At 40.7% G+C, this 72,089-nt stretch overlaps 2 protein-coding genes across 3 annotated transcripts in view; one reads left to right on the forward strand and one right to left on the reverse strand.

Annotated features, from left to right (window-relative positions):
* Window positions 1-3,471: 3,471 nt before the first annotated feature.
* Window positions 3,472-54,306, forward strand: LOC140679233 (E3 ubiquitin-protein ligase CHFR-like). Its single transcript, XM_072914229.1, has 17 exons — window positions 3,472-3,580; window positions 4,094-4,193; window positions 13,233-13,342; window positions 13,481-13,540; window positions 13,605-13,769; window positions 18,839-18,916; window positions 19,118-19,235; window positions 19,316-19,470; window positions 20,877-21,039; window positions 25,981-26,189; window positions 26,290-26,394; window positions 39,298-39,381; window positions 39,472-39,542; window positions 45,623-45,710; window positions 45,780-45,887; window positions 48,626-48,698; window positions 53,623-54,306. Exons 1-17 carry the CDS (start codon window positions 3,472-3,474, stop codon window positions 53,663-53,665), a joined length of 1,839 nt encoding a protein of 612 aa, XP_072770330.1. The 3' UTR covers window positions 53,666-54,306.
* Window positions 54,307-63,461: 9,155 nt separating this feature from the next.
* Window positions 63,462-72,089, reverse strand: part of LOC140679209 (uncharacterized) — an 85,620-nt gene continuing 76,992 nt past the window's right edge. Inside the window, exons 6-7 of one of the 2 annotated variants that reach the window (XM_072914189.1) lie at window positions 66,128-66,352; window positions 63,462-64,752 (exon numbers count right to left, since the gene is read on the reverse strand). In XM_072914189.1, coding sequence (XP_072770290.1) covers window positions 64,078-64,752; window positions 66,128-66,352 — 900 coding nt within the window. In that variant the 3' untranslated portion in view covers window positions 63,462-64,077. Of the gene's footprint in view, window positions 64,753-66,127; window positions 66,356-72,089 lie in introns of both variants that reach the window. The other variant, XM_072914188.1, reaches the window with a different exon arrangement.

Raw genomic sequence — 72,089 nt, forward strand, 5'->3', positions numbered from 1 at the left:
TATATATATACCAGTATATATCATTTTCTAAATAATCTTACTCATCTCACCATATGAAATGTAATTTACTTTAATTATTTAGAAAATGATATATACTGGTATATATATATATATATATATATATATATATATATATATATATATATATATATATATATATATATATATATATATATATATATACCAGTATATATCATTTTCTAAATAATCTTACTCATCTCACCATATGAAATGTAACTTACTTCACCGAGTATTATTTATTTATTTTTATTGTGATTACTTATGGAGTATGTTGTATATATTATATAAAAATATATCAGTATATATCATATATTTATATATATATATTAGGGCTACAACTAATTTGATAATCGATTAATCGTACTTCAATTAATCGATTAATAATCGGATAAAAGAGACAAACTACATTTCTATCCTTTTCAGTATTTTATTGGGGGAAAAAACAGCATACTGGCACCATACTTATTTTGATTATTGTTTCTCAGCTGTTTGTAAATGTTGCAGTTTATAAATAAAGGTTTATAAAAAATAAAAAAAAGTAGCCTCTGCGCATGCGCATAGCATAGATCCAACGAATCGATGACTAAATTAATCGCCAACTATTTTTATAATCGATTTAATCGATTAGTTGTTGCAGCCCTAATATATATATATATATATATATATATATATATATATATATTGATGTATATATATATATATATATATATATATATATATATTGATGTATTATATTTTTATGTAATATATACAATATACTCCATAAGTAATCACAATAAAAATAAATAAATAAATAATACTCGGTGAAGTAAGTTACATTTCATATGGTGAGATGAGTAGGATTATTTAGTAAAAAATGAACGAATGGATGGATTAAATAAATTCAGAATGTTTATCATGGTTCTTCTTCTTTGTACTTCTTTGTGTTCTATTTCTATTTATCGTGTTAATTGGTTTTAACCTCTGAAATAGTTTTTAATCATATTTATTTTTATATTGTTTTATATTGGGTTTTATATGTATTTATTTTTTTGTTTTTATTCAGTCATTGGTGGAGCTAAGGATAATATTTGAATATTGTTTTTAATATTGTTGTGCAGCACTTTGGAAACATTTTTGTTGTTTAAATGTGCTATATAAGTAAAGTGGATTGGATTGGATACTTTGTAAACACTTTAAGTTTGAAGAGTTTCTTTAAGTGGATCATATTAGTTCATTATTTGATTGCTTTGCTTAATCCATTCCATCATTTAATTCCACATACTGAGAGACTTAAGTGTTGTACGTGCATACAAATGTTTTAAATTCCATTTTTGTGTAAAATCATATTTCTGTTGTATATTCTTAGGTAGCAGATTATAGTTTGCTTTGTGTATAATTTTAGTTGTTTGCAAATTCACTATGTCGTGGAATTTCAGTATTTTTGACTCAATAAATAAAGCGTTTGTATGTTCTCTATATCCAACATTATGTATTATTCTAACTGATCTTTTTTGTAACACCGTTAATGAATGAAATGTACTTTTGTAGTTATTTCCCCATATTCCTACACAATAACTCAGATATGTAACACTAACGAGGAGTAGAGAATATGAAGTGATTTTTGGTCTATATCATGTTTTGATTTATTCATTATTGACGTGTTTCGTGCTACTTTATGTTGTATATTTTTTTACATGAGATTTCCAGTTCAATTTATCATCAATCATTATACCTAGAAATTTGGTTTCATTTACTCTTTCAATTTCTGTTCCGTCTATTTGTGTTTGACTTTCTCTTCTACTGTTACCAAATAGCATTATTTTAGTTTTACTAATGGGAAGGATAATCCAGGTTTAAAGTACCGTATTTTCCGCACCATAAGGCGCCCTGGGTTATAAGCCGCGCCTTCAATGAACGGCATATTTCAAAACTTTGTCCACCTATAAGCCGCCCCGTGTTGTAAGCCGCATCTAACTGCGCTAAAGGAATGTCAAAAAAACAGTCAGATAGGTCAGTCAAACTTTAATAATATATTAAAAACCAGCGTTCTAACAACTCTGTTCACTCCCAAAATGTACGCAAATGTGCAATCACAAACATACGTATATCAACATGGACAGAGCTGCGTGAAAAAAGCCACCCGGCCTCTTCGCGTAAACTTAAACTTACCTTAACCACTCGCTCATCTTTTCTTCATCCATCCCTTCGAGTTAGCTTTTATGATGACGCCGGCTGGAAAGGTCTCTTTTGGCAAGGTCTTCCTTTTGAATATCACCATGGGTGGAAGTTTCTGGCCATTAGCATGGCAAGCTAGAACCACAGTGAAGGATGACTTCTCATTCCCTGTGGTGCGAATATTCACCGTACGTGCTCCCGTTGTATCCACAGTGCGGTTCACAGGAATATCAGTTGCTGTGAAATAGTAATCCGTGTGCGGATGGAGAGATTGCGTCTTTTCATGAACCGGATACCTGTCGCTTAGTAGGAGCCATTTTGTGGTCTTTACAGATGTAAACACACAAAGGAAATGAAACGTACGGTGATATCCGCGCGCTTTTTCTTCTTCTACGCGGGCGGGTGGTTGCTTACAGTAGAAGAAGAAGCGCTTCCTGTTCTATGGGGGTGGGTGCTTACCTTGGCGGTTGCTTGCGTAGAAGAAGAAGCGCTTCCTGTTCTACCGGGAAAAAAGATGGCGGCTGTTTACCGAAGTTGCGAGACCGAAACTTTATGAAAATGAATCTTAATATTTATCCATATATAAAGCGCACCGAGTTATAAGGCGCACTGTCAGCTTTTGAGAAAATTTGTGGTTTTTAGGTGCGCCTTATAGTGCGGAAAATACGGTAGACTAAAAATTTACCGTAGTAGCAATATAAAATATATGTAATATTTACATATTATATATACAGTATATAATATATACTCATATATTATTATATTTGTATATAGTATATACAATATATAACAATACCAAGTACTATATTACAGTATATGTAGCAGCTGCAGCATAAAATAGACATTATATTTCTGTTATTCACTAAGTTTTATTGTTAATGATTTGAGTATTCTGAGCAAAGACAAAATATTTGACGAACCGAGCACTCTTTGCAACTACAAAGTCGTGAAATATTATTTAAAAAGATAAAAAAACACTGTGTAAAATTAATGAAACTATGAACCGTATTTTTCGGAGTATAAGGCGCACCGGAGTATAAGTCGCACCTGCCGAAAATGCATAATAAAAAAGGAAAAAAAACAAACTATGAAACAAACTGCGACTATTAGTCCGAAAAATACGGTATTTAGACTTGGACAAACTTTAATGATCCAAAAGGGGAAATGGTTCCTTTTATTCATTGTACATTCACAATCATTGCTGGTTACTGTATAGTGTTCTGATCCTGTCAACTGTGTTCATGAATACTAACAACGACCCAAATACTTCTATGTTTAGTTCCAAACACAGAGATGGACGGTCACACGAGGGCTCGACCGTGGGGGAAGTTGGTCAGAGTGGATTGCAGTGAAGCCGAAGTGCTGCTTTTCAACAAGGAATGCACCGTTGGCCGGAAAAAAGGTAGAGATGCTCTCTTTTATGTGAAGGAATGGATGGAGTAGATTTGTTTTCAAATATGACTGCATTTAAACATTTCTCGCGTGTTGCTTTTGAAATAGTTAGTTGCAAACGTCTGTAATGCAGACATTGCTGTCAGTGTCTGGGGCCCTTGAAAACCTCCCCCAAGACAAAACACAAAGCCTTTAGTGCCGCAAACTTAGACAGCCTCTTGTGATGATAACAAAAGCCGTCTATTGAGAACATGTGTGCCGAATTTTAAGTAGGTATTTTTTTTGTATCAGCCTATATTTCCTTGCTTTGTTGTCTAAGAGCCTGTGGGGGTCCGTACTTTTTTGCAATGCAAAATGTCTAGCCTTATTTGTTGAACCTATTTCTGTGAACTGAAAGGTTTTCACCGCAAATCACTCAATTCGGCCTGTGTGGCTTTGAAATAGCGACAGTGAAAGAATGGAAGGGTTAACGTCATCTGCGGTATATTCCATTTACTTTTGGTTTTTGTTTCTATCATGGCAGGGTGTGATCTGGCGTTCCCTGCCAACAAACTGGTCTCAGGCGAGCACTGCAAGATTGTGCAAGATGAAAACTCTGGTCAAGTGTTGCTTGAAGATATGAGGTATGATATGGACCAAAATTCATATCCTGATATATTTTTGGCTGAATATCAATATACGATGCACATTGCGATATTTTTTCCAGAAAGTGAATTAAGACAAAATCAAACCCAATTAAAGCTGCAAGCAGCATTGGTCGGGCCCACGTATTTGGCAGGTGCTAGTCCTAAGTGTCCCAATACTTTTGTCAAGTTTTAGTCCCAAGTGTCCCAATACTTTTGTCTACTTTTAGTCTGAAGTGTCCCAATACTTTTGTCTAGTGTACCTACCTTGTCTGCATTGTGTGGGCACGTTAGTGCTTCCTGCTTTTAAGCAGCCATCTTAAAAAAACAGCAGCGCAGCAGCATCAGCGCAGCGGTTCTTTGAAGGCTCATAAAATCAAAACCGGAGCAGTTAGAAAAATTATTTCGTTAACTTTTATTTGGAAGGGTTCAATCTCTCTCCTGTGTTATTTTGAAGCTGATACGACAAACGCGCTCAGAGGAGATAATGTTTGAAGAGAAGTGACCGGTTTATAAAAAAAAAATTGTTTTGAAGGGGAAATTGCAAACTTCCTGTTGATTTTTGCTGGGGGTTGTCAATATATGAAATGTAGGTCTAAGTGAGACCTACATAGAGGGTTTCATGTCTCTCCGACCTTCCCAGTGGGAGTTACAGGCAGTATTGTCATTTTTTTCTTCCGAGGAGCAGTTTTTTCTGCGTTTTATTCAATCTAGCGCAATTTTGAGATTTGGGGTTAGATTTTTTTATTAGATCACAATTTTTGCCAGTCCTGATGTGTGTGTTCAGTTTGGTGAGTTTTGAAGCATGTTAAGAGGGTGAAAATACAGCTCAAAGAGGCAAAAGTTACTGTTTTTATTACTTTTTTGTCTTGAAGGGGGAATTGCCAACTTCCTGTTGATTTTTGCCCGAGAATATACTATTATGAAATCTAGGTCTAAGTCACACCTACATAAAGGTTTTTGTTTCATGTCTCTCCGACCTTCCTAGTGGGAGTTACAGGCAGTCTAGGTTTTTTTTTTCGTAGGGGGCGCTAGAGCGCAATTTTGAGTTTTGAGGCTTGGTTTTTTTGATAAAAAGTTTTGCCGTATATTACTGATGTGTGTGTAAAATTTGGTGAGTTTTGAAGTATGTTAAGGGGGTCAAATTACAGCGCAAAGTTGCGGAAGAATAATAATAATAATAATAAGAAGAAAGAATAAAACCTTACAAATTCAATAGGTCCTTATGCCCCATTGTATAAGGACTCCCTTTGGGAGTCCTTATACAATGGGCCATGCGGGCCCTAAATATACATATCAAGTTTTTAACATGAGCAATTTTCTGGAAATGTTAAAGTTTCATGCATAGATAGATGGAAACTAGGGCTGGGCGATATGGCCTTTTTTTAATATCTTGATATTTTTAGGCCATGTCACGATACACGATATATATCTCCATATTTTGCCTTAGCCTTGAATTAACACTTGATGCATATGTGTACAGCTCTGGTAATGGGTACATTAGCACCCACCTGCACAAATGTACTTCATAATGTAACAATCAAAATAAATATTACTTTTTTTTTGTTTACTAGGGCATGCATATATACAATGCATTAGTTCAACCATTTAAAATCAACGACAATTAAAGCTGCAAGCAGCGTTGGTCGGGCCCGCGTATTTGGCAGGTGCTAGTCCTAAGTGTCCCAATACTTTTGTCCAGTTTTAGTCCCAAGTGTCCCAATACTTTAGGCAAGTTGTAATCCTAAGTGTCCCAATACGTTTGTCAAGTTGTAGTCCCAAGTGTCCCAATACTTTTGTCCAGTTTTCGGCCTAAGTGTCCCAATACTTTTGTCCACTGGTATTTATAAGTGTCCCAATACTTATGTCTACTTTTAGTCTGAAGTGTCCCAATACTTTTGTCTAGTGTACCTACCTTGTCTGCATTGTGTGGGCACGTTGGTGCTTCCTGCTTTTAAGCAGCCATCTTAAAAAAACAGCAGCGCAGCAGCATCAGCGCAGCGGTTCTTTGAAGGCTCATAAAATCAAAACCGGAGCAGTTAGAAAAATTATTTCGATAACTTTTATTTGGAAGGGTTCAATCTCTCTCCTGTGTTATTTTGAAGCTGATACGACAAACGCGCTCAGAGGAGATAATGTTTGAAGAGAAGTGACCGGTTTATAAAAAAAATTGTTTTGAAGGGGAAATTGCAAACTTCCTGTTGATTTTTGCTGGGGGTTGTCAATATATGAAATGTAGGTCTAAGTGAGACCTACATAGAGGGTTTCATGTCTCTCCGACCTTCCCAGTGGGAGTTACAGGCAGTTTTGTCATTTTTTTCTTCCGGGGAGCAGTTTTTTCTGCGTTTTATTCAAAAATTGCGAGCGCAATTTTTGAGATTTGGGGTTAGTTTTTTTTTATTAGATCGCAATTTTTGCCAGTCCTGATGTGTGTGTTCAGTTTGGTGAGTTTTGAAGCATGTTAAGAGGGTAAAAATACAGCTCAAAAGTTACTGTTTTTAGTACTTTTTTGTCTTGAAGGGGGAATTGCCAACTTCCTGTTGATTTTTGCCCGAGAATATACTATTATGAAATCTAGGTCTAAGTCACACCTACATAAAGGTTTTTGTTTCATGTCTCTCCGACCTTCCTAGTGGGAGTTACAGGCAGTCTAGTTTTTTTTTTCGTAGGGGGCGCTAGAGCGCAATTTTGAGTTTAGAGGCTTGGTTTTTTGATAAAAAGTTTTGCCGTATATTACTGATGTGTGTGTAAAATTTGGTGAGTTTTGAAGTATGTTAAGGGGGTCAAATTACAGCGCAAAGTTGCGGAAGAATAATAATAATAATAATAAGAAGAAAGAATAAAACCTTACAAATTCAATAGGTCCTTATGCCCCATTGTATAAGGACTCCCTTTGGGAGTCCTTATACAATGGGCCATGCGGGCCCTAAATATACATATCAAGTTTTTAACATGAGCAATTTTCTGGAAGTGTTAAAGTTTCATGCATAGATAGATGGAAGCTAGGGCTGGGCGATATGGCCTTTTTTTAATATCTTGATATTTTTAGGCCGTGTCACGATACACGATATATATCTCCATATTTTGCCTTAGCCTTGAATTAACACTTGATGCATATGTGTACAGCTCTGGTAATGGGTACATTAGCACCCACCTGCACAAATGTACTTCATAATGTAACAATCAAAATAAATATTACTTTTTTTTTTGTTTACTATCCAATCCAATCCAATCCACTTTATTTATATAGCACATTTAAACAACAAAATGTTTCCAAAGTGCTGCACAACAATATTAAACACAATTAAAAACAATATACAATAAATATGATTAAAAACAATTTCAAAGGGTAAAACCAATTAAAACAGTAAATAGAAAGAAAAATTTTAAAAACACAGAGGACAACAGAGGACCACACAACTCACGTAGTGTTAAAAGCCAGAGAATAAAAGTGGGTCTTAAGACGAGACCTAAAACACTCCACTGTGGGAGCAGTTCGAACATGGAGGGGCAGAGTGTTCCAGAGCTTAGGGCCGACCACAGAGAAGGCCCTGTCTCCCCTGGTTTTAAGTCTCGTCTTGGACACCACGAGCTGGAGCTGGCTCTCGGACCTCAGAGCGCGCGCAGGATTGTAAGTTTGGATGAGGTCCGAGATATACTGAGGTGCCAGTCCATGTAAAGCTTTAAAAACAAACAGCAAGGTTTTAAAATCAATTCTAAAATGAACAGGGAGCCAGTGCAAACTCTCAAGGATTGGGGTTATATGCTGGCGTCTCCTGGCCCCTGTTAAAAGTCGTGCTGCCGCATTCTGGATTAACTGCAACCGGGAGAGAGCTTTTTGGCTAATGCCAGCATAAAGTGCATTGCCGTAGTTCAGGCCACTTGAAATACAATCATGCACGACTTGTTCAAAAAGGTTAAAAGATAAAAACGGTTTTACCTTTGCTAAAAGACGAAGATGATAAAAACACGATTTTAAAACGCCATTGACTTGTTTGTCAAGTTTAAAATCACTGTCTATAGTGACGCCAAGGCTGGTGACTTTGGGACGCACATCATTTTGCAATGGTCCCAAGTCAGTGAGGGCCGGACCAAACACTAAAAATTCCGTTTTTCCCTCATTCATTATTAAAAAATTCTGGGCTAACCAAGCCTTGACGTCGCATAGACAGTTGAGAAGGGGTGTCAGGGGGCCGTGGCCTTTTGAAATAGGCATATAAATTTGGCAGTCGTCAGCATAAAAGTGATAAGACACTCCATGCCTCTTAAAAATCTCTCCAAGAGGGAGGAGATATAGAGCGAACAGGATGGGGCCTAGAATAGATCCCTGGGGGACACCACAGTAGGGCATGCATATATACAATGCATTAGTTCAACCATTTAAAATCAACGACAATAAAAAGGAGATGCTTGGAAATAGCATAAAAATGCCCGAAAAACTTGCAAAAACGCGATTCATAGCGTTACTTTTTGGTGCAACCATCATGAGCCTTCTATTCAGGTATATTTCTTTTATATTTTGATAAATCATCATATTTATGTATTACTAAATTTAAATAGGTATTGATCAATCTTTAAGCTCTGCGTATTTGATTTCAGTTTGCTTTTGACATCTTATTTAGAATTGTAGTTGAAACTTTTACAACCTTGTGTTGTGCTCATGATGGCGTAACCAAACTAGATTTCATTTAATGATCTTATTTTGAATATTTATTCCCTTTTTTACATTTAGTATATTTAAATATTCATTTATAAACGTTGAATACATTTCAAATATCAATAAAATGCAATTGCCTTCATCTTATAGGGTAATAATTTCACCACACCTAGTGTGTGTGACAATCATTGGTACTTTAACTTTAACTTTAATGTTTAGTTACACCAAGTCATGAGCGTAACACTAAGCTTCATCACTTTGGCTTGTAATATCTCTTAATTCTGGTGGTGTTTTATGCTTTTTTTCTTTTTGGAACATGTACTATACATATAATACAATAAAGTCCCATATAAAATTATGTTTCTAGCAATACTTTAATTTTGCCTTTGAAAGTAACACTCCAATGTCCATTAGTGCAGCTGTACACACATATAATCACAGCAGTATGATGATTCTATGTGTCTACATTGATTGATTGATTGATTGATTGATTGAAACTTTTATTAGTAGATTGCACAGTACAGTACATATTCCCTACAATTGACCACTAAATGGTAACACCCCAATAAGTTTTTCAACTTGTTTAAGTCGGGGTCCACGTAATCAATTCATGGTAAAACATTAAAACATTCTTCTTCATACTGCATTAATATATGCTCATTTTAAACTTTCATGCAGAGAGGGAAATCACAACTAAAAGTGTATTTATTAAAGAGTTATCAAGCAGAGACACAAACATTCATGTCAATTCCAAAACAGAAAGTGCAAGATTGTCAGAGACATTTTAAAACAAGCTATTAGTGCACTTTTGTGCATGATGTCACTAAGATGACATATCAAAACAACACTAAATTAAAGTGCACTTTTTGTACAGAACGCCACTACAATAGTTGAAAACAAATAAAGTGCACTTTTGTGCATGATGTCACACAAGATATTTCAATAACTGTCAAATAAAAATGAGCTGCATAATAGGAAATCAAATAGTGTATGTCCTTCTGTTGTTGACTCTTTTTTTCATACGGTGTTGATCTGCAAATGGTTGCTTCGGCATTTTGTTGGTTTGGCACTGAACGGAGATGTTGACATGCGGAGTAAGCACCCTTCATTCTCTAGTGGGTGACTTTTCAAATTATGCTACAAATTAGCAGTAATGCTACTTTTTGTAGCAACGCTTTTGCCCCACACTTGACAAATTACGGTTGTCTGTTCGACATCTTCCCGCTTGAAGCCAAACCACCGCCAGACGATGGACCCCCTGCTGTTTTTCTTGGGAATTAATTCTTCCTTCATTTGTTACCCGATTCGCACCTTCTCTCTCTCGTATTACCACTCGCACCACAGCTAACGTTACCCATGCCGCTACCTCTCTGCTCGGCGAGGGCGTATACGTATGTGACGTATGTAAGAAGGTGCGCTTGTTTTACGTCTCTGTGAGAAGCAGAGACAAGAAAGCCTGTAGTGTAATGCCCGCAACTAAAAGCAACCGCGTGAGAACGTATACTCGAATATCACGATATAGTCATTTTCTATATCGCACAAAGACAAACCCGCGATATATCGAGTTTCCATATATCGCCCAGCCCTAATGGAAGCACATAAAAATATTAAAAAGCTTTAAAATCAATATAAGAATAGTAAAGTACAATCTTCAGTCTTCTTTAAAAACAACCCTTTGGCTATGCTCACAATCATCAGCTTAACATAACATAACCACAACAGAACAAAATATAAAATAAATCCCTGGTTTAAGAGGACATTTTAAATATCAGCAGCAACTTGAAAATAATTTATTTAATAAGAGTGTTTTTTAGCTCAATATTTGCGCAGAGCAATGTCTTTTTTTTTTCTTCCATTTTGTGTATGAAACACAAAAAAATTACCTTAGAATTCCTAGTAGAGCATTGTTTTGTTTTTGTTAGTTTTTCACTGTGAACATCTCTCAAGATGCATAATTAACAATTCATTTGACTTAGAATACAATTTTAAAGGGGACCAATTATACAAAAATTAACTTTTCTTTCCTATTGGTACTTGTTTTTGTGTATTTGAGATTTGCATAGGTCCCAAATTTAAAATCAAACCATGGAGGCATTGCAGAGATATTTGTAAAACAATCTTGCCTTCCTTTATACTTGAGGTGTTTGAAAATTGCTATGTCCTGTGACATTTTCTGCCCTGTGACGTCAGCGGATATCTCCATATATGGTAGAGATTTACTTGAAAATCGTTGTGCGAGTCCGACGCTGTTGTCAACAAGCTCCTTATTTTTCTCTAACCTCTTGTTGTGTGGCAGACTGGCTCGTACATGCACATGCATCCTCCGCTGTTGCCATTTCTAATCCAAATTAGCGTATTGTTCTAATTTATATCTGTCAGTAGACATAATATGGAAGCTCTAAAAACTACAATAAAAAGGGAGATGACACAGTTGAAGTGGAGGCACATTAATGAGACGGACCATTCTGAAGAGACGGTCGGAAAGCGGCTTATAGATGGTCAGTAAAACATCATCTATGCAACATTTTGACCAAAGAACCACCATTACATTTTATGTAGACCACAAGGAACTGTTTTACATGTCGCAAAAACATCATAATAAATGCTTTAAGTAAAATTTTAAAACTCCATCCATTTTCAGAAGGCGAGGCACACCCCGGACAAGTCGCCACCTCATCGCAGGTCCAACACAGATAGACAGACTCAATAATGATTATTATTTACCGACAAAGCCAGGCAAGGCCTCAAGCAGTTGCTATTTGCTAACTATGTACACAACAAATAATGCGTCACATTTGGAAAATGTTATTTAATTTTTTAAAGAAATGTAAATATAACAACACCATGACACATCCAGACAGGCCCATGTGGGCAGAGGTGGGTAGTAACGCGCTACATTTACTCCGTTACATCTACTTGAGTAACTTTTGGGATAAATTGTACTTCTAAGAGTAGTTTTAATGCAACATACTTTTACTTTTACTTGAGTATATTTATAGAGAAGAAACGCTACTTTTACTCCGCTACTTTTATCTACATTCAGCTCGCTACTCGCTACTAATTTTTATCGATCTGTTAATGCACGCTTTGTTTGATTTAGTCTGTCATAGTGCCTGCGTTTCAACAAATACAGTCACTGGTGACGTTCACTCCGTTCCACCAATCAGATGCAGTCACTGGTGACGTTGGACCAATCAAACAGAGCCAGGTGGTCACATGACCTGACTTAAACAAGTTGAAAAACTTATTCGGGTGTTACCATTTAGTGGTCAATTGTACGGAATATATACTGTACTGTGCAATCTACTAATAAAAGTTTCAATCAATCAATCAAAAGTGTGAAGGAAAAAAGACCCTTTTTTATTTCAATCGTACATCCTGTCAAAAGCCTAAAGACTGACTGCACAGTTCCTGTCTTCACAATAAAAGTGCTGCTCCATCGCGCCTGCGCTTTCAAAACAAGAGTCTCCGAAAGCCAGCGCAAACAAGCTAGCAAGCTACGGAGTTTGCCGCCAATGTATTTCTTGTAAAGTGTATAAAAACGAATATGGAAGCTGGACAAATAAGGTGCCAAAAACCAACCACTTTCATGTGGTATTAGACAGAAAGGAGGAACTTTTTTTCTCCATTTGAAAACGTGGACGCTATCAGCACTACGGTCTGATTACAATCAATGCAAGTCATCAGAATCAGGTAATACACCAACTTATATTCTTGTCTTCATGAAAGAAAGGAATCTATATGTGTTAAACATGCATGTATATTAATTAAAACACCTTTAACATATAAACAAAAACGGCAAAATAAATAAATATAAATTATATACTGTATATATATATGTGTGTGTATATATATGTATATATATATGTATATATATATGTATATATATATATATATATATATATATATATATATATATATATATATATATATATATATATATATATATATATATATATATGATATGTGTGTGTATGTTACTCATCAGTTACTCAGTACTTGAGTAGTTTTTTCACAACATACTTTTTACTTTTACTCAAGTAAATATTTGGGTGACTACTCCTTACTTTTACTTGAGTAATAAATCTCTAAAGTAACAGTACTCTTACTTGAGTACAATTTCTGGCTACTCTACCCACCTCTGCATGTGGGCAATGATGTGCGTTTTACATCACATAGCCACTTGATGGCAGTGTTGGCTTACCCTCTCCACTCCCAACAGTTACCAAACTATAATGCTTTGATTCAGATTGAGAAAACTTTTGTACGTTGGTAGCAGGAAGAGGAAAAAGGAGGACATCCGTTTTCTATCGTTTATCCTATCTTTTTGCTAATTTATCTTCTTCAATAATAAGTCCAAATGTTTGTTGTCTTGCATTTAGCACCAATGGCACAGTGATCAACATGGCTAAACTGGTCAAGAAACAAACTCACTTGCTTCAAAATGGCGACGTGATCTACTTTGTGTATAGGAAAAATGAGCCTGAACAAAGTAAGTGTTATGTATTTATTCACACATTTTTTTTTAGTACTTGATTCTACTTCTTGAGTATTGATACTCTTTATTGTGAATTCAAAAGAAGCAAAAATAGACATGATCTTATGTTCATTTTTTTGCCTATTCTTTCAGACATTGCCTATGTTTACCACTCAATCCAAACAGAGCAGGAGATTTCACAGGATAGCTTGGGTATGCATTTAAAGTCCTGGTGTAAGATGATGCAGTCTGGAAGTAACCATCTACTTTGATTCAGACATGTCAGCCCACAGTCCTGTTCCTGTCACGTCCTCCGAGATGATGCTTTCTGTGGAACCTGTCATGCTCTCAAAGGCTCCTCTGGATCTCACTCAGGAAGAACCTCAGCCGTCCACCTCAACTTCACATATCTGTATTCAACAACCTTTCACACCAAACTCAGGTGGGTTCTGTTGTAGTATTACTTAAGGAGTAGGGATCATTAAAAAGTAAATTCATGTTCTGTGAGGTTATCTGAGTTAATGCAGAAAAGTGTCCATTTGCAAGATATACTTTAAGTACAGTATAGTAGGGGTGTAACGGTACGTGTATTTGTATTGAACCGTTTCGGTACGGGGGTGTCGGTTCGGTTCCAAGGTGTACCGAATGAGTTTCCACACAGACATATTAAGTAGCGTAACGCACGTTGTGTAAACAATGCACACCGAGGCACAACACACGACATGCTAGTAGCTAACGGGCTAGGATAGACTGACCATACGTCCTCTTTTCACCGGACATGTCCTCTTTTGCGGGGCTGTCAGGGCGGAGTTTCTTAAATGCCTTGAATGTCCGGCATTTTGAGTTAGGGTTGCATGTATTTTCAATGTACGTTCAGGGTTAAGAAGGGGTTAAAAACAAAACAAACAGCAGCATTGGTGAGGGAGGGGCAGAGACAGAGAGAGAGAGAGAGAGTTATGATAAACGCGCATGCGTCGCCAGGCTCTGCTTTTTATCCATAGATTTATCACATTTAATTTTTTATTATCTATAGCAGGGGTGTCAAAAGTGTGCCCCGGAGGCCATTTGCGGCCCACAGCTAATGTTTTAAAGGCCCACGGCACATTCTAAAAATACTATTAAAATAAACAAAAACATAACAAAAGTGAAATAAAAAAGCTTAAAGGTTAAATGTAATTTAGAAAAAGTTGCAATGTTGACTAATAAAACAAAGCTGTTTTTTTTTTCCTTCAAACTGTCATTGCTCAAAACATAATATTGAATCAAAATCAATGTTATTATGAATTATTGACCTATCCAAGGTTCCCATTACTTCACATCAAATATTCCACTAAGAAAAATATTTTTGGTGGAAGATTTTGCAAATTTGATAAATAAATAACCCAAAAATGTATATTTTGTTGTTTTCTTACTGTACCGAAAATGAACCGAACCGTGACCTCTAAACCGAGGTACGTACCGAACCGAAATTTTTGTGTACCGTTACACCCCTACAGTATAGTAATATATTATTAGTATAGTAATATTAATTTCACATTTTTATTCAATAAATGTTGCCTTATTTCATTAAATTCTAAAGGCTTAGTGGCCACATGCGTGGACAGGACCTTTTAGCTCTTATTTCCAAAATTGTGTACACTACTGAATTGGGGTCTTATGGCCGCTTATGTGGACAGTTATACTGCCATCTGGTGGTGTCAGAAGAGTATAAACATACAATCGAATTTGGAAAAAAAAGTGTAAAAATAAGAATTAGCATGTCATTAAACATGAAGTACACGTTTGTGTACTTATGGACTAAGTACATCATATCAAAAGATGATTCTTAGTTTTTATTCTAATTAGGGTCCAATAAGCCCAAATAGAAAAGAGAAATTAAAAAAGCATGTAAAAAAAACAGCTTAGGCCTTAAGAGGTTAAGTCTCATAAAGTGGTTCTCAAACTACGCTTGGGCATACCTGAAGACACTCCTAAGTAGGGAGTTATACTGAGTACGTTTAGGTACCGGTGCCTAATTACATCAGTCCAAGCGGACCGTTAAAATTCTGCACTCATGCTACTGCTATCTTTACTTATTTTTATCCAGCTGACCGTCGTATTTATAACACATGTGCGCTGTCATATTCATTCAAGTGCTGCTGCAAAGCATAAAAAAAGACATGGCGGAACAGCCAATCGGAATCAAACTTTTTAACGCCCCAGTTAGGCGGTGCGTATAATAATCATAGATTTATGTTAGATCCACTATGGACTGGACTCTCACAATATTACGTTGTGGCTTGTGCAGCCCTTTGAGACACTTGTGATTTTGGGCTATATAAGTAAACATTGATTGATTGATTGATTGAGATTTATGCGTCATAGGAATCCCGGATAGAATCGATCTTCGCTTAAAACAGAAACTAAATGCGGAAAGTCGCGGAAATGGTCGTAATGTGACTGAGATGCTGTCAATGAGAGGAAAAGGGGAAATCATGTTTACCGTGCACTTGACCAACACTCACCTCCATGAGTACCCTTCTGGGGCCATTTTTGTGCTTGCACACAGCCACCTCAATCTACCAAAGTAACTCCAAAATACAGAGCCAAACATTTCCCAAATGACATGTACGTATCAGGTGATATGTTTCTTTTGCAAATATGATGACTACTGTGTAAAAAAACCAACCTGCTACTATACTGCAGCCAGTTGTGAACGCGACCACCAATTAAACATCTGCACCTCCTAAAAATCCCAGGTTCGCGTCACCGGCGACGCAGAACGCAGAGCTGTGATTAGTCAGTTTTTGCACAGGAGGGTCCCTTCACGCAGGAAATCAGACTTTTTGCTTGAATTGCACAAATTATTGTATCCGTTTGCATGAAAACGGATAATGTGTACTTAATAACTCGATAAGCTCTAAAAAATAATTACTGAATATGTTGTTTTTCAGCTTATTGTGTTGTTTTTGCGTCCAGAAGAAGTCACAAAAGTACGACACTCTCTTCACCTTTCATTGCCAATCTTGTGCTTACAACAGGTTCAATTCCGGCACATATCCTTTCTCGTGCAGACGCGTCTTTTTCTCTCACACAAAACATTTCTCTTTCTCTGTCAATAATCTTTTAGGCAGGGCATACTTACACACATTTATGAACTGTGAACATGACCATGCAGATTAACACCAGCATGTCATTAACTTGCAATAGTTATTTAACAGTTGTATTTACAATTACAGTGGAACCTCGATCCACAAACTTAATTGGTTCTTAAACATGGTTCACCGACCGAAACTTTCATATAGTGAAACCGATTTCTCCATAAGAAAAAATGTAAACGTGAACCCAAAAAATTAAAGAAGCGACCATCGCACACAGAGACATATTTGGCTTGATGTAAACGTACGTAGACCGGAAATAACACAAATAGAGGCGTTTGTGAATCGAGGTTCCACTGTACAGGGACGGCGTGGCGCAGTGGGAGAGTGGCCGTGCGCGACCCGAGGGTCCCTGGTTCAATCCCCACCTAGTACCAACCTCGTCATGTCCGTTGTGTCCTGAGCAAGACACTTCACCCTTGCTCCTGATGGGTGCTGGTTAGCGCCTTGCATGGCAGCTCCCTCCATCAGTGTGTGAATGTGTGTGTGAATGGGTAAATGTGGAAGTAGTGTCAAAGCGCTTTGAGTACCTTGAAGGTAGAAAAGCGCTATACAAGTACAACCCATTTATCATTATTTACATGATAGCTGTCTCTTATAAATATATAATGTATCATTAGACCTGACGCACCTGCAAATATTTGAACTTTTCCTGTACCTTAAACACCGTATAAATGTGAGGAAACTCTGATGATGATAATAATAATAATGAATATTGCATTTTTTTATTTTTTTATTTATTTATTTATTTATTTTTTTCCCCCATTCACACTCACACACACCCACTCACACAAAAGGGGTTGTTTCTTTCTGCCATCAATACTCTGGTTCCCACAACATGGACAACACTTCTGCAAGGGACACAGTCCCTGAAGCACACTTGATTGTTTGTGCTGCTGGTCCACTAACATTTTCATTTAATTACTTTTTTTTTTTTCTTTCTTCTCCCCGAAGTAATTATTTTTATATTGTTTACTTTCCCTTTTATCCAAGAAAATATTTCTTTATCTTATCTATAAAAAAATTAAAAATAAATTAAAAAAAAGGAAAGAAGGACCTTATCTTCACCAGACCCGGTTGTAAATGAAATTAGCTTCGTTTAAAGGTTGTTGTTTTTTTTAAAACCAGGTCCAGTCCAGACAATGTCCAAGTCGGGTCCAGCAACACACACCTTCATTCATGTACACTGAGAAAAGAAAAGAAAAGAAAACAAAACAAAACAAAAAAACAGAAAATTTTGGAACACAACAGATTGCATATAATCTATAAACAAAATTACATTTTCAAAACAAAAACAAAACAAACAAAAAAAAAATGTATGTACAGTCCAGCTTATGTTCAGGTCACTAAAAATTAGGGAATACAACAACATATAGCATATAATCTATAAACATAATTACACTTTCAACATAAGCCTTTGAGGACTTCCCATCTTTTTTTATGTTTTTTGGCATTATTATTGTTTTCAACCATGTAACTTTCTAAAGTTAAAAAATACTGAATAAATGTTTTAAAGAAAGTAATACTAAGTGAATATCTGTTTTTGGCCTTAAAAATAAACCTTTTACCGAGTACTATAATTAAATTGATTAAATCATGATTGTCAATATTGCATATTTAATAGTGTGCTTAGGCCCTAATAAACTCCGTAAATGACTTTGTATTTGTAAATAAGAAAGCATCTTTATTATATACCCCAAAACAGGGCTCTTTAAACTGATAAACAAATTAAGTGAACGTTTTTGCAAAATTTAATTGTGTACACTTGAAGTTGTTTTGTGTTTTTCTTTCCATATGTTTCAAACACAACCTGTACAAATGAGTGCTGTTTTAACCTCTTAAGGCCCAACCTGTTTGTTTACATGCCTTTTTTATTGGACCTTAATTAGAATAAAAACTAAGAATTATCTTTTAATATGATGTACTTAGTCCATAAGTACACAAATGTGTACTTCATGTTTAGTGACAAGTTAATCCTTATTTTTACACTTTTTTTTCCCAAATTCCATTGTATGTTATACTCTTCTGACACCACCAGATGGCAGTATAAGTGTCCACATAAGCGGCCATAAGACCCCAATTCAGTAGTGTACACAATTTTGGAAATAAGAGCTAAAAGGTGCTGTCCACGCATGTGGCCACTAAGCCTTGAGAGGTAAACAGTAATACATTTAAAAAAAAGAAATCCCAAACAATGACTTTGGCTGGTGAGGGTTTACTTGGCTAAAAAGGGAAGACGTCTATAGGAGGTTCTTTACTACACTGTGTTTGTTTACTAAAATCATTTTAATTGCATTGTTAATTTCATATTAGATGCTGTTTTTTAAGTGGCTACAGCACACGTTTTAAATTGCCAATTTTGCTGCCCCAACAGGCCAAATCAGAGACGAGGCCCTAACACGAGAGAAAGCGCTCGACAATGTGGAGCCGGAATGCAAGAGAAGGAAAACTGGTGTGTTAATTCATTGATCACATTTGTGTTACATCCATCTACCTTGCACTTCCATATGTTTCCCCAAACACACTTCAGACCTGACCCCACACACCTATATATGTTAAAAGATAATAAGTACTGGAAGCAAGTGACCATTCTTACATTTTACAAAACTGCATGGCCCACTTAAGGTTCTAGTATCGTTGCTTGTATTCCCAGACAAAGACGCTGTATCACATGCCTCAAGCACAAAGGTTGTTGAGAATGCAAAGAGAGACAAGATGGAGGAATCTCTCACTTGTATTATTTGCCAGGACCTCCTGCATGATTGTGTCAGGTGGGACCCTAAACAAACCAAGGTTGATTTTGCACGCTAAAAAACAGTATTTATGATTCATACTTTCCTCCGTCTGTTAGCTTGCAACCCTGCATGCACACATTCTGTGCTGCCTGCTACTCGGGGTGGATGGAGCGCTCTTCTCTTTGTCCTACGTGCCGCTGCCCCGTGGATAGGATCCGCAAGAACCACATCCTTAACAACCTGGTGGAGGCCTACCTCATCCAGCACCCTGGTTAGTGGAAATACACTTTTTAGTTGTGGCCAGAGGTGGGTAGAGTAGCCAGAAATTGTACTCAAGTAAGAGTACTGTTACTTTAGAGATTTATTACTCAAGTAAAAGTAATGAGTAGTCACCCAAATATTTACTTGAGTAAAAGTAAAAAGTATGTTGTGAAAAAACTACTCAAGTACTGAGTAACTGATGAGTAACATACACACACATATCATATATATATATATATATATATATATATATATATATATATATATATATATATATATATATATATACACATACATTGATATATACAGTATATCATTTATATGTATTTATTTTGCCGTTTTTGTTTGCATGTTAAAGGTGTTTTAATGAATATACATGCATGTTTAACACATTTCTTTCATGTTGACAAGAATATAAGTTGGTGTATTACCTGATTCTGATGACTTGCATTGATTGTAATCAGACAGCAGTGCTTAACGTCCACGCTTTCAAATGCAGGAGAAAAAAAGTTCCTCCTTTCTGTCTAATACCACATGAAAGTGGTTGGTTTTTGGTATCTTATTTGTCCAGCTTCCATATTCGTTTTCACACACTTTACAAGAAATACATTGGCGGCAAATTCCGTAGCTTGCTAGCTTGTTTGCGCTGGCTTTCGGAGACTCTTATTTTGAAAGCGCAGGCGCGATGGAGCGGCACTTTTATTGTGAAGACAGGAACTGTGCAGTCAGTCTTTAGGCTTGTGACGAGATGTACGTTTGAAAGAAAAAAGTGTCTTTTTTCCTTCACACTTTTGATTGATTGATTGAAACTTGTATTAGTAGATTGCACAGTACAGTACATATTCCGTACAATTGACCACTAAATGGTAACACCCCAATAAGTTTTTCAACTTGTTTAAGTCAGGTCATGTGACCGCCTGGCTCTGTTTGATTGGTCCAACGTCACCAGTGACTGCATCTGATTGGTGGAACGGAGTCAAACGTCACTAGTGACTGCATTTTATTGGTGGAACGGAGTGAAACGTCACCAGTAACGCAGGCACTATGAAGGTCTGTCTGACAGACCAAAACAAACAAAGCGTGCATTAACAGATCGATAAAAATTAGTAGCGAGTAGCGAGCTGAATGTAGATAAAAGTAGCGGAGTAAAAGTAGCGTTTCTTCTCTATAAATATATTCCAAGTAAAAGTAAAAGTAAGTTGCATTAAAACTACTCTTAGAAGTACAATTTATCCCAAAAGTTACTCAAGTAGATGTAACGGAGTAAATGTAGCGCGTTACTACCCACCTCTGGTTGTGGCCTATTAAAAAATGTGTTCTCCTCCTCTTCTAAAGAGGTGTCTACATTAATGTGAGTAGGTATTTTATAATTGTGTCATGAAATATGAATAAAGAGTGTGTGTGTCTTTTTAATAGAGAAGTGTCGCAGTGACGAGGACCTGAAGAGCATGGACAGCCGCAACAAGATCACTCAGGATATGTTGCAACCAAAAGTTGAGCGCTGTTTTTCTGATGAAGAGGGCAGTTCAGATTACCTTTTTGATCTCTCTGACAATGACAGCGACAACTCGGACATTAGGTAAAAGGTTTAATAAGTATTTTAGAAAAACCTGCTGAATATCATGAATTATTCTCCATGAAAATTAGGTAATCAGTAGGGTTGTACGTAGGGATGTCCGATAATGTCGTACTGCCGATATTATCGGCCAATAAATGCTTTAAAATGTAATATCGGAAATCATCAGTATCGGTTTCAAAATTATCGGTATCGGTTTCGAAAAGTAAAATTTATGACATTTTAAAACGCCGCTGTGTACACGAACGTAGGGGAAATTACAGAGCACCAATTAACCTTCTTTCTTTCTTTTCTTTCTTTAGTTTATTTCGAACATGAACACACTTACATCATAATACATCACACAATTTCATATCATTTCATTTTACATCATGCCCGAAAAGGAGTAGGAAGAAGCAAAGCTTATTTAATCCTACCCCTTTCCCACTTCAAGCGTTTACAAATATATAGAATCATTTACTGACCTTTTTATATAATAAAATAACATCTATGAATTAGTATACAACAGTTTTGTAATATGTAATTAATTAATTAATTCAGTCATTATTAACATACTGAGATGAAGAATATCTTATTTTCAATAAGGTTGAAAGTATTTCTCATAATTCTTCTTTTTTGTACTCTGTAAGCACTATTATTTTGAACAACCTCTTAAACTGGATCATATCAGTACAATTTTTAACTTCTTTACTTAATCCATTCCATAATTTAATTCCACATACTGATATGCTAAAAGTTCTAAGTGTTTTACGTGCATATACTTGCTTAAAGGCACTTCCTTTGCGTGCGGGCCCAGTCACATAGTATCACACACACAAGTGAATGCCATCCATACTTGGTCAACAACCATACAAGACACACTGAGGATGGCTGTATAAACTTTAACACTGTTACAAATATGCGCCACACTGTGAACCCACACCAAACAAGAATGACGAACACATTTCGGGAGAACATCCGCACCGTAACACAACATAAACACAACAGAACAAATACCAAGAATCTCTTGCAGCACTAACTCTTTCGGGACGCTACAATATACACCCCCGCCCCCAACCCCATACACTTTGTGACTTCAATAATAGATATGGCAGTGCCATGTTGGCATTTTTTTCCCATAACTTGAGTAAGATTTATTTTGGAAAACCTTGTTACATTGTTTAATGCAACCAGCGGGGCATCACAACACAATTAGGCATAATAATGTGTTAATTCCACGACTGTATAGTGGTTAGAGTGTCCGCCCTGAGATCGGTAGGTTGTGGGTTCAAACCCCGGCCGAGTCATACCAAAGACTATAAAAATGGGACCCATTACCTCCCTGCTTGGCACTCAGCATCAAGGGTTGGAATTGGGGGTTAAATCACCAAAAATGATTCCCGGGCGCGGCCACCGCTGCTGCCCACTGCTCCCCTCACCTCCCAGGAGGTGATCAAGGGTGGTGGGTCAAATGCAGAGAATAATTTCGCCACACCTAGTGTGTGTGTGACAATCATTGGTACTTTAACTTTAACTTTATATTGGAATCGGTAATTAAGAGTTGGACAATATTGGAATATCGGATATCGGCAAAAAAGCCATTATCGGACATCTTTAATTGTTTTTAGTATTTACTAATAATTGTATTTGTCTTAAAGCACAGACAAAGAGTGTTTGATCCCCCAGGTTCGATCCCCGCTTTCGTCATCCTAGTCACTGCCGTCGTGTTCTTGGGCAAGATACTTTACCCACCTGCTCCCAGTGCCACCCACACTGGTTTAAATGTAACTTTGATAATAGCGTTTTACTATGTAAAAGTGCTTTGAGTAACTATAGAAAAGCACTGTATGAATATAATTCACTTTACTTCACTAATACAATGTCAATAAAGGTTTATGTCCTATTCTAACCTAATCCTGGACTATATGTAATATATACAATTGTAAATTGTCCTATGAGTGCAATAAGAAAAGCCCAATGCATTTTAAAGCCTTTTTATTTTTATTTTAATCTTCTAAAAGTGTTCTTTGAGTGCAATAAGAACCATATGTTTATTGTATCATAAGATTTGTTTGTTAAGATTAGACCTAAAATGACATTTTTTGTGGTCCCTTTTATTCTTAAAAGTATCAACATATGGTATTGGAACAACCCCATACCTGCCAACTACTCCGGTTTTCCCGTAATTAGTACGGTTTTCATCAACCTATTCCGGGTTACGGTTGCAGTGATAAAAAGTACGGTTTTTCATTAATTAAAAATATATATTTTTTAAAAAGTTTTATTCACGAAAACGCGTAACAACAATGACAATCGACACTGCCTCCCGTAACTTCCTATCGAGCAATTCCGAATGCCATGCGCGAGGCTATTTATAGCACCGCTGCCAATCACGAGGCACCAGTTGTATGGCGTCACATTAGTGCCAAAAATCCGAGCGCATAAAAACTGTTATCGTGCGCTGATTCTCCACTTTTTGCGCGCGGGCGACACCATTTTGCGCGCGCGTGGTGCCTTTTAGCGCGCGCGCGGTGCCTTTCTGCGCGCTCTCTGTGTACTCCTGGCATCTCTCCTCGCGCTGTCATGTTTCTTTTTGGCACTTTGGGGGCGGGTATGCTTAGACGGCCCCTTCTTTCTGATTGGTCAGGCGAAAAACGCTGAAAAATGCTCAGAGCCAATCAGAAGTATAGCAGGGCGGGTCATCGTCAATATGTATCAAGATTTACGGAGGAAGAAGTGGATAAAAAAATGTCGCGCGCTGATGAAGGTTATTTCATACCACATAAACACAATACAGGGTAATACAAAATGTGACCCAAATAAATAATAAGACAACAAACACCATAATCACATCTTTCAGCCAGAACTGGTCCACCAGCAATAACATCCAACTATAACATTATTTTATATTTTCACTTCTTCTTGAACATTTGTTTTCTAATTTATGGAATTTCTTTTGATTCAGCCATAAAATTAATGAAATAATCTTTGAATTTTGTTTTTAAAATGTTAAAAATAGATTTTAATAATGTATTCTGAAACAGTTTAAAATAATCAGAGAACTGACTAACACTGACCCTACAAAACTATGTGGCACAATTAAGTCTTTTTTTTTTTTTAAAGCGAAAGAGGTAATTTCAACAGGTACAGCATCCTATGTCATATCTACATGTAATAAGATTTGTAACAAGGCAAACCGTTTGTAAATTGGTCGAAAATCGAGCAAGTTATGGTAATTTAAGTAGTACATGTACCATTGACATCAATGTAATGATTGAGGCTAGATGTCTGAAGTAAGATGGCTACAACGTTGCTACGCTGGAGAATGATTGGTCATATGAAAAATGCTTACAGCCAATCAGAAAGAAGGGGCCGTCTAAGCATACCCGCCCCCAAAGTGCCAAAAAGAAACATGACAGCGCGAGGAGAGATGCCAGGAGTACACAGAGAGCGCGCAGAAAGGCGTTGTGCGCGCGCAGAAAGGCGTCGCGCGCGCGCAGAAAGGCACCACGCGCGCGCAAAATGGTGTCGCGCGCGCGCACGAAGTGGAGAATCAGCGCGCGATAACAGTTTTTATGTGCTCGGATTTTTGGCACTAATGTGACGCCATACAGTTGCCATTGTTTCCAAACGAGCGAACGATCATGGAATCAGCCGGAGAAAAATCGCAAACGAGTCTTAAACCGAAAAGAAAACTGCAGTCATTCCGTGAAGAATATTCAAAAGCCTATCCGGGAATAATTATCCGTTCCAAAAAGGGTGAAAACTACGCGAATTGCACCTTGTGCAGACAAGATTTTTCGATCGGACACGGAGGAATTAGCGATGTAAAAGACCACGTTGGGACAAAAAAACACAAGTCTAATGCTGTTGCTAGCGATACAAGTGGAAAACTTTCAACGTTTTTCGTCGCCCAAACAGTGATGGTTTTAGCAACATTTTAACCTGTCTGAATGCTAATAATCATTTTGCGTTGGGGGGCTTCGCCCATCTGAACCCCCAACCAAGACTTTGTCCTGGACCTACCGGGGCCTGCGGCCCCTGGACCCTGGCTACTAGGTTTTTCTGATTTCAAAAGTTGGCAGGTATGCAACCCTAGTAACCACCAGCATGGGAGACACAAATACAGTGTGTCATTCTAGTGTTAACTGGACTTTCTTCTCAGTATTGTTGTTCATATTTGCTTATGGACCTAGTTTCCAGACACTAAATTTTGCCTATTCATAATATATTCTACCTGATAAGATCACAATAAAAACAACTCAAGTTTACATTTGAAGTCATTAAGACTTTGGGCAAATAAATAAAGCAACATAAGTCATAGCTTGACAGATGTATTTAGTACTAAATGTAATGGTTGTAAATATTACATTTCATCAGTGGCGGTTTTAGCTATGGACCACGTAGGCAAATGCTAAGGATAGTATCGTCTAGGGCAGTGGTTCTCAAATGGGGGTACGCATACCCCTGGGGGTACTTGAAGGTATGCCAAGGGGTACGTGAGATTTTTTTTTTTTTATATTCTAAAAATAGCAACAAATCTAAAATCCTTTATAAATATAAATAAAAACCTATCTTTTTTTCCAAATAGTTCAAGAAAGACCACTACAAATGAGCAATATTTTGTACTGTTATACAATTTAATAAATCAGAAACTGATGACATAGTGCTGTATTTTACTTCTTTATCTCTTTTTTTCAACCAAAAATGCTTTGCTCTGATTAGGGGGTACTTGAATTTTAAAAGAAATTCACAGGGGGTACATCATTGAAAAATGATTGAGAACCACTGGTCTAGGGTGCACCACAGGGATGGGGGACAGGGTGAATCATATTTATGGGTTCAAAATGGATAAAACCAAACAAAATGGTGTCTCGCACTCCAACCTAGAATAGCCACTGCTTCTCATACATTGTGGAAAACGATTATTAAAATGTTTTTATGTTTTTGCTGGTTTTTCCCTAGTCAGCCTCTGGTGATGTGCAGACAGTGTCCTGGCTACAGGAAGGAGCTCAGTCAGATGCTGTTTGCGACAGGCTCAAACTACTGGGTTCCGGCTCTGCCAGCACCATCATCTATGCCTCCTCTTCCACCTCCATTCAAACTAAACACCAATGAAGGTTCTGCAAAGCCAAAAGGGGAGGAGCCCTCAACATCTTCGGACACCCTACCAGGTAACTAACTATTAACTAAGATGGGAAAAAAGTGGTGTTTAATTCAAATATGGAGATATCTGCTTTCTCCTAAATTGTCAAGTTATTTTACTGCTTGCAGATTCTCAGGAGTACCGCTGCCCTCCTCAAGGCTGCCATCTTATCTGCACCTGCTGTTTGCAGCCGATGCCGGACAGACGGGCCGAGCTGGTCAGTCAGCAGCAATGTGAGTGTGTCAACTTCATTTACATACCTGCCAACTACTCCGGTTTTCCCGTAATTAGTACGGTTTTCATCAACCTATTCCGGGTTACGGTTGCAGTGATAAAAAATACGGTTTTTCATTAATTAAAAAAAAAAAAGGGTGAAAACTACGCGAATTGCACCTTGTGCAGACAAGATTTTTCGATCGGACACGGAGGAATTAGCGATGTAAAAGACCACGTTGGGACAAAAAAACACAAGTCTAATGCCGTTGCTAGCGATACAAGTGGAAAACTTTCAACGTTTTTCGTCGCCCAAACAGATTCTTTGGATGTGATAAATGCCGAAGTTTTATTTACGGAGGCAATAATTGAGCATGGACTTCCAATCGCACTGGTTGATCACATGGGACAGTTAAATGTTTGTAATGCAACCTTTAAAAATCATTACGCGGTGATCGCGGTCCCAAAAATAAACTTTTCTTGCATGATAATGTCCAGAAAAACTCACTTTATATTACTATATAGTCCTTTTAACGAATGAGTTTGATGGTTTATCACAAACCTTAAATGAAAGAAGTCCTTTGTTCTCCTGCACCATGCATGCGCTTTGGCCTTGCTTCGTGTTTGGTGCGCAATCCTGTCGGCTGTATTTCACAGCACGTCTTTGACAACTTGAAGTGGCATAAAACATTTAAAACAAAGGGGTTATAGGAACAATCACTTTCAGTGTTTTATGCCACTTCAAGTTGTCAAAGACGGTATGCTGGTGCCCGACTGCCACAAGTGGAACAAACATTTGAAACAAAGGGGTTATAGGAACAATCACTTTCAGTGTTTTATGCCACTTCAAGTAAACTTATCATAAAGTTACCATATCATTTTTGCAGTATTATCAATCTGATAGAATAAATTTAGATTTTAGCCACAAAAAGGTAATGACACCAATGTTATCTATTGGAATTGTTTAGTACTGTTATACTGTTAAAAGTGTTTATACTATTTATGCTTTCAAGTCCAAGTTGAAGAAATCTTGTTAAATGTTGACAGCATAACTACCAAAATACAGAAGTATGTCCTTAATATTTTTGCAGTGCTATTTCTGTTGAAAAGTTCAAATGATTACATTAGAGATGTGATGTGCCACTTTTCAAGTGTCTGATGGCTTAAATTAATTTTCATTAATTTTTCATATTTTGAATTATTTTGAAAGGCTTACAAAAAAACTACATTTGAATTGTAATTCCATGCTATTGACAGGACTATTAATTTTAATGAAGTTAGCTTACCATGTTTACAGTATGATAATTGTGATAGAAATGTGAATTTTAGGCACAGAATATTTTTTACAATTGAACAAGGCAGTAGATTATACAAGCTTGGACAGAAAGTTAATAATGACACCAATTTTTTTTTTTTATGGAATTGTTTAGTACTGTTTTACCATTTGTTTACTGTAAAAAGTGTTTATACTGTTTATACTTTCAATTAACAAATTGAAGTCTTGTGAAAGGTTGACAGGATAACTGGCATTAACTGTCAAAATAATTTCAAACTATTGAAGTTAGCTTACAGAATAAACATGTCAATCAACCCATATGATTTTTGCTGTAATATTTTTGTTTTGAAAAGTCACTGTGACTGATAGAAAAGTGATGGTTTTAGCAACATTTTAACCTGTCTGAATGCTAATAATCATTTTGCGTCAGGGGGCGAAGCCCTGAACCCCCCACCAGGACTTTGTCCTGGACCTACCGGGGCCTGCGGCCCTTGGACCCTGGCTACTAGGTTTTTCTGATTTCAAAAGTTGGCAGGTATGCATTTAACAAGGCAAGGGTGTCCCCTCCATGTAATTGATGGTTACGGCCTGTCACAGCAAAATAAAAGCCGCCACACCTTTACATGAAAACTAAATTAAGTAATTTTATGTACCGATGGATATAAATAGTGCCTATTATTTGCCCACTATTGACAAGTGATGCGCCGAAAAAAGACTGATTATCGAAACAGTACTGCCAAAACAGGATGTTGCTATGACGTAACCAAGACGTACACGATTGTCTGGAGCGGGGGCAGCATGTCTGCGATGTGGATGCACTTAAATATATCCGCGGTATACCCAGTGGAGCTTTTTGTGACGTCAGGCTCGCTGTAGGTCTCGCTGTTCATCGCAGACATCAAGCGACAGAAGGAAAGAGTCTCTAAACATGAGTACAGTCTCAAATAATTGCTCTAAGTCTGCAAAGGAAGCTCAGCTTCCCTTAAAATATAAAAAAAAGTGGTCACACTGCAAAAAGTCAGTGTTCAAAAACAAGAAAAAAAAAGACAAAAATTAGGGGTATTTTATTTGAATTAAGCGAAAACCGGCCGGGATGCCCAAAATGTCCAAAACGCGCCCAGCAAAGTCCCACGGGAAGGCGAAAGTGAGAAAAGTCGTTAAAATGTTCAAAAATCACACCCGGGTTCGAGCACTCGGGCACTCCATGTGGGACTCGAACTTGGGTAGGTATTTAGAAAATTTTTGGGACTTTTGCCGACTTTTCCAACTTTTATCCCCCCTCCCCGTGGGACTCGGCTGGGTGTGTTATGGACATTTTGGGCATCCCGGGACTTGTGCGGCCAGCGGCGGGACTTGTGGGACTCGAACCTGGGTAGTAGAGATGCGCGGTTTGCGGGCACAACCGCGGAGTCCGCGGATTATCCGCGGATCGGGCGGATGAAATTTAAAAAAATTAGATTTTATCCTCGGGTCGGGCGGTTGAAATAAAAAAAAATTAGATTTTAAATAGATTCAGGCGGGTGGCAGTTAAACCAATTCGGAAATATATATACATAGTTAAATGTTGTTACCCACATACGAAAAACGAGCAGGTACCTGCTGCATATGCCACAACAGAAGAAAAAAAAAAAAAGAGATGGACACTTTTACGGAGCGGAGAAGGGACGCCTCGACCGAGGCCCCTTCCCCCGAGAGGGCCCCACCGGGAGCCGTAGCTGAGGCGATCCGCGAGAAGGGCCCGACGCACGTCCAGGGTCACCACCGCGCCCACCGCACCGACACCCCGCCTCGTCCGCCTTCGCCGCGGCCGGCGTCACGCGCAGCAGGTAAGCAGCTTACCTGCCCGCCACCCCCGTGGCCGGGGGCTCGTAACAGGGGTCACTCCGCGCGCTCCGCCCGCGCAGCTTACCTGCCCGCCACCCCTGTTGCCGGGGGCACGTAACAGGGGTCACTCCGCGCGCAGTGCGCTCACGAAAGGGGTGGGGCTCACCCTGGTTGATAGCAGGACGGTGGCCATGGAAGTCGGAACCCGCTAAGGAGTGTGTAACAACCCACCTGCCGAATCAACTAGCCCTGAAAATGGATGGAGCTGGAGCGTCGGGCACATACCCGGCCGTCGCCGGCAGTGAGATGCGCTTGGAGGTGCGCTCGGCGCAGCTCCCATATGATTGCGCACTGGTGTGCGTCTGGGTCGTGACAGCGTGGCAAGCGAATGTCTGTGCTGCATTGGATCAGTCTCCTTTCTTTAACAGGCAAAAGCTTTATAACCTCACTAATGCCTTGCATCGTCTATATTAGATATATAACAACGGGCGGGTGCGGGCGGATGCGGTTCTGTTTAAATATTACATCGGGTGGATGACGGATGGTTGACGACTTTCTGATGCGGTTGCGGATGAAATAATTGCCTATCCGCGCATCTCTACTGGGTAGGTATTTTGAACATTTTTGGGGACTTATCTCGCTTGTCTCCACCACTACACGTGGGACATTGCTGGGTGCGTTTTGGACATTTTTTGTATCCCGGGACTTGTGCGGCCGGCAGCGGGACTCGTGAGAGGTATTTTGGACAAAATTGGGACTTTTGACCATTTTGGCCGCCTTTTCCCCTCTTCTTCCCCGCCTTCCTGTGCACCATTGCTGGGTGTGTTTTGGACATTTGGACAGTTTCAAGCATGTTTTACTCAATATACCGTATTTTTCGGACTATAAGTCGCAGTTTTTTTCATAGTTTGGCTGGGCTCCAGTGCAACTTATATATGTTTTTTTCCTTCTTTATTATGCATTTTCACCAGGTGCGACTTATACTCCGGTGCGACTTATACTCCGAAAAATACGGTAGGTCATCAAATCTCAGCAACAAGCTGTAATATCTTACTGAGATCATTTAGGACCAAAACCCTTAAAACAAGTAAAACACTCTAACATAAAATCTGCTTAGTGAGAAGAATTATCTTATCAGACAGAAAATAAGCAAATATCACCCTTATTTGAGATATTTCATCTTACTTAGATTTCAGTTTTTGCAGTGCAAATATGTACTTTTGTGTTTACATTTCATTGACTAAATATGTGATAGAATGTGGTCTACATTTCTTCAGATCAGCTACTTTCGCTACAGCTGACGCAGCTTTCTACACATTCATTGTGACAGCGTCACAGTGCATTAAACAGTGTTGGAATTGACCGTCCATTGACTTTAACGGGGGAGCATAGAGTGGGTTGTTCCACTGCAGTCAAAATAGACAGTCGTTGGATAGGTGCTCGGCCATGGATGCCATGCCTCTCTGGAAGCAAATGACAAGTGGGCTTGGTCTGGAGATGGGGCTTCCACAAGATATTTAGATGATCTGTCTGAGGCTCAATCTCTTTTTGCTGGACAGCAAAATCAGAGATCTTGAAATATAAACCACTGCCAAAGCATTTATCAACATTGATTCCGTTATTCCATGGTGATAAGGAGAATTTTACAATCTTTTAAGTGACGTTGTCTTTGTCAAATCTAGCGTCTTTATTTCTTGTATTTCGAGAATAGCTGAAAATGAGCTTCCCCTACTTGAAAGACCAGCAGCCGCCACTGGCCTCCAATAACACCAGAAAAAGATGCTAGATTTGTTGCTTTTCATTATAAATAAAGAAAAATTCACTAAACGGATTGGAGAAGTCTGTAGAAAAACCTCAACAAAGTACAGTAAGCAGCGACCATTGAAAAATTTAGCAAAACGATATAAACAACATATATATGTTCATACTGAATAATAATAACATGTATTTATTTTATTTTTTTAGCCATTTTAAAGAAAATCTGTGCATCATTGACAATTATGCAAATCGCATGATGAAGTCATATTTACCAGGCCCCTTAGCCACGCCCCCATAGCCACAAGTATATTGAAGACTATTGAGTATTTACACTTTTTATTGTATATATTGTGACAATCTTTAGATAATAGGGCTGTCTTCAACTAAGGATTTTTATAGTCAAATCTGATTTGTTTAGATTTTGTCCATCGTCAACGATGTCTGTGTCGTTTATTACATTTTTTTAAAACATATTTTAATGAATACTGACTGGTCACGAGTTGTCAGTAACGTCACATGGATGTCAGAGTCGTGTATAAAGAGAGTATGGTCAACGAAACAACAAGCGCCATCTTTGCTACCAACGATGCGTGCAGCCTGGACGCGTGCAATTGCTGTCGTTTTGACACGCACCTGAGTGAACAATAAACGTTAAAAAAATACACAGAACGGATCAAAAAATATATACATTACCCACATTTGGCCAAAATCTTTATTTGCTTTGGACCAACACTTACGGAGAATTTGTGACTTTTGTGTGAAGTATGTCTGCCTTTTGATGTATTTGTAATCACTGTATGTATCACTCATTGTATTAGTCTAACTCAGTGGTAGGGAACCTTTGGCTCTAGAGCCAGATGTGGCTCTTTTGATGACTGCATCTGGCTCTCAGATATATCTTAGCGGACATTGCTTAACACGATAAGTAATGAATAATTCAGCTGGTTATCACAGTGTTAAAAATAACCTTCAAAATATAAAACATTCTCATGCATTTTAATCCATCCATCCGTTTTCTACCGCACCTGTTCAAGAAGTTGCATTAATGGTAAGAAGTATTTTATTTATTATTGGTTAGCTTCAGAATAACAATGTTATTAAAAAGAATAAGAGACTTATTATACTCTAAAAATGTTGGTCTTACTTAAAAATGCACGCATCTATTCAGTGTTAAAAAATATTATATGGCTCTCACGGAAATACATTTTAAAATATTTGGCTTTCATGACTGAGATAGGCTCAAGCGCCCCGAAGGGAATAAGCAGTAGAAAATGGATGGATGGGATGGACTCTCTCAGCCAAAAAGGTTCCCGACCCCTGGTCTAACTGATCTTTCTTTTTTTGTAACATGGTAAGTGAATACGTGTTCTTTGTAGTTATTTCCCCATATTTCTGCACAATAACTCAGATATGGTGAGCAGTAGAGAATATGGAGTGATTTTTGGTGCAGAACATATTTAGTTTTTTTTTTTTTTTTTTGTTTTTTTCAAGTTTATTCACAATAGCATATAACAATTACAATAGTAGTGAAATATCATCATTTAAAGATGTTGGTACGTGAAAGGGTCCCCCAAATAAGCGAGAAGAAGCTTTTGACAGGGGGTCCAGAGGATAGTATATACCAGAGGTGTGGACTCGAGTCACATGACTTGGACTCGAGTCAGACTCGAGTCATGAATTTGATGACTTTAGACTCGACTTGACAAAATGTAAAAAGACTTGCAACTCGACTTAGACTTTAACATCAATGACTTGTGACTTCACTTGGACTTGAGCCTTTTGAATTGACATGACTTGACATGACTTGCTACTTTCCCCAAAACCCAAAGATGAAAAAGTTATTCGGGAGCGCTCCGTATTTTTCATTGTGTACTTGTCTATCAGCGTTGCGTGTGTCAGCTGGTGTGCTGTCAGTACAACAGCCAATCAAATTAGATCTACTTTGTTTTCATCACACAGCATTCATCCAATCAAATTGCAGGACAACCAACGAAGAAGACATGTCCAAACCACACGCCAGTGAACAAAAAATTATACCTAAAATAATTTCGTTTGGGTATAAAAATTACGAGGTGGTCAACACAAAACGGTTTGCAGTATGCAACACATGCGGTTCGAAAATTACTGATGGAGAGGAAACAACTTCCAACTTCGTCCGGCATTTGAAGTTGCACAAAGAACGGTAAGTTTTGAATGTAAGATAACGTTTATTGGCTAAGTAACGTGACTTTTATTTGCTGTGTAGTTAAATCAGTGAGGCTGTAAACTCACTGCTAACGTTATAACGTTATTGCAAACACGGGAATCTGTTGCAGTTCACTACCTTATTCATACTTTTTGTTCAGTGATTTTTTAAGCAGGGTTACGTTAGTCAATATATCACACGTAACGTTAGACGGCGGTCAGCAGCACCGCGTATTTTAGCCCCCAAAAAAAGACAAAAATAGTAAAATAAAGGTCAGTTAAAATGTATACTATATTATGAATATGTGTACCGTTTTAGCTAGCTTTCTGACATACTGTTGGTTGTTTACCTCAGTGGTCCCCAACCACCGGGCCGCGGCCCGGTACTGGTCCGTGGATCGATTGGTATCGGGCCGCACAAGAAATATATATATATATTTTTTCTTTTTTTAATTAAATCAACATAAAAAACACAAGATACACTTACAAGTAGTGCACCAACCCAAAACAACTCTCTCCCCCTTTTGTTCTGGGCATTGAACATGAAGACTCTTCCTTCACTGTTCCGAGTGGCCATGAGAGTCTTGGCAGTGCCTGCCTCCAGTGCTCCAGTGGAGCGAGTTTTCAGCCATGGTGGCATCATACTACGCCCCCATCGTGCACAAATGACTGACAGACTCTTGGCTAATTTGGTCTTTTGTAAATGCAATGCAGCATAGGGCCCTGACATATAAAAAGTAAAACTTTTTTGTTATGTTCACGTATATGTCATGTTTTTTCAATGTTAACACTTTTGTACAAATAAGTACATTTGCACTTTATTTTTCAATGTGTTTGTTCTGTAAAGGAATGAGTTAATGTTTAAAATGACTGGTTAATAGTGCTATTATAAAGTGCAATGTCAGCACAATTTTCTTTCCTGCAATTTAAAATGCACTTGTTTTAATAAATAAATACAGCGTTTGAAAAGCATACACAATCTGTGTTAATATATTAGTCTGTGGTTAAAAGGACTTGAAAGGACTCGAAACTCAAAATGCAGGACTTAGGACTTGACTTGAGACTTTCCAGTCTTGACTTTGGACTTGACTCGGGGCTTGCCTGTCTTGACTCGGGACTTGACTCGGACTTGAGGGCAAAGACTTGAGACTTACTTGTGACTTGCAAAACAATGACTTGGTCCCACCTCTGGTATATACATGGAATGATGAAACATGGTAGCAAGCACAACAAAAAAAAACAACAACAAAAAAAAACAACGCTATATGATTAACACAAGATAATAGTACTAAAGCAAGCATACACATACATACATACATACATTCATTCAACCATGCAAAACCCAACAGTAGTCTACCCCACATGAGGCATTAAATATAGGTGGTTAATAGGTAAGTTTTCAGTTTATTTTTGAAGTTGGAGAATGGATACAGCATCTTGAGGCTCTCATTAAGCCGGTTCCAAATCTTTGGTCCCCTGCATACAACACTTCGAGCGGTACAATCCAGTAAACGATGTTTCCCTGATATCAGATCTAAGTTACGAGTGTTGTGGGCATGCTGGGGATGGTAGATAGGAACCAAGCTACAGGGCCTAAGATTCAGCCTGTAAATGACTTGATAGGTTAAACAAGCATTTTGATAAATATTGAACTCTGTCAGTCTTAAGAGATGATAATTATGGAATAGATGTCGAGTGGGGGCATTAAACTTGGACCATGACAGGGCCCGTATGATTTTCTTTTGCATGGATTCTAATTTGTGGAGGTAGGTAGGGAAGGTGTTACACCAGATGACATTACAGTAGTTTAGATGTGGTTCAAAGAGAGTTTTATATAGTGTGAGTAGAGCATAAAGAGGAAGATAATGACGAAGGTGAAAGAACAGGCCAACATATTTGGATAATTTGTTTAACAGATGGCTAATGTGACATTTGAAATTGAGGTATTCGTCAATGATGACCCCCAGGAATTTTGTGGAGTACACTCTCTGTATTTCCTGCCCATTGATGTTGATAAGGCAGTGCTCAGTATTTGTCCGGTTTTTATTAGAACGAAATAGAATAAAATTTGTTTTATTTACATTAAGTGAGAGCTTATTGCATTTGAACCAGGAATCCACTTTCACAAGCTCTAAATTGACAGTTACTTGTAGATGGTGTAGACTCCTGTGTGAGGTAAACAAATTTGTATCGTCAGCAAAAATTATTTCATGAAAAGTTTCGGAGGAGTTTACAAAATCATTTATGTATAGGATAAAAAGGAGAGGCCCCAAGATGGATCCCTGGGGAACCCCATAATTTATGGTCATACAGGGTGAATTGTGATCATTGACGCATACACATTGCTGCCTTCCGTATAGGTAAGAGCGGAACCAATCGAGAGGTACCCCTCTGACACCATAGTGATATAGCTTATACATGTTCATTATTGACTTATATCAATCAATGTTTATTTATATAGCCCTAAATCACAAGTGTCTCAAAGGGCTGCACAAGCCACAACGACATCCTCGGTACAAAGCCCACATAAGGGCAAGGAAAAACTCACCCCAGTGGGACGTCGATGAGAATGACTATGAGAAACCTTGGAGAGGACCGCATACGTGGGTAACCCCCCCCCCCCCCCCCCCCCCCCCTCTAGGGGAGACCGAATGCAATGGATGTCGAGTGGGTCTGACATAATATTGTGAGAGTCCAGTCCATATCTTGCCACTTTGTTGTATGTTTTTTATTTGAGATTTCCAGTTTAGTTTCTCATTTATCATTACACCCAAAATGTGGTTTCTTTTACTCTTTCAATATCTATTTGTATTTGTACTTGACTTTCTCTTCTACTGTTACCAAACTGCAATTTTTTTAGTTTTACTGAGGTTGAAAGAGAGTCTGTTTTTGTCAAACCATCTATTTAATGTGTTCATTTCTTCTGTTATTATTTTTATTAGCTTCTTTGTGTTCTGTCCTTAACAAAACACAGACGTTGTTTTGTGTGTTTACCTGGTAGAAGACACTGTAGTTGGTGGCTCTCCAGTGTTGATGGTGAACCTTCTTCCCTTCTTTCCGGCGTTGTGGGGAAAGCAATGTAAAAGCTTTTCCCACTCCAGACTAGGCCCCCTTAGGAGCCCAGTGTAGATTGTATTTTTTTACTCCTCCTTCCCCAGCGTTTGACCTTTTTCCCCATCTTTTACGGGGCGCTTTGTGGCGACCCATCAGCGTTCCTGTTCTGTGAACCTGTACACTGTTTGTTTGTCTAATCTTGAACGGGTTTGTGCTGAAAACAAAGTTTCGTTGTACTTGTGCAATGACAATAAAGACCTATCCTATCCTATCCTAGCTTTCCACAATTCTCACAGGTGGAGCAGCCCAATGGTGCACAACAGGGCATTTTTACACGTCGAAAAATGAATGACAAAGCGCCACAAACACATAGCATCAGGTCAAAGTTAGAGGAAACGACAATGGAAGGCTCGTCTGAGTGAGTGCCTTTTGTCCAATCATTGCGATCACTTAAAAACGGGTTGGCCATACTCTGTCCATACACGACTCTGATGGATGTTCTCCAGCACCTGGATGTGAATATTAAAAGTTAGTCTGTCTGTCTGTGTTGGGCGTGTGATGAGGTGGCAACTTGTCAAGGGTGTACCCCGCCTTCCACCCGGGTGCAGCGAGGACAGGCTGCCGCACTTTATTCATCAGAAGAGTTGTAAAGACTATTTCGCATGAATTTGAACCTGATTTTACTGGGCGTTTGACTGTTTATAGCCACTGTGTATGTGTAGTAGAGATGCGCGGATAGAGATGCGCGGATAGGCAATTATTTCATCCGCAACCGCATCAGAAAGTCGTCAACCATCCGCAATCCACCCGATCTAACATTTGATCAGAACCGCATCCGCCCGCCATCCGCCCGCACCCGCCCGTTGTTATATATCTAATATAGACGATGCAAGGCATTAGTGAGGTTATAAAGCTTTTGCCTGTTAAAGAAAGGAGACTGATCCAATGCAGCACAGACATTCGCGTGCCACGCTGTCACGACCCAGACCCACACCAGTGCGCAATCATATGGGAGCCGCGCTGAGCGCACCTCCAAGCGCGTCTCGCTGCCGGCGACGGCCGGGTATATGGGCCCGACGCTCCAGCGCCATCCATTTTCAGGGCTAGTTGATTCGGCAGGTGGGTTGTTACACACTCCTTAGCGGGTTCCGACTTCCATGGCCACCGTCCTAGCTACTGTCTATATCAACCAGGGTGAGCCCCACCCCTTTCGTGAGCGCACTGCGCGCGGAGTGACCCCTGTTACGCGCCCCCGGCAACAGGGGTGGCGGGCAGGTAAGCTGCGCGGGCGGAGCGCGCGGAGTGACCCCTGTTATGAGCCCCCGGCCACGGGGGTGGCGGGCAGGTAAGCTGCTTACCTGCTGCGCGTGACGCCGGCCGCGGCGAAGGCGGACGAGGCGGGGTGTCGGCGCGGTGGTGACCCTGGACGTGCGTCGGGCCCTTCTCGCGGATCGCCTCAGCTACGGCTCCCGGTGGGGCCCTCTCGGGGGAAGGGGCCTCGGTCCCGGACCCCGGCGAGGCGTCGGGGGCCTTCTCCGCTCCGTAAAAGTGTCCATCTCTTCTTTTTTTTTTCTTCTGTTGTGGCATATGCTGCAGGTGCCTGCTCGTTTTTCGTATGTGGGTAACAACATTTAACTATGTATATATATTTCCGAATTGGTTTAACTGCCACCCGCCTGAATCTATTTAAAATCTAATTTTTTTTAAATTATTTGAACCACCCGACCCGACCCGACCCGCGATAAAATCTAATTTTTTTAAATTTCATCCGCCCCATCCGCGGACTCCGCGGTTGTGCCCGCAAACCGCGCATCTCTAGCGGATAGGCAATTATTTCATCCGCAACCGCATCACAAAAGTCGTCAACCATCCGCCATTCACCCGAACTAACATTTAATCAAAACCGCACCCGCCCGCCATCCGCCACGCGCCCGTTGTTATATATCTAATATAGACGATGCAAGGCATTAGTGAGGTTATAAAGCTTTTGCCTGTTAAAGAAAGGAGACTGATCCAATGCAGCAGAGACATTCAATGCGTGCCACGCTGTCACGGCCCAGACGCACACCAGTGCGCAATCATCTGGGAGCCGCGCTGAGCGCACCTCCAAGCGCGCTCGCGCCACTCAAACTGCTGCAGGCAGCTGCGTTCTATCTTGTTTTAACATCCTGTGGCACTCTTCTGGGATCACGGCGGACGAAACTGCTCATGCTCAGGGTGTTTGTGGAGGTTCGGGGTTTTGCACAAATGTGATGCACCATGTTAGATGTCCCGGTTTTGTGACTGTCGTAGACATAAACAGCGTCGCAGCTCTTGCAAATCACGTAGCCAGCATTACTATCATCCTGATTTACAACCTCATAAAAACGAGTCCACGCTGAACTTTTCTGGCCTTTTTTTCCCCTGGTCTTTAGTATTCCCTTTTTTTAGTTTGTCGCGTACCACGTTTGCTGCCGGCGTTGCCATCTCTTTTTTTTTTCTTCTTCTGTTGTGGCATATGCTGCAGGTGCCTGCTCGTTTTTCGTATGTGGGTAACAACATTTAACTATGTATATATATTTCCGAATTGGTTTAACTGCCACCCGCCTGAATCTATTTAAAATCTCTTTTTTTTTTTTTTCAACCGCCCGACCCGACCCGCGGATAAAATCTAATTTTTTTTTATTTCAACCGCCCGACCCGCGGATAATCCGCGGACTCCGCGGTTGTGTCCGCAAACCGCGCATCTCTAATGTGTAGTAATATCATTTGAGTATAGTAGTAACTGGCAGAGTTGTGAATTTGCTGTGCTGCATAGCCACCGCCGCATCATGTTGTGTTTTGACAGGTATGCAGTGCCATCGTTCTTTCTGTCACATTTATTGGGGATGTCCGAGGATTGGCTGTCAAGGCTGCCTGGCTCGATTCAGTGGTATGTATGATGTTGACAATATATCAATGTAACAATCGACAACATACTGTTTGACGGTTCAGAAGTAATGCTCGCTTATTTTTTTTGCAGAGCTTAACCTGACTGATAAATGTCTGGACGGTGTGCTGAACAACAATAACTACGAATCAGAGATCCTCAAGGTAACGTTTGTTTGTATTAACAGTTTTAAATTTCATTGTTCTTAATCACAAGACTGTTTCCCATATACCGTATTTTCCGCACCATAAGGCGCCCTGGGTTATAAGCCGCGCCTTCAATGAACGGCATATTTCAAAACTTTGTCCACCTATAAGACGCCCCGTGTTATAAGCCGCATCTAACTGCGCTAAAGGAATGTCAAAAAAACAGTCAGATAGGTCAGTCAAACTTTAATAATATATTAAAAACCAGCGTGATGTGGGCGCGCACGGAGTCGTATATCAACATGGACGGAGCTGCGTGAAAAAAGCCACCCGGCCTCTTCGCGTAAACTTACCTTAACCACTTGCTCATCTTTTCTTCATCCATCCCTTCGAGTTAGCTTTTATGATGACGCCGGCTGGAAAGGTCTCTTTTGGCAAGGTCTTCCTTTTGAATATCACCATGGGTGGAAGTTTCTGGCCATTGGCATGGCAAGCTAGAACCACAGTGAAGGATGACTTCTCATTCCCTGTGGTGCGAATATTCACCGTACGTGCTCCCGTTGTATCCACAGTGCGGTTCACAGGAATATCAAAAGTCAGTGGAACCCTGTCGCTTAGTAGGAGCCATTTTGTGGTCTTTACAGATGTAAACACACAAAGGAAATGAAACGTACGGTAATATCCGCGCGCTTCTTCTTCTTCTACGCGGGCGGGTGGTTGCTTACAGTAGAAGAAGAAGCGCTTCCTGTTCTATGGGGGCGGGTGCTTACCTTGGCGGTTGCTTGCGTAGAAGAAGAAGCACTTCCTCTTCTACGGGGAAAAAAGATGGCGGCTGTTTACCGTAGTTGCGAGACCGAAACTTTATGAAAATGAATCTTAATATTAATCCATATATAAAGCGCACCGGGTTATAAGGCGCACTGTCAGCTTTTGAGAAAATTTGTGGTTTTTAGGTGCGCCTTATAGTACGGAAAATACGGTACTCATTTGGGAAGTAGCTTGTTGTTCCAACACCAGCCAGCTCTTTGTAACACCTAATGAGTACCTGGGGCTTCATGTAACTAGAGTTGCATGGCGTTCTTACTAAAAATAGATGTACTTTGAAATCCAGAAAAGTACCTAACTCAGTAAGAATTCAGATGTATTAAAGTGTCCTGCCCATTTGGATGGTAAGAGGTGGGGAGCGAACCTGCAACCCTCAGGTTTCTGACATGGCCGCTCTACCCACTACGCCATGCCGCATTGGCGAAAAAGTGAATATTGTGTCCTTGCCTCAATCTTTTTGACATTGTTGAAATCAAATGTTGGCAAAGCCCGAACAACGACCTCTGAATGTTGCCAAAGTATCCACAGCCTGTAGAAGTGTTCGTACGTCAGCCATGAAGTTGCCGTGAAGCAGCGCAATCTTGATACATCTATGCCTTGTGCATAAGCAAGCTTGTTACATGGCTAAATATTGGTCCCTAAGCGAAATTTAAATTTGAGGCCCCCTACCTGCCCTCATTACAAAAAAAATTCACAAAAATGTCTATTCATGCTGAATGATTTATATAATTTTTTAAATAACATTTCAATTTTATTTGCTGCATGTTTTGTACTTAAAACAAATTCATGGGAAATAAATTGTTACCCTAAAAACATGTTTTAGTGCAAAATAACAAATTCAAAATGTCTGCTCACGGAAAAACAAAAATCCTTATCTACGATTTGACTCACTCGAATGGCCTTGACGCTGCAACAACAGGAGCAGGCTGTTCTGAAAACATCCCCCCGAGGACTGATGGACGCTTTTGACCTCCCTCCCTCCTCAACGACACCTGGAGTCGAACTTTTGCTTGCATGCAGAACGGCCCCAGGCTTATGGACACTACATCAACACACCCAAGACAATGGGCATATACACACACACACACCCTCCCCGACCCCACGCCTTCACCACCGCTTGATTCCCCTTCGGGGTGATGGACGGCTGGCGGCGCTTCATAGCAGCAGTCGACCTCCAGGGTCCCAACTCCCCCCCTTCTGTTGCGAGTAGTCGTGATTAAATATACGGTAACATGTTTATGTGTGCATGGCATGGAGGTTTTTTCCCCACTCCAGACTAGGCCCTCTTAGGAGCCCAATCTAGATTGTATTTTTTTTACTCATCTTCTTCCCCAGCGTTTCACCTTTTTCCACTCCACTCCACTCCACTTTATTTATATAGCACATTTAAACAACAAAATGTTTCCAAAGTGCTGCACAACAATATTAAACACAATTAAAAACAATATAAAATAAATGTGATTAAAAACAATTTCAAAGGGTAAAACCAATTAAAACAGTAAATAGAAAGCAAAAGCAAAATTTTAAAAACACAGAGGACAACAGAGGACCACACAACTCACGTAGTGTTAAAAGCCAGAGAATAAAAGTGGGTCTTAAGACGAGACTTAAAACACTCCACTGTGGGAGCAGTTCGAACATGGAGGGGCAGAGTGTTCCAGAGCTTAGGGCCGACCACAGAGAAGGCCCTGTCTCCCCTGGTTTTAAGTCTCGTCTTGGACACCACGAGCTGGAGCTGGCTCTCGGACCTCAGAGCGCGCGCAGGATTGTAAGTTTGGATGAGGTCCGAGATATACTGAGGTGCCAGTCCATGTAAAGCTTTAAAAACAAACAGCAAGGTTTTAAAATTAATTCTAAAATGAACAGGGAGCCAGTGCAAACTCTCAAGGATTGGGGTTATATGCTGGCGTCTCCTGGCCCCTGTTAAAAGTCGTGCTGCCGCATTCTGGACTAACTGCAACCGGGAGAGAGCTTTTTGGCTAATGCCAGCATAAAGTGCATTGCAGTAGTCCAGGCGACTTGAAATAAAAGCATGCACGACTTGTTCAAAAAGGTTAAAAGATAAAAACGGTTTTACCTTTGCTAAAAGACGAAGATGATAAAAACACGATTTTAAAACGCCATTGACTTGTTTGTCAAGTTTAAAATCGCTGTCTATAGTGACGCCAAGGCTGGTGACTTTGGGACGCACATAATTTTGCAATGGTCCCAAGTCAGTGAGGGCCGGACCAAACACTAAAATTTCCGTTTTTCCCTCATTCATTATTAAAAAATTCTGGGCTAACCAAGCCTTGACGTCGCATAGACAGTTGAGAAGGAGTGTCAGGGGGCCGTGGCCTTTTGAAATAGGCATATAAATTTGGCAGTCGTCTGCATAAAAGTGATAAAACACTCCATGCCTCTTAAAAATCTCTCCAAGAGGAAGAAGGTACAGTGCAAACAGGATGGGGCCTAGAATAGATCCCTGGGGGACACCACAGTAAAGCGGAGCAGAAGAAGAAGTGGCGTCCCCCAGCCTGACAGAGAAAGACCTTTCTGACAGGTAGGATCTAAACCACTCTAATGCAGTCCCCCTGACACCCACACAGTCTCTCAGGCGATCTAAAAGAATTGTGTGGTCGACTGTGTCAAAGGCAGCTGTAAGATCTAAAAGCACTAAAATGGCAGAGCTGCCAGAATCAGATATTAAAAGCAAATCATTAAAAACCTTTAAAAGTGCAGATTCAGTACTGTGCAAAGCTTTGTATCCAGACTGAAATGGATCTAAAGTGCTATTTTCATCTAAAAAAGGTTGTAGTTGCGCCAAAACACATTTCTCCAAAATTTTTGACACAAAAGGTAATTTAGAAATGGGCCGATAATTTGACAAACTTGTAGGATCAAGACCTGTTTTTTTGATCAAAGGCTCAACAACAGCTCCTTTACAAAAAGAGGGCACACTGCCAGAAATCAAGCTGCTGTTGATGATGTCCCTAACAGATAAGTCAATAGAGTCCCAAACTTCTTTAAAAAAGTGAGGGGGGACTGGGTCTGTGGGACAGGACGAGGGTTTTAATTTGTCGACTATTCCTGTAAGCTCAGGCATGGACACAGGCTCAAACTGACAAAACACAGCCGAGCACCGAGTGGCCACATTGAAACTAAATGGAGAAGGAGAAAGATTTGCCCGAATAGTAGCAACCTTGTCGTTAAAAAAGGAGAGAAATTTTTCACAAGTTTCCCTTGTCATCTCTAGTGAAGTGGCTGGATTCGGATTAAGAACAGAACTAATAGATTTAAAAAGAACACGTGGCTTGTTGATACTATTTGAAATTAAGTCTGACAAATATTTAGTTTTTTCAGCTTTAACCACACTTTGATAGTTCTGACAGCTTTCTTTTAAAATTTGATAAGAGACCTCCAAGTGATCCCTTTTCCACTTACGCTCCGCCCTTCGCCACTCACGCCGAGCTGTGCGTGTGGTTTCATTGAGCCAAGGCTCCTGTTTTGACTTTGGACGTATAGCTCTGAGGGGCGCTATACTGTCCAGAATCTCAGAACATGTGGAAATAAAAGAGCACATTAATTGTTCAGTGTCTGCAGAGTGTGATATATTCTGCATAGACACAGTGAACAAAGGAGAAAAGGCGGCTGCAGTGTCAGTTCTAATAACACGCCCATGACGCACGGCAGGCGGTTTTACATCAGGGTCCAAACTTAAATTGAACATAACAGGACTATGATCGGAAAACACAGCATCACCAACAACGACATTGTCAACATTAAAACCATAAGACAGTACAAGGTCTAAAGTGTGTCCGTGTACATGCGTTGGGCCAGTAACATGCTGAGCCAAATTAAAACCTTCGATCAAGTCCAAAAACTCTCCGGCCATGGGTTTAGAAGGACAACAAACGTGTACATTAAAATCCCCGACGATTAAAATCTTGTCGTAGCGCACCAGACTAAAAGCAATGAAGTCCGAAAAGTCCTTAATAAAATCTTTGTTGTGCTTTGGTGGTCTGTAGATCACAGCACAAAATACTGGATCAGTCTGTCGCAGCTCGAAACAGCTCAGTTCAAAGGAGGGAAAAGACCACTCCACGATCACCTTGTGATGAACGCTTTCCTTTAAAACAATAGCTAAACCCCCGCCACGACCGCTTGTTCTCGGCGTGTTAATGAAAGTACAGTCTGGAGGTAATAGCTCTGAAAAAGCAGCAGACTCACCGGTGCCGATCCAGGTTTCTGTCAAGAACAGTATATCCAAAGAGCATGATGAGAAAAAGTCCTGAAGAACGAAAGTCTTGTTCATCACGGATCTCGCATTCACAAGTGCACACCTCGTAGACGTTGTTGTAGCCACGTACGGTGCCCAGCTCAGCGACCGAAGATTAGCCAGGGACACGCCACCTGAGCCCGGGTGAGACGAGCGAAGAGGGCGCAGCGCGCAGGGATCCTCCCGCTGTCCGATGATTGGCACCAACCAAGACCCGACCAGCCGAAGCGCGCGGCGTGACAAATAGCGACCAAAACAGTCGCTGTACTCCCGGGGAATTGCCGAGGACCTCACTGCGTCAGGATACAGTGCCAGCCAAGCTTTCACCTTTAGCAGTCGGCCGGATCGTACTCCTCGGCGTTTCCGCTTCCTGGGCAGCGGCGCGTTCACCCGACGGAAGCACTCAGGTAGGTTAGCATGGAAACATGAATCCGGGTCTCTTGCATTGTAAAGTTCACATGACTGTACTGACTCCCCAATCCTCAACAACTCCTGGCGTTCATACACCAGAAGTGAGTCGATGGTCCTCGAAACACACGTCAACATAACCACAAAACAGACAATAGTGATCATAGACAAGCGGCGAGCCAGACACACCGGCGCCATCTTGTTTCCAATCATAATTTTTCCCACCTTTTAAAATAACAAATTCAACACAGTTAACACATACATTTGCACTCTTTCTAAAATTTTACCGACCATATTTTGATTAGCCTGACAAAAAATGTATGTGCACTAACGGGAACAATGAGTTTTTCCTGTGAAATATGCCATTATTTTCTAGTCAGGGACAGAGCAGGATGTGGCTAGGATTTTGTTAGCGGTAATGTTGCATATAAAGCGCCCTGTCATTTATTAATTGACATTCTATATGCACTTTTTGATGCAAATCGGAGGAGGAGTAGGAGGAAGGGATCCCCCTTATAGTCAGTACTTACAGGCTCTTTCAGGACTGATGTTGTAGAATAATGCTGAGATAAAATCTGCATCTGCTTTGTTTGTATCCTTCCACCAGAACTACTTGTCTTCCAGAGGGAAGACCTGGATGGATGTTCTCAAGGAGGCTGTTCATGACATAGAACAGGGGAAGTATTGCCTTTCAGGTGAGCCCTTGAAACATTATTTTTATGTTAAGTAAAGTCACCACATTGTGTGTTGTCCCGTCTTCTCAGATCGTCGTATCTCCGCCAATACCATCCTGTGTGTATGTTGTGGCCTGATGGTCTTCAAGGAGCTGGCCTACAAGTACAGACAGAATATCCCTGCATCTGATCTACCAGGTCAGATAGAATAGAATAGAATGGACTTTATTGTCTTTATATTAGCATATAATGAAACTAAGGACTCCAACTTAAGGTGCGGTAGTGGGAACAAAAAAGGGGTAAAAATAAATTACACAAGGTTATAAAGAAAAAAACTAAAAATTGAAATAACCAGACTACTATCCAATAAAAATAATAAGCAATCCTGTACAATATACAAAACACTGTAGAAATACAAAATACTGTACAATATACAGAACAAGACAAGAGTACCGGAGTAATAAATAACAATCAGTGTCGGACGTATTGCACTCGAAGGGTAATATTGCACAGTAGGGTATTAGGGTAGGATATTGTATAGGGGTGAATTATTATTATAAGTTAGAGTTCAAGATGGTGACAGCTCTGGGAAAGAAGCTGTCTCTGAGCCTGTTTGTTCTGGCTCTGATGCACCTGTAGCACCTGCCCGATGGAAGCAGGTCGAACAGGTGGAAGCCAGGGTGTGTGCTGTCCTTGGTGATGCTTTTTGCTCTGTTGAGGCAACGGGAGTTGTGTAAATCCTTCAGGGAGTGGAGGGGGCAGCCGATGATTTTTTTGTGCAGACTTTATGACCCTCTGAATCGCCTTTTTGTCTGCTTCAGTGCAACTGACGTACCACACTGTTATGCAGTATGTCAGCAGGCTCTCGATAGCTGAGCGATAGAAGGTCACCATCAGCTGCCTCTCCAGTCTGTTCTTCCTCAGCATCCTCAGGAAGTGCATTCTCCGCTTGGCCTTCCGGATGACCGCAGTTGTATTTTGGGTCCAGGAGAGGTCAGCAGATATGAGGGTGCCGAGGAACTTGAAGGAGCTGACTCTCTCCACCTCCTCGCTGTTGATGTAGAGGGGGGCGGGGTCTGCAGTGTTTTTCCTTAAGTCAAAGATGAGTTCCTTGGTTTTTGTGGTGTTCAGTGCCAGATTATTCACTGAACACCACGCTGATAGTTTCAGGACCTCATCTCTGTATGCAGACTCATCCCCCCCCTGTAATGATGGGCTAAAAGTGGATGGGCCAAAGTACTTGTTGTAGTGCGGTCTGTGTTTAGACAGATCGCATAAAAACAAGACAGAAGATATGAACTGACATAATTTCAATATTAAAAGATACTAGCAGATGTGGAAGGCCTGCCATTGACCATGGTGGTTAATATACAATACTAAGCTTAGTTTTGATTTAAAATTAAATCTCAAACTGATTAGATGGAGAGTAGTCAGTGTACAGCTTGGAACGCTAACTGTATACAACTCAACTCAGCCCTTTTATGCACTGCAAAAAGTCAGTGTTCAAAAACAAGAAAAAAAAAATACAAAAATGAGGGGTATTTTATTTGAACTAAGCAAAATTATCTGCCAATAGAACAAGAAAATTTGGCTTGTCAAGACTTTCCAAAACAAGTAAAATTAGCTAACCTCAATGAACCCAAAAATACCTTAAAATAAGTATATTCTAACTAATAACAGGTGCACTTTTCTTGATATAAAAAAAAGAGACCTTTTTGCTCAATATGTTGAAAAATATTCTTAAATGAAGTAAATGCTAGTGCCATTATCTTGACATAATGATATGCGCTCGGCATTACATTTCTTGAAACCAGCAAACTACACTAAACTTACTGGGGCGGTATAGCTCGGTTGGTAGAGTGGCCGTGCCATCAACCTGAGGGTTGCAGGTTCGATCCCCGCTTCCGCCATCCTAGTCACTGCCGTTGTGTCTTTGGGCAAGACACTTTACCCACCTGCTCTCAGTGCCACCCACACTGGTTTAAATGTAACTTAGATATTGGGTTTTCACTATGTAAAGCGCTTTGAGTCACTAGAGAAAAGTGCTATATAAATATAATTCACTTCACTTCACTTCACTACACTAAAAACTAGTTTATTGTTCTTAATGGAAAGGCAACAAGGCAACCGCTTGTTACTCTCGGGGTCTCCTCGCCGCTCAGGCAAATCATATTGTCTAAAAATTTATTTTTCCATCGATAACATGACATCATCGCTTCAAGTGCGTGCTCTTTCAGTCAATTAGTGCGCATATATAAATATATAATTTTTTTTAATTGTAATTTTGAAGAATTTACCTGAATGTGCATGGACAATTTCTGTTCAAAATAGTTAGAAATGTCACATGTTAAATGTTTAAATATTAACTGTCAGTTTACTGTACTGTGCCAACTGTTCTACTATATGAGTACGTATTTTCTATTGTTTCATTGAAAATAAAACCGCAAAGTCCATTTGGCTGTCATCTGTTTTAATTATGAGACACAATTGTGTCAAAGTCATGATTTTCTATTTCATGCTCGAAATAAGAAATGATTACTTTAAAAAAGTAGTTTTATACTTGTGAGTGTTGATGACACAGCTTTGCAAAACTTGATATTCTAGTTTCAAGCATGTTTTACTCAATATAGGTCATCAAATCTCAGCAACAAGCTGTAATATCTTACTGAGATCAATTAGGACCAAAACAGTTAAAACAAGTAAAACACTCTAATATAAAATCTGCTTAGTGAAAAGAATTATCTTATCAGACAGAAAATAAGCAAATATCACCCTTATTTGAGATTTCAGTTTTTGCAGTGTGTTTGTAAAGATGTTTTCCGCCTAGACTACTTTATTGTTACCTTGACATTGTGATCATACTTTCCTCTCTACTACTAAAATGTGAATTCCACAGGTGCTAATATATAATATTATATATCTGGTTCCCCTCCTAGCTGCAGTATTGTCTCGTCCCGACTGCTACTGGGGGCGCAACTGTCGTACACAGGTGAAGGCCCACCATGCAACGTAAGTCTTTTATATACAATTTGACGTCACATTTCTGCATTTATTAAATGGATGCATATATTTTTGTTTAACCTCCAGATCTGCAGCAAATAAATTTTTTTAAGGGCAAAGCAAAACATTTTAAAGATGGTTAACGCCACAAATGCAATGTGACTAAGAAGAAAAAAAGCTTTATATGACAGAATTTTTTTTTTTATTGTGCTATATTGATATAAAATACAGGAAAATAGTGTTAAGTAGAGCTATATAAACTATTTTAATGTTTTGTCATCTTCCTCTCATCAAAACTGCAAAACAAAATGTGATAAAAGAGCACAATCTTTACTTGGGATGACATGATTAACAGTATTAATTTATTACTTTAAAAAAAGGCTTAAAAACCCTTCTTTTTAAAAAAAGCCACTTTTTAGATATATGTGTGCTAGTTCTAGATATGAGGCTGTTCTATTTATTTAAAAAAAAATGTATGCACTATAGCATTTTGAGGTTGTTTGCTCAATGTAAAATGCTTTTACAAATAAAAACTATTATTATTATTATTATTAAAAGTAGGGCTGTCAAAGTGAACAACTCAAATGCGATTAACAATTGTGGCATTCATTATGTACAGTCGTGGCCAAAAATATTGTAACCCCTGCATTTCTGTCAGATAATGCACCACTTCTCCCAGAAAATTGTTGAAATTACAAATGCTTTGGACTTCCATCCATCCATCTTCTTCCGCTTATCCGAGGTCGGGTCGCGGGGGCAGCAGCCTAAGCAGGGAAGCCCAGACTTCCCTCTCCCCAGCCACTTCGTCCAGCTCCTCCCGGGGGATCCCGAGGCGTTCCCAGGCCAGCCGGGAGACATAGTCTTCCCAACGTGTCCTGGGTCTTCCCCGTGGCCTCCTACCGGTCGGACGTGCCCTAAACACCTCCCGAGGGAGGCGATCGGGTGGCATCCTGACCAGATGCCCGAACCACCTCATCTGGCTCCTCTCGATGTGGAGGAGCAGCGGCTTTACTTTGAGCTCCCCCCGGATGACAGAGCTTCTCACCCTATCTCTAAGGGAGAGCCCTGCCACCCGGCGGAGGAAACTCATTTCGGCCGCTTGTACCCGTGATCTTGTCCTTTCGGTCATAACCCAAAGCTCATGACCATAGGTGAGGATGGGAACGTAGATCGACCGGTAAATTGAGAGCTTTGCCTTCCGGCTCAGCTCCTTCTTCACCACAACGGATCGATACAGCGTCCGCATTACTGAAGACGCCGCACCGATCCGCCTGTCGATCTCACGATACACTCTTCCCTCACTCGTGAACAAGACTCCGAGGTACTTGAACTCCTCCACTTGGGGCAGGGTCTCCTCCCCAACCCGAAGAGGGCATTCCACCCTTTTCCGGGCGAGAACCATGGACTCGGACTTGGAGGTGCTGATTCTCATCCCAGTCGCTTCACACTCGGCTGCAAACCGATCCAGCGAGAGCTGAAGATCCTGGCCAGTGAAGCCATCAGGACCACATCATCTGCAAATAGCAGAGACCTAATCCTGCAGCCACCAAACCAGATCCCCTCAACGCCTTGACTGCGCCTAGAAATTCTGTCCATAAAAGTTATGAACAGAATCGGTGACAAAGGGCAGCCTTGGCGGAGTCCAACCCTCACTGGAAACGTGTCCGACTTACTGCCGGCAATGCGGACCAAGCTCTGACACTGATCCTACAGGGAGCGGACCGCCAAAATCAGACAGTCCGATACCCCATACTCTCAGAGCACTCCCCACAGTACTTCCCGAGGGACACGGTCGAATGCCTTCTCCAAGTCCATAAAACACATGTAGACTGGTTGGGCAAACTCCCATGCACCCTCAAGGACCCTGCCGAGAGTATAGAGCTGGTCCACAGTTCCACGACCAGGACGAAAACCACACTGTTCCTCCTGAATCCGAGGTTCGACTATCCGGCGTAGCCTCCTCTCCAGTACACCTGAATAGACCTTACCGGGAAGGCTGAGGAGTGTGATCCCACGATAGTTAGAACACACCCTCCGGTTCCCCTTCTTAAAGAGAGGAACCACCACCCCGGTCTGCCAATCCAGAGGTACCGCCCCCGATGTCCACGCGATGCTGCAGAGTCTTGTCAACCAAGACAGCCCCACAGCATCCAGAGCCTTAAGGAACTCCGGGCGGATCTCATCCACCCCTTTGGACTTTACATGTTTATTTCTTTTGCTTGCATTGGAACACAAAAAACCCCACAAAAAGCCAAATCTGATATTATTTTACACAGAACTCCAAAAATGGCCTGGACAAAATTATTGGCACCTTTTCAAAATTGTAAGAAATAGTTGTATTCTAAGCATGTTATGCTCTTTTATTTTGTAATTAAACTCACCTGTAGCAAGTAACAGGTGCTGGCAATATAGAAATCACTCTTGGCAGCCAGTTAAAACGGAGAAAAGTTTACTCAACCTTTGTGTTGTGTGTACCACACTGAGCATGGAGAAAAGAAGGAAGAGCAAAGAACTCAGATTGTGGAAAAAGCCTAGACAATCTCAAGGCTACAAGTCCATCTCAAGAGTTCTAAATGTTCCTATGTCATCATCAAGAAGTTTAAAGCCGATGGCACTGTAGCTAACCTCCCTGGACATGGACGGAAGAGAAAAATTGACTGCAATGAAGGATTGTTCGAATTGTGGATAAAAAAACCTCGATCCACTTCGAGAAATGCAGAGGTGTCCATATTTTTGGCCATGATTGTATAACTGCAGATAAATCAATCAATTGTTATGCTCCTTTACCTTAACCGTGGATGGTTACCTGAAAGGCTGTTCAGGTTGTTGTACGGTGATCAGATCAATGCAAACCTCGGTGCAAAGATGAACCCCTAAAGCACTGGTTCTCAACCTGGGTTTGATCGAACCCTAGGGGTTCGGTGAGTCGGCCTCAGGGGTTCGGCGGAGCTTCCGCCGCAGAGGTCAAGACACACCCGACTCATCGTGTAAATAAAAATTTCTCCCTATCGGCTTATTATGTATACCCCCAAACAATGTTCTCTCTAATTTTCCATATGCGTGAGCAAACGCAAGAACTCCTTGAGCATTCAGTGGAGCACATGTGAGTGACGTCAGACATGCACACTATGGCCACACCTGTCCCAAACCTGACTAAATAACAAGTTAAATGTTTTATTATTATAATCAAATGACATCAGTCATTTCCATATTTTCTAATATAAGTGTTTTGGTCCACTTACAATGACAATAACAAAAAATATTGTTTTTCATGAGCTGTGTACTAGTATTGTATGTCTGGGTGGGGGTCCTGCTTTGGAAATAATTTGTACCCCTTTCAGATATCGCATTTAGTTCCCACTAAAACGTTCACATGTTGCACAATGAGATGTAAACATGGGATCATGTGTACATTCCTGTAACTTTCAGCTTGTAAAAAAATATATTGATTAGTATTTATTTAATATAAAATGGATGGATGGATGGATGGATTAAATTAAGAAAAAAATAATGTTTTTCTCCAAAGAAGGGTTCGGTGAATGCGCATATGAAACTGGTGGGGTTCGGTACCTCCAACAAAGTTAAGAACCACTGCTCTAAAGGCTTAGTGGCCACATGCGTGGACAGCACCTTTTAGCTCTTATTTCCAAAATTGTGTACACTGCTGAATTGGGGTCTTATGGCCACTCATGTGGACACTTATACTGCCATCTGGTGGTGTCAGAAGAGTATAATATACAATGGAATTTGGGGAAAAAAAGTGAAAAAATAAGAATTAGCGTGTCACTAAACATGAAGTACACGTTTGTTACTTATGGACTAAGTACATCATATCAAAAGATGATTCTTAGTTTTTATTCTAATTAGTGTCCAATAAGCCCAAATAGCAAAGAGAAATAAAAATAAAAAAAAGCATGTAAACAAACAGCTTGGGTTTTAAGAGGTCATATTTCACTTCAAAATACATCCTGACAGAACTTTAAATTGAACCGTTTGAGCAAAAAAAACAAAATAAAAGTGCATTAAAGTAACAAAAAATGACAAAAGTTACTATAAATTATGCAAGCAAGTAATATACTGCAATTAATCAGGATTAATCAAAATGCAGAAGTGTAATTCAGCTAAGGAATTAATGATTTCGAAGTCAACAACTGGTTTACTACACTGCAAAAAGTCAGTGTTCAAAAACAAGAAAAAAAAATACAAAAATGAGGGGTATTTTATTTGAACTAAGCAAAATGATCTGCCAATAGAACAAGAAAATTCAGCTTGTCAAGACTTTCCAAAACAAGTCAAATTAGCTAACCTCAATGAACCCCAAAATACCTTAAAATAAGTATATTCTCACTAATAAAAAAGTGCCCTTTTCTTGGTAGAAAAAAAAAGAGACCTTTTTGCTCAATATGCTGAAAAATATTCTTAAATGAAGTAAATGCTAGTGCCATTATCTTGACATAATGATATGCGCTCGGCATCATGATTTTTTTTTTCATGCTTGAAAAAAGAAATGATGACTTTAAAAAAGTAGTTTTATACTTGTGAGTGTTGATGACACAGCTTTGCAACACTTGATATTCTAGTTTCAAGCATGTTTTACTCAATATAGGTCATCAAATCAGATCATTTAGGACCAAAACCCTTAAAACAAGTAAAACACTCTAACATAAAATCTGCTTAGCGAGAAGAATGATCTTATCAGACAGAAAATAAGCAAATATCACCCTAAATTGAGATATTTCTTCTTACTTAGATTTCAGTTTTTGCAATGTACATGCTGATAATGTATTTTACCTCTAGATGGAGCCATTGTCGCAATGTGTCTTTGTCATGTGGACAAGCCAGGACAAGTCCCCTGCCCCGTGGGTTCATCTGTCCTGGCTAAACATGATCCATCAGAGGGTGTGTACTTATTTCTGATACGTCTTGTTTTCAGGAAATTCAACCACATATGTGAGCAGACCCGTTTCAAGAGCTGAGCCAACAAAGGCGTCTGCTGGGCTCGCAACACAATGGAGACCCAATCTCACCTGGTTGTGGTGACTAATAGTCCCCTATTATTATATACACTCACACGAAACCAATAGTGAACTCTGGGCTGAATCAAGTAGTGCTAGTATGCACTTTATAGCTCAAACAAAAACATTCTCGCCAACTTTTGATATATATTTTTGTAAACTTTACTTTGCTGTTTTGATCTAGGCAGACTGTGTTATGAATAGTTTGGGATGTAACTTAGTGCAATAATTTAGGGATTCCTTCATGCATATTTTAGTTGTATGCATGTTAAAGAATTATTAATAAATATTGATACTCGTTAGATGCGTTTTGGGCAAGATACAAACCGTATTTTTCGGAGTATAAGTCGCACCGGCCGAAAATGCACAATAAAGAAGGAAAAAAACATATATAAGTTGCACTGGAGTATAAGTCGCATTTTTGGGGGAAATTTATTTGATAAAAGCCAACAGCAAGAATAGACATTTGAAAGGCAATTTAAAATAAATAGAGTAGTGAACAACAGGCTGAATAAGTGTACGTTATATGAGGCATAAATAACCAACTGGTATGTTAACGTAACATATTATGGTAAGAGTCATTCAAATAACTATAACATATAGAACATAAATCCCATGAAATCTTATACGTCTAGTCTCTTACGTGAATGAGATCAATAATATTATTTGATATTTTACGCTAATGTGTTAATCATTTCACACATAAGTCGCTCCTGAGTATAAGTCGCGCCCCCGGCCAAACTATGAAAAAAAACTGCGACTTATAGTCCGAAAAATACGGAACTTACCATAAATGTTTTGTGGAGGCATCAGTGAGATGAACGTGTGCCTCTGCTGTACTTTTTACTCTGCATAATTATCCGGATGTAACGCTTCAGAGCAAAGGCAAAATTGTTGCGATCAAATAATGATAATAATCACTTCCATTTCCTTTGCTGAACACATCAACAAGTACAATCAATAAGAATGGAGGCTATCCTAAATGGCACAGTAGTGTTTCCCACAGGACTGCAATCTGTTTAAATAAAAGCTGGGTGACGTTAAATTAGCACTGTCGCTAAATACGACTTCCGCTTGTCAGAGGCTGGGCTGCACACTTCCATGCCTCACCTTTTCACAGTTGAGGTAATGCACTTGTGGAGGTGACCTGTAAGCACAATGCAAGAAACACTTCCTGTCTTTCCCTTGTAATGTGTGGGAATTCTGTACCAAAATGGAAAATGCACTAGCGAAAAAAATTTAAATTTAAATTGCACCCCAAATATCTAGATTGGTCTCAAAGTTTCAATCAAAGTTTACTTATATAGCCCTTAATCACAAGTGTCTCAAAAGGGCTGCACAAGCTACGACGACATCCTCGGCTCAGATTCCACTTCAGGGCAAGGAAAAACCTTGTCTCAATACTTGCTATACAGGTAAAAGCCAGTAAATTAGAATATTTTGAAAAACTTGATTTATTTCAGTAATTGCATTCAAAAGGTGTAACTTGTACATTATATTTATTCATTGCACACAGACTGATGCATTCAAATGTTTATTTCATTTAATTTTGATGATTTGAAGTGGCAACAAATGAAAATCCAAAATTCCGTGTGTCACAAAATTAGAATATTACTTAAGGCTAATACAAAAAAGGGATTTTTAGAAATGTTGGCCAACTGAAAAGTATGAAAATGAAAAATATGAGCATGTACAATACTCAATACTTGGTTGGAGCTCCTTTTGCCTCAATTACTGCGTTAATGCGGCGTGGCATGGAGTCGATGAGTTTCTGGCACTGCTCAGGTGTTATGAGAGCCCAGGTTGCTCTGATAGTGGCCTTCAACTCTTCTGCGTTTTTGGGTCTGGCATTCTGCATCTTCCTTTTCACAATACCCCACAGATTTTCTATGGGGCTAAGGTCAGGGGAGTTGGCGGGCCAATTTAGAACAGAAATACTATGGTCCGTAAACCAGGCACGGGTAGATTTTGCGCTGTGTGCAGGCGCCAAGTCCTGTTGGAACTTGAAATCTCCATCTCCATAGAGCAGGTCAGCAGCAGGAAGCATGAAGTGCTCTAAAACTTGCTGGTAGACGGCTGCGTTGACCCTGGATCTCAGGAAACAGAGTGGACCGACACCAGCAGATGACATGGCACCCCAAACCATCACTGATGGTGATCCAGGGTCAACGCAGCCGTCTACCAGCAAGTTTTAGAGCACTTCATGCTTCCTGCTGCTGGCCTGCTCTATGGAGATGGAGATTTCAAGTTCCAACAGGACTTGGCGCCTGCACACAGCGCAAAATCTACCCGTGCCTGGTTTACGGACCATGGTATTTCTGTTCTAAATTGGCCCGCCAACTCCCCTGACCTTAGCCCCATAGAAAATCTGTGGGGTATTGTGAAAAGGAAGATGCAGAATGCCAGACCCAAAAACGCAGAAGAGTTGAAGGCCACTATCAGAGCAACCTGGGCTCTCATAACACCTGAGCAGTGCCAGAAACTCATCGACTCCATGCCACGCCGCATTAACGCAGTAATTGAGGCAAAAGGAGCTCCAACCAAGTATTGAGTATTGTACATGCTCATATTTTTTATTTTCATACTTTTCAGTTGGCCAACATTTCTAAAAATCCCTTTTTTGTATTAGCCTTAAGTAATATTCTAATTTTGTGACACACGGAATTTTGGATTTTCATTTGTTGCCACTTCAAATCATCAAAATTAAATGAAATAAACATTTGAATGCATCAGTCTGTGTGCAATAAATAAATATAATGTACAAATTACACCTTTTGAATGCAATTACTGAAATAAATCAAGTTTTTCAAAATATTCTAATTTACTGGCTTTTACCTGTATATAACAATAAAATAGGCAGACTAGGTGCGTATGAGTTGTGTTAAGAGGCAGCGTTAACCACTCCCTAAACCTGGCACACGCGCTGTTCTGCGTGGAGAAAGTGCATTTTAAATGTCAAGTTATAAATACATGTGAAAGTTTACCGCAAAAGTATTCCTGAACTCTTGGAGTTCTGACATTGGCGATTCCACCAGTTCCCATTTTATATCACAGTGACTCCCGGGGCACACAATGTTGGTGCTCCTCTTAAAAGACCTTTGTACCGGGATCGAATCTTGGTTGAAGCAGAGTTGGGAAGATACATGTTTTTAATGATATTAAAATAGTTATTTTCCACAAAAAAATATTCTCAAACTAATATTTTGTCCATGAATCTGTTTTAGTACAAAACATGTCTCGTCCCGCCCAGTCAATACGTGTGGTGGTCAAGCAAGCTTCTGTTTTCAATGTGTACTCGGCACCATTTAGCCTTTCGCGGGGGAAAAAAAAAGCCCTACGCTTGTGTTGTTTTTGGCTGTACGAACCGTTCAAATCGCAGAAAGGATAAACGTTTCTCAAGAGGTAATCAAAAAGGGACAGAAGAGTGCAAGATTTTATGAAACGACAAGAAAAGCATGCAGCTCACACTGTAGTCCAGGCCTGGGCAATTATCTTGCCTCGGGGGGGCCAAATTTAGAGAAAAGAATGTGTCTGGGGGGCCGGTATATCTATATTTAGGAACACTAATACAAACCTCACAATAATGTCTGATTGAATGCTAAAAACGTTATGACAGACCACCTTAAAAAAGAGTTTTACATTTTTTTTACTGAATGAGACACCCAGAATGTGGAATGTACAATATTAACTATGAACGATAAAACACTGAATATTGACAACATATGAATGTCACACCCCCTCTCGATTGACATATTTTACAATCAAGCGAAAGGCAACAAAAATGCAACAAACAAAGCGAAATATGAATGCAAAGGGTAAAAACAACCCCCACCTACAATCTGATACATCTGATTTATGACTAAGCTTTAGAACTTTGTTGTAAAAATCTCCTTACACGTCTGTCCCTGACACAGCTGCTGTGACTTAGATTACCATAGTAACTAATTAGATTACCTTAGTAACTAGTATATCTTGCAAAAGCGCAGATTCCAACCATTGAAATACTTTGTATAGTTCAAGACTTACGGTCATTAGAAAACATCATTGCACATCATTATATCTAAAAAAAAATTATTTGGGAATGTCCGGCAGGCCGATTGAAAAGCTTAACGGGCCCAGGTGTGCTCAAGTCTAACGGAGCAAAGTCGAACAATGCGTGAGTTTGCAGTGATCACTCCGTTAAAGGTTTGATAGATATACTTTTAATCTTTATTATTTCCCCTTTTAGGTATTATCTTGATATTATTTGTATTTGCTACGAGTGTTTTGAAAAGCACCAACTCGGCAAGTCTCAATAAAAGAAAGCAAATGTCAGCAAAAACCTAAAAGAGTTACCGTATTTTCCGCACCATAAGGCGCCCTGGGTTATAAGCCGCGCCTTCAATGAACGGCATATTTCAAAACTTTGTCCACCTATAAGCCGCCCCGTGTTGTAAGCCGCATCTAACTGCGCTAAAGGAATGTCAAAAAAACAGTCAGATAGGTCAGTCAAACTTTAATAATATATTAAAAACCAGCGTGATGTGGGCGCGCACGGAGTCGTATATCAACATGGACGGAGCTGCGTGAAAAAAGCCACCCGGCCTCTTCGCGTAAACTTACCTTAACCACTCGCTCATCTTTTCTTCATCCATCCCTTCGAGTTAGCTTTTATGATGACGTCGGCTGGAAAGGTCTTTTTTGGCAAGGTCTTCCTTTTGAATATCACCATGGGTGGAAGTTTCTGGCCATTAGCATGGCAAGCTAGAACCACAGTGAAGGATGACTTCTCATTCCCTGTGGTGCGAATATTCACCGTACGTGCTCCCGTTGTATCCACAGTGCGGTTCACAGGAATATCAGTTGCTGTGAAATAGTAATCCGTGTGCGGATGGAGAGATTGCGTCTTTTCATGAACCGGATCCCTGTCACTTGGTAGGAGCCATTTTGTGGTCTTTACAGATGTAAACACACAAAGGAAATGAAACGTACGGTATATCCGCGCGCTTTTTCTTCTTCTACGCGGGCGGGTGGTTGCTTTCAGTAGAAGAAGCGCTTCCTGTTCTATGGGGGCGGGTGCTTACCTTGGCGGTTGCTTGCGTAGAAGAAGAAGCGCTTCCTGTTCTACCTGGAAAAAAGATGGCGGCTGTTTACCGAAGTTGCGAGACCGAAACTTTATGAAAATGAATCTTAATATTTATCCATATATAAAGCGCACCGGGTTATAAGGCGCACTGTCAGCTTTTGAGAAAATGTGTGGTTTTTAGGTGCGCCTTATAGTGCGGAAAATACGGTAGTTTAGGTGTTCTCTGGTTTCTCAGGTAAACAATGCTACTGTAAAAGTGTCGTATTAAAAAAAAGATAAGGGGCACTTGTTTGTGCACACGTTTCGATATCATTTCTTTCTTTAAAAAAAGTAGCCCAAGCCCTCTGTTGTTTTTAAGTGGATGATAGATACAAGAGGCCTTATACGATAAAAAAGAAAGTCAGTGTTTGTTTTGTCCTTTTGGTCACTTTAATTGGTGTGTAGAACTGCTGGTGGATATGAAGAAACTGTTAAACAGTCTTAGTGAATCCTGCATGGACTATTTGAAATGTTTGTCGCATTTGTCTTCATTCAGGTTGTTTCTAAAAAATTGAGTATGTAGTGTTCTGGAATGCAGGTAGTCATATTTTGTAATTTATTCTTTTGTTGTTTTTTTTAGTTTTAGTGGCAATAGTCAACAGTCCTGGTCTAGCTTGTTTTGAATGAGCATTTTCTTCCCTCTGCCCAGGGGTTTAAATGACTTTAGGTGTTAAAGTTTTTTTTTTTTTTTACCCCCTTAGTCATGGTGTAAGGACCATTCTAGCATTCCATAGCAGCTCAGACCCCCTACACAAGTCCAGTCGATCCCCCCCGACAGAAGGACTGAGTTTTAATTATTCCCCACTGGAGATCTGGGCACTCTAAGCCAACAACAGTACCAAGCCGCTCCAATCAGGAATTGGTATTAAAGAGGCTTTGGAGTAGTACTTTGCATTTGCCAGGAGACAGGATGTTGTATACTAACGCAAACATTTACTCACTTTGTGTGTAAAAGTCTGAACAACAAACGGGTGGAAGCAGAGTTCATTCTACCTCGTAAGCGCCTCCCTAGGAAGTAGGCTTCAGAGGTGCCTTCATGTCTTCTGTGATGTCAGCAACTTTATGCAAGCACTTGGTTTATGCTGTGCCATCAGGTCCAGTTAGATGCATGTAGACTAGAAGGCACACAAAATAAATGTGCTGTATTAACAAAAGTAAGATGGTATTTGACATGCATGTGGATCCGGTTTGCCTTTTTGAATTTACATTAAAAACTGGAACTATCGGTCTTGTCTTGGCTTTTATTCCTCGTTTATTTTTCAACCAGTGAAAAGAAACATGCATGGTCACTCAATAGAAAAATAAAATATTTCTAATGGATCATCACAATACGGAGGTCCTGAGCAGTCCTGGGTTCAATCCCGGGCTCGGGATCTTTCTGTGTGAAGTTTGCATGTTGTCCCCGTGACTGCGTGGGTTCCTTCCGGGTACTCCGGCTTCCTCCCACCTCCAAAAACATGCACCTGGGGATAGGTTGATTGGCAACACTAAATTGGTCCTAGTGTGTGAATGTGAGTGTGAGTGTTGTCTGTCTATCTGTGTTGGCCCTGCGATGAGGTGGCGACTTGTCCAGGGTGTACCCCGACCTCGCGTGGACATCGGGGGCGGTGCCTCTGGATTGGCAGACCGGGGTGGTGGTTCCTCTCTTTAAGAGGGGGAACCGGAGGGTGTGTTCTAACTATCGTGGGATCACACTCCTCAGCCTTCCCGGTAAGGTCTATTCAGGTGTACTGGAGAGGAGGCTACGCCGGATAGTCGAACCTCGGATTCAGGAGGAACAGTGTGGTTTTCGTCCTGGTCGTGGAACTGTGGACCAGCTCTATACTCTCGGCAGGGTCCTTGAGGGTGCATGGGAGTTTGCCCAACCAGTCTACATGTGTTTTGTGGACTTGGAGAAGGCATTCGACCGTGTCCCTCGGGAAGTCCTATGGGGAGTGCTCAGAGAGTATGGGGTATCGGACTGTCTGATTGTGGCAGTCCGCTCCCTGTATGCTCAGTGCCAGAGCTTGGTCCGCATTGCCGGTAGTAAGTCGGACACGTTTCCAGTGAGGGTTGGACTCCGCCAAGGCTGCCCTTTGTCACCGATTCTGTTCATAACTTTTATGGACAGAATTTCTAGGTGCAGTCAAGGCGTTGAGGGGATCTGGTTTGGTGGCTGCAGGATTAGGTCTCTGCTTTTTGCAGATGATGTGGTCCTGATGGCTTCATCTGGCCAGGATCTTCAGCTCTCACTGGATCGGTTCGCAGCCGAGTGTGAAGCGACTGGGATGAGAATCAGCACCTCCAAGTTCGAGTCCATGGTTCTCGCCCGGAAAAGGGTGGAGTGCCATCTCCGGGTTGGGGAGGGGATCTTGCCCCAAGTGGAGGAGTTCAAGAACCTCGGAGTCTTGTTCACGAGTGAGGGAAGAGTGGATCGTGAAATCGACAGTCGGATCGGTGCGGCGTCTTCAGTAATGCGGACGCTGTATCAATCCGTTGTGGTGAAGAAGGAGCTGAGCCGAAAGGCAAAGCTCTCAATTTACCGGTCGATCTACGTTCCCATCCTCACCTATGGTCATGAGCTTTGGGTTATGACCGAAAGGACAAGATCACGGGTACAAGCGGCCGAAATGAGTTTCCTCCGCCGGGTGGCGGGGCTCTCCCTTAGAGATAGGGTGAGAAGCTCTGCCATCCGGGGGGAGCTCAAAGTAAAGCCGCTGCTCCTCCACATCGAGAGGAGCCAGATGAGGTGGTTCGGGCATCTGGTCAGGATGCCACCCGAACGCCTCCCTAGGGAGGTGTTTAGGGCACATCCAACCGGTAGGAGGCCGTGGGGAAGACCCAGGACACGTTGGGAAGACTATGTCTCCCGGCTGGCCTGGGAACGCCTCGGGGTCCCACAGGAAGAGCTGGACAAAGTGGCTGGGGAGAGGGAAGTCTGGGCTTCCCTGCTTAGGCTGCTTCCCTGCTTAGGCTGCTGCCCCCGCGACCCGACCTCGGATAAGCGGAAGAAGATGGATGGATGGTACCCCGACCTCCGCCCGATTGTAGCTGAGATAAGCTCCAGCACCCTCCGCGACCCCGAACTGGACAAGCGGTAGAAAATGGATGGATGGATGGATCATTTGAAAGGCAAAAGCATGAAAAGTAACCATGAATATTTGCCTGGAACTCACCACCACTTAGGCGTCTCGGAAGCCACCTCAATTGGCTTCTCTTTGTGTAAGGAGAAAGAACTCTGTCCACCACAATGGTCCGATCCAGCAAACACATTACTGCGCCAGTCCACTGGCCGAGCCCATATTCCTTGCAAAGAAGACCCTGAGAAACTTAAACCCCGCTTCAAGCTTTTCCAACTTTTTAAAGTTGAGAACCGTGGCTCGAGGTTGGGATGTGCTTCACAGTTGGGGTGTCTGCAAATAGAGACAAGATCTGATGGCCCCAAAACTAAATACCCTCAACACCTTGGCTGTGCCTAGAAATTATCTTGAAAACAATAATGAACAGAAACAGTGGCAAAGGCATCATTGGAAGCTGGAACCTTCCAGTACTCTCGGTAGGGCATAGACCTGTTACAGTGTTCCATGACCAGGACACAAATCACATTGCACCTCCTTTCCCATGGAGGCTCAGGAGTATGATCTCCTGTAGTTGGAACCCACCCTTTTGGAAAAGCAGGACTGCTGCCCCAGTCTGCCAATCCAGAGGTGCTGTATCTAATTCCCACGCAATATTAGAGAGACAGTCCCACAACATCTAGGGCTGAAGGTCTTCATGGTGAATCTCTCACACCTCCAGGGCCTACCTCATCAGCCACAGTGGTGGACATGTCTGTATTCACGTCCTTTAGACTTTTCCTCTTAAGAAAGATGTCCGCAAAGAAGAGCCTCAAGGTATTCCTTCCACCGCCCAACTTCCTCCCGGTAAAGGGCCTAAACTTGTGACTACATTTTAGATCAGCTTCTTCAGTAACAAAAGCATGAAGTTCAGCCCATTCCGACTCGACATGCAAGTGGAGTTCTGACGGAGGTCTGAGTTGAAGACTCTGCCAAAAGTTTCCAGCATACCTTCACTACATGTTTTGTTGCATCCTTTCCTGCCGAGCTACCTCAACTGGCTCCTCTCAATGCGAAGGAGCAGCCTTGCCACTCTTGAGCTACTCCCGGATGACTGAGACAAAGAAGTACATTTATTTCGGCTGTTTGATCTTGCTCTTCCGGCCACTACCCAAAGCTTTTAACAGTAAGTCAGGTGAGGAACATAGGTGGAACAGCATACGGTAAAGCTTTACCTTGTGGCTCAGCCTTTGTTACATTACTGCACCAACTCATCTGTTGATCTTGTGCTGTCGCAGTCCCTCGCTCGTGAACAAAAATCCCCAAATTTGAACTACTTCACCTGGGTCAAGACATCTCTCCCAACCCGAAGGGGGCAATCCACTGAAGTGCCTTCAGGAGGGCAACACGGCAGTGCGGCTGGATCAAAAGAGCTGAACAAAAAAGTTGCTTTATTACAAGCGAGCGTCATTAAACACGTTTGCAGTACCCAGAGGAGCCCTAGGTTAAAAATGAAGGACTCCTATGGGAACACAGCTCATCAGTGAAACTAAATGGAGCTGATGATTTCATCATATTAGAAACATGAAGTACTACACATGAGAATGACAGCCTTTATTCAAACTTTACATTATTCCATGTCAACTCATTTAATAAATACTATTGTGATTGCTATTTCTTTTTCTTTAAACTAGATTTCACTAGAAATGTACATTAGTATATGCTTTACAGTATTTTGATTTCCCTTTCATAATCCAGGAAATGTATATATAGTTCATAAGCGATACATGTATGATTTATACTTTACAGAACAAATCTGGGTAACAAGTCTTGGAAGTCCTGTAAAAAACAAACAAAAGGTCAGAAGACGACACGTGATGGAAAAAGGTATTGACACATGTTACAATATTCACATTGAACGAATAACTGAAAAGTAGTGCAGTGTTTGGAGTACAATTTACCAAAATATATGAAATTGATCAATAAACCCAGTTTAAAAAAAGTGCTCCTAAAAGTTGGGATTTTAGTGTACAATCCAAAATACTGTTCTTTGTTGTAAGCATTTTTAAAACATGACACCACAGCAGTATGGACCTCGGCATATATCAAGCAGCATCCAGAACGCGTATTCCAGAAAGTAATCAACTTGCGAGTAAATTCTGTCAAAGGTTTTGAGATCAAACAAAGGGGCTTTCATGAAAAGGCCCACCACAGTCTTGTTGGGACCTTCTTGGTCACATGTGGTTGATGCACAACACTGCGGACTGACTGAGAGGCAGCTGGCAGCCACTGATGGTGTTTGACTCGGTCATGGTGGTATTGGAAGGGAGTGGACAAACCCCACCTGACATCGGACTCCCGCATGCCCTCCACTCCGGTCTAGCCCTCTGGTTCTGAGGGCTGAGGCTGGAATTAGCGCTAGTGGGTCTTTTTCCCTCGAATGTCTCTCGCACTAGTCCGTTCAGGATGGTGGCGTTAGGGGTTTGAGTTAGGTGTTCAGCTAAGACCAAAGGCTGCCGGTCCTCTTCCTCGGAAATGGCAAACACAGGCAGGTGTTCGCCCTCTCCTGGGAAGTCGTGCCTCTTGGCAGCCTGGCCGCCCTCCACGGGGCACTGGATGGAGGAAGCAGACGAGATGGGCTCCGGTTGGGAACTCTGGCCATGACTGAGCCCAGAGGACTTTGATGCGTCCGCCGTCCCAGAGAACAGACCGAAGCAAGGCCCTGTGAAGCGGGAGCGGCGCAGGTTGCTGGCTGAGTTGAGACGCCGCTGCCTTTGGGCAGCCTGAGCCAGTGGATAGGAAGCGTTGCTGATAGGAGAGTCGGACATGGTGCTGCGGTCCATTTTGGCCGCCAGGTGAACATCGGAGAAAGACTTCCTGTTGTTGTCCGCCACCAAACAGGGAGGAGCCTGGAATGATAAGGAGACTTGTTTTTCTTGAACAATTGGCCATTTTACATCACATTTTAGTAAAAGTATTCATATCATGCCGACAAAGACACTGAAAAGGTTTGTTATTGTTTGTGCAATGGCGCCATCTTTTGGACGAGTTCGCTCGGGTTGACAATGTACTTCCCATTTTGTGCCGGAAGTATTTTCTTTCACAGCGTTTCTGCTCGAAAGGATTCTTCATTCATTACTCTTAAGCAACGTTTAAGAGCCACTTCGTCCAGCTCCTCCTGGGGGATCCCGAGGCGTTCCCTGGCCAGCCGGGAGACATAGTCTTCCCAACGTGTCCTGGGTCTTCCCCGTGGCCTCCTGCCGGACGTGCCCTTAACACCTCTCTAGGGAGGCGTTCGGGTGGCATCCTGAGCAGATGCCCGAACCACCTCATCTGGCTCCTCTCCATGTGGAGGAGCAGCGGCTTTACTCTGAGCTCCTCCCGGATGCCAGAGCTTCTCACCCTATCTCTAAGGGAGAGACCCGCCACCCGGCGCAGGAAACTCATTTCGGCCGCTTGTACCCGTGATCTTGTCCTTTCGGTCATAACCCAAAGCTCATGACCATAGGTGAGGTTGGGAACGTAGATCGACCGGTAAATTGAGAGCTTTGCCTCAGCTCCTTCTTCCCCACAACGGATCGATACAGAGTCCGCATTACTGAAGACGCCGCACCGATCCGCCTGTCGATCTCACGATCCATTCTTCCCTCACTCGTGAACAAGACTCAGAGGTACTTGAACTTCTCCACTTGGGGAAAGATCTCCTCCCCAACCTGGAGATGGCACTCCACCCTTTCCCGGGCGAGAACCATGGACTCGGACTTGGAGGTGCTGATTCCCATCCCAGTCGATTCACACTCGGCTGCGAACCGATCCAGTGAGAGCTGAAGATCTTGGCCAGATGAAGCCATCAGGACCACATCATCTGCAAAAAGCAGAGACCTAATCCTGCAGCCACCAAACCGGATCCCCTCAACGCCTTGACTGCGCCTAGAAATTCTGTCCATAAAAGTTATGAACAGAATCGGTGACAAAGGGCAGCCTTGGCGGAGTCCAACCCTCACTGGAAACGGGTCCGACTTACTGCCGGCAATGCGGACCAAGCTCTGACACTGATCATACAGGGAGCGGACCGCCACAATCAGACAGTCCGATACCCCATACTCTCTGAGCACTCCCCACAGGACTTCCCGGGGGACACGGTCGAATGCCTTCTCAAATTTGGTCGGGGCGGGTTTAAATACCTGTATAGCCCGAAAAATATGGTAGTCAAGTGTGTAATTTTGAGAAGTGGGGAAAAAGGTGGAGCAAAAAATGATTATGGTTATTATTATTATTACTGACGCTGTCCACCAGCTTGGTGAAAGGGCTGGTAGAGTTCCAGCTGCACCACTTCTTATGGAGCTGCGGCAGCGGGGGGAGGAAGTCCTGGAAGGTGCGCACGCTCCACGCTCTTGGTCTGGAAAGGCTGGCGCCGGAGGGACCGGGAGGTAAATTGGAGGAGTGCGGTGGGGTCCAATCGCCCACGGAACTGAGACCGGTGTCACTGTGCCTCAAGAACCTCTCCCTCTGCTAGGACACAACATGCCACAGGTAAGCGTTAAAATGCACACTGGGTAAACTATGCTAAGCCACGCTAATGCTACGTCTGTTATTAATAATCAATGAAAATAGGACTTTAGATAATACTCAAAAGTTTTGAGCCAATAAATGACTAGCATGCAAGTATGACATTCGGACAATTAAATTCCATTTGTGTCAAAATGGTGGGGTCTTTTTAAAAAGTGGATTTCAATTATGCAAGCAAGTAATAATCAGATATCGCAGAGCTCAGAATTAAGCGTCCAGCAGTGGTTTGTCATCCATAAAGTACTGTTCAAAGTGGGATATTTATATCAAATGCAGCATATTAATATACAAAACGCAAAACCAGTGAAGTTGGCACGTTGTGTAATTCGTAAATAAAAACAGAATACAATGATTTGCGAATCCTTTTCAACTTATATTCAATTGAATAGACAAGATATTTCATGTTCACACTTTCAAATAATCATTAATTTAGAATTTAATGGCAGCAACACATTGCAAAAAAGTTGGCACAGGGGCATTTTTACCACTGTGTTACATGGCCTTTCCTTTTAACAACACTCAGTAAACGTTTGGGAACTGTTCTAACAGGTGGCTTGGCATTGTCTTGCTGAAATAAGCAGGGGCGTCCATGATAACGTTGCTTGGATGGCAACATATGTTGCTCCAAAAGCTGTATGTACTAGAGATGCGCGGTTTGCGGGCACAACCGCGGAGTCCGCGGATTATCCGCGAATCGGGCGGATGAAATTTTAAAAAATTAGATTTTATCAGCGGGTCGGGTCGGGTCGGGTCAGGCGATTGAAATTTAAAAAAAATTAGATTTTAAATAGATTCAGGCGGGTGGCAGTTAAACCAATTCGGAAATATATATACATAGTTAAATGTTGTTACCCACATACGAAAAACGAGCAGGCACCTGCTGCATATGCCACAACAGAAGAAAAAAAAAAAAGAGATGGACACTTTTACGGAGCGGAGAAGGCCCCCGACGCCTCGCCGGGGTCCGGGACCGAGGCCCCTTCCCCCGAGAGGGCCCCACCGGGAGCCGTAGCTGAGGCGATCCGCGAGAAGTGCCCGACGCACGTCCAGGGTCACCACCGCGCCCACCGCACCGACACCCCGCCTCGTCCGCCTTCGCCGCGGCCGGCGTCACGCGCAGCAGGTAAGCAGCTTACCTGCCCGCCACCCCCGTGGCCGGGGGCTCGTAACAGGGGTCGCTCCGCGCGCTCCGCCCGCGCAGCTTACCTGCCCGCCACCCCTGTTGCCGGGGGCGCGTAACAGGGGTCACTCCGCGCGCAGTGCGCTCACGAAAGGGGTGGGGCTCACCCTGGTTGATATAGACAGCAGCTAGGACGGTGGCCATGGAAGTTGGAACCCGCTAAGGAGTGTGTAACAACCCACCTGCCGAATCAACTAGCCCTGAAAATGGATGGCCCATATACCCGGCCGTCGCCGGCAGCGAGACGCGCTTGGAGGTGCGCTCAGCGCGGCTCCCATATGATTGCGCACTGGTGTGCGTCTGGGTCGTGACAGCGTGGCACGCGAATGTCTGTGCTGCATTGGATCAGTCTCCTTTCTTTAACAGGCAAAAGCTTTATAACCTCACTAATGCCTTGCATCGTCTATATTAGATATATAACAACGGGCGGATGGCGGGCGGATGCGGTTCTGATCAAATGTTAGATCAGGTGGATTGCGGATGGTTGACGACTTTCTGATGCGGTTGCGGATGAAATAATTGCCTATCCGCGCATCTCTAGTATGTACCTTTCAGCATTAATGGTGCCTGTCTTGGGCACTAATACACCCCCATACCATCACACATGCTGGCTTTTGAACTTTGCACCTATAACAATCCGGATGGTTGTTTTTCCTCTTTGTTCCGGAGGACACGACGTCCACATTTTCCAAAAACAATTTGAAATGTGGACTCGTCAGACCACAGAACACTTTTCCACTTTGTATCAGTCCATCTTAGATGAGCTCAGGCCCAGCGAAGCCGACGGCGTTTCTGGGTGTTGTTGATAAACGTTTTTTTCGCCTTACATAGGAGAGTTTTAAATTGCACTTAGAGATGTAGCGACCAACTCTAGTTACTGACAGTGGGTTTCTGAAGTGTTCCTGAGCCCATGTGGTGATATCCTTTACACACTGATGTCTCTTGTTGATGCAGTACGGCCTGAGGGATCGAAGGTCACGGGCTTAGCTGCTTACGTGCAGTGATTTCTCCACATTCTCTGATGAAATTACGGAGCGTAGATGGTGAAATCCCTAAATTCCTTGCAATAGCTGGTTGAGAAAGGTTTTTCTTAAACTGTTCAACAATTTGCTCACGCATTTGTTGACAAAGCGGCGACCCTCGCCCCATCCTTGTTTGTGAATGACTGAGCATTTCACGGAATCTACTCTTATACCCAATCATGGCACCCACCTGTTCCCAATTAGCCTGCACACCTGTGGGATGTTCCAAATAAGTGTTTGATGAGCATTCCTCAACTTTATCAGTATTTATTGCCACCTTTCCCAACTTCTTTGTCATCAAATTCTAAAGTTAATGATTATTTGCAAAAAAATAAATAACGTTTATGAGTTTGAACAGCAAATATGTTGTCTTTGTAGCATATTCAACTGAATATGGGTTGAAAATGATTTGCAAATCATTGTATTCCGTTTATATTTACATCTAACACAATTTCCCAACTCATATGGAAACGGGGTTTGTAGTAGCAAACCAAAATGAAAATGGACGTGCTTTTAGTGTTTGTTTCATGACTTGAGCTCGACTTGAGTCCCTTTGCGCCAAGAAGGCTGATTGTGAGCGACAGGCCGGACGTGTGCAGGCGCCGTTATCCTTCCCGATCAGTCAGCTGCTATTATTCCAGGCAGGGTGAAGGTTTTAGGGGCTGCTCACCCCATCAGTGGGCGAACAAGCCGAGAATAATCCTTACCGCAGAGTCACTAACAGCTAGCTTTGTCTAGACAAGAATTAGCCGGGGGGTTTAAATAAAGTGTTCCTGTGGCCACTAAAGCCCCTGGAACACAATGAGTACTTTTTAGCTTCCATACGCAAGGTGACAAATCAGCCCTACACTGCAAAAAGTGAAATCTAAGTAAGATGAAATATGTCAAATAAGGGTGATATTTGCTTATTTTCTGTCTGATAAGATAATTCTTCTCACTAAGCAGATTTTATGTTAGAGTGTTTTACTTGTTTTAAGTGTTCTAAATGATCTCAGTAAGATATTACAGCTTGTTGCTGAGATTTGATGACCTATATTGAGTAAAACATGCTTGAAACTAGAATATCAAGTGTTGCAAAGCTGTGTCATCAACACTCACAAGTATAAAACTACTTTTTTAAAGTCATCATTTCTTATTTCAAGCATGAAAAAAAAAAATCATGACTTTGACACAATTGTGTCTCATAATTAAAACAGATGACAGCCAAATTGACTTTGCTGTTTTATTTTCAATGAAACAATAGAAAATAGGTACTCATATAGTAGTACAGTTGGCACAGTGCAGTAAACTGACAGTTAATATTTAAACATTTAACATTTCTAACAATTTTGAACAGAAATAGTTCATGCACATTCAGATAAATTCTTCAAAATTACAATTAAAAAAATGTTGGCCGGGGGCCGGGCTGTATATATGCGCACTAATTGACTGAAAGAGCACGCACTTGGCGCGATGATGTCATGTTATCCATGGAAAAATGCATTTTTAGACAATATGATTTGCCTGAGCGGCTAGGAGACCCCGAGAGTAACCCCTAATTTTTGTATATTTTTTTGTTGTTTTTGAACACTGACTTTTTGCAGTATATATATATATTTTATTTTTTTATTTTTTTTTTCTTGCGCACTAATGGACTGAAAGAGCTTGCACTTGACGCGATGATGTCATATTATCCATGGAAAAATGCATTTTTAGACAATATGATTTGCCTGAGCGGCTAGGAGACCCCGAGAGTAACCCCAAATTTTTATATTTTTGTTCTTGTTTTTGAACACTTGACTTTTTGCATATATATATATATATATATATATATATATATATGCAAAAAGTCTTAATAAGGTTATCCAAAAAATAGTGCTCGATACCGTAGTAGAGCGCAATATATGTATGTGTGGGGAAAAAAATCACAAGACTACTTCATCTCTACAGGCCTGTTTCATGAGGGGTTCCCTCAATCATCATGATGATTGAGGGAACCCCTCATGAAACAGGCCTGTAGAGATGAAGTAGTCTTGTGATTTTTTTTCACACACATACATATATATATATATATATATATATATATATATATATATATATATATTTATTTTTATTTTTTCCTTGCGCACTATTGGACTGAAAGAGCTTGCACTTGATGCGATGATGTCATGTTATCCATGGAAAAATGCATTTTTAGACAATATGATTTGCCTGAGCGGCTAGGAGACCACGAGAGTAACCCCTAATTTTTGTATATTTTTTTTTTGTTTTTGAACACTGACTTTTTGCAGTATATATATATATATATATATATATATATATATATATATTAAAAAAATATATATATATATATATATATATATATATATATATATATATATATATATTTATTTATTTATTTTTTCTCCTTGCGCACTAATGGACTGAAAGAGCTTGCACTTGGCGCGATGATGTCATGTTATCCATGGAAAAATGCATTTTTAGACAATATGATTTGCCTGAGCGGCTAGGAGACCCCGAGAGTAACCCCAAATTTTTGTATTTTTTTTCTTGTTTTTGAACACTGACTTTTTGCATATATATATATATATATATATATATATATATAATATATATATTTTATTTTTTTTCTTTTTGCGCACTAATGGACTGAAAGAGCTTGCACTTGGCGGGATGATGTCATGTTATCCATGGAAAAATGCATTTTTAGACAATATGATTTGCCTGAGCGGCTAGTAGACCCCGAGAGTAACCCCTAATTTTTGTATATTTATTTTTTGTTTTTGAACACTGACTTTTTGCAGTATATATATATATATATATATATATATATTTTATTAATTTTTTTCTCCTTGCGCACTAATGGACTGAAAGAGCTTGCACTTGGCGCGATGATGTCATGTTATCCATGGAAAAATGCATTTTTAGACAATATGATTTGTCTGAGCGGCTAGGAGACCCCGAGAGTAACCCCTAATTTTTTTATTTTTTGTTTTTGTTTTTGAACACTGACTTTTTGCAGTATATATATATACCGTATATATATATATATATATATATATATATATATATATATATATATATATATATAATTTTTTATTTTTTTCCCTTGCAAGAATGGACTGAAAGAGCTTGCAATTGGCGCGATGATGTCATGTTATCCATGGAAAATTCATTTTTAAACAATATGTTTTGCCTGATCGGCTAGGAGACCCCGAGAGTAACAAGCGGTTGCCTTGTTGCCTTTCCATAAAGAACAATAAATTAGTTTTTAGTATAAGTTTGCTGGTTTCAAGAAATGTAATGCCGAGCGCATATCATTATGTCAAGATAATGGCACTAGCATTTACTTCATTTAAGAATATTTTTCAACATATTGAGCAAAAAAGGTCTCATATTTGTTTTTTCTATCACGAAAAGTGCACTTGTTATTAGTTAGAATATACTTATTTTAAGGTATTTTTGGGTTCATTGAGGTTAGTTAATTTTACTTGTT

Source organism: Nerophis lumbriciformis, linkage group LG12 (genome assembly GCF_033978685.3).
Source record: "Nerophis lumbriciformis linkage group LG12, RoL_Nlum_v2.1, whole genome shotgun sequence".
In the NCBI taxonomy this organism is placed as follows: domain Eukaryota; kingdom Metazoa; phylum Chordata; class Actinopteri; order Syngnathiformes; family Syngnathidae; genus Nerophis; species Nerophis lumbriciformis.

Excerpts from the sequence above, each read along its gene's own strand:
- LOC140679233 (XM_072914229.1), top strand. The coding sequence starts at position 3,472 with ATGGACGGTCACACGAGGGCTCGACCGTGGGGGAAGTTGGTCAGAGTG. Across the intron at positions 13,541-13,604 it reads GATTTCACAGGATAGCTTGG|ACATGTCAGCCCACAGTCCT; the intron begins GTATGCATTTAA and ends ACTTTGATTCAG. Across the intron at positions 19,236-19,315 it reads CTCCTGCATGATTGTGTCAG|CTTGCAACCCTGCATGCACA; the intron begins GTGGGACCCTAA and ends TCCGTCTGTTAG.